Source organism: Thalassophryne amazonica, chromosome 2, assembly GCF_902500255.1.
Source record: "Thalassophryne amazonica chromosome 2, fThaAma1.1, whole genome shotgun sequence".
Classification (NCBI taxonomy): domain Eukaryota; kingdom Metazoa; phylum Chordata; class Actinopteri; order Batrachoidiformes; family Batrachoididae; genus Thalassophryne; species Thalassophryne amazonica.
Genome location: NC_047104.1, coordinates 128238216 through 128310304, shown reverse-complemented (window position 1 = coordinate 128310304; position 72089 = coordinate 128238216). Strand labels below are relative to the sequence as shown.

The window sequence follows — 72089 nt, the reverse complement described above, 5'->3', positions numbered from 1 at the left end:
GTCTGTTTATGCATGTATCTGACAAATACGATGTATTGTCCTGTCCAACAGGAGGAAGCATGTGAAGCTGGGAGGACACGTCTCCAACACACCATCCATCAGTACCGGAACCCCCCCCCCCCCCCAAGGCTGCGGTCTTTCTCCTCTATCTTGTCTATAGACACCAACAGCTGCCACCTCCAGTCACCCACTCTGTAAAGCTCCTGAAGTTTGCAGACAAGACAACCCTCATCCAGAATCATCTCTGATGGGGCAAGTCCTGCCTACAGACGGGAGATTGATTACCTGGTTCCTGTTGCAGACAGAACACCTGGAAATCAATGCCCTAAAGACAGTGGAGATGGTTGTTGACGTTAGAAAGAACCTAGTCCTGGCCAACCCAATCGCCCTGTGTGACTCCTCAGTCACCATTGTGGAGTCTTCTGTTACCATCACCCAGGACCTCAAGTGGGAGCTGAACATCAGCTCTCTCATCAAGAGAGCACAACAGAGGATGTACTTTCTGTGGTAGGTGAGGAGTTCAAACCTGCAAAAACAGTGATGGTGAACTTCTTCACATGCCACAACTGAGTCCATCTTCTCATTTTCCATCACTGTCTGGCACACTGCTGTCACTCTGCTAAGGACAGAAGCAGACTGCAGCATGTCATCCACACAGAAAGAGAAGGTGATCAACTGCAATTGGCCATCCCTACAAGAGCCTGTACACCTCTGTGGCCCTGTGGCCGATTCCCCCCCCCCCCCCCCCCCCCCCCACACACCACCATACTGCCACAAAGTACAGATTGGACATCCCTGCAGTGAAAAGGTACTGTACATCTCTGCCACCAATCATATGCTTTTGCACAGCCCACATCCCACTATGGATATTTTATTTAACAGTGACATAGTCTTGCCTATTTGACAATTTGTCTCTTTTACTTCTGACATAACACCAGATCAAATTCCTTGTAAGTGAGAACTTACTTGGCAATAATTTGATTCTGAGGTCTGATATTAAGATAAACAAAAGCCCAGTTACCTCCCCTTGAAGGACACTTGGCCAGAATATTCTTTCATGCATATTTTCAAGTGCTATGGTGTGTGATGTTTCACTGAATCCCACTAAGTAGTTTAGGAAAAGTTGCACTATGTCCAAACTATAAGTTGCATTAGAGTATTCATTGGATCTCTCCAAGTTGCACTATCTATAAGTCACATTTTTTTTTAAATGGGGTGCTACCACTTAATGCAACAAGAAGAAAGTTAATGTGCGCATTATTTATTTATCAAGCAAACACCTGTCATGTCAGTGGTTATGGCATGTGACAGCACAATTGATTTGATAAGTACACCCTTTTCAAGAAGATGTTCCTAAGTATAACCCTTTTTCACCAGATCAAGGAGATTTTGAGGCCTAATTATTTTTGGCACATGTGAAGGTTAACTCACTTCTAAATGACAAATCCCTTGTCACTAGAAGAAATGTGGTTGATATTTGAATATGATGTTTTCATGTTCATACCTGAGTCTGTTTTTCCCTGTGTGTATTGAAGGAAGCTATAATTCCAAGTAGACCCATGCATCACACAGAGCAGGAAGCTATCCCAGAATATTGGGTTTAAATCAGCGGCATAGCCAGAAATATGTGCCTGTGGGATTTTAGGTGGTTTTGATGCAAAGCCAAAAATAATAATCATAAAAAAGCACGAGTTTCCCCTCTTATTTTAAGATCTCATATAAACAGTATTCAGAGCTTATTTGCATAGAGTATTGTTTTTATTTTATCATTAGATAACTGTTCTTGTCAGCTGCAAAATGTGGGTTGCTGGAAAATGCATGCTGCTTGTTTATCTCAGCAGACACTTTTGGATCAAATGGAGTTATCCACATTAGATTTGGTCAGTTTCAGGATATCATTGTGAATTTTACACATGTACAGTGCATCTGGAAAGTATTCACAGCACTTCGCTTTTTCCACAATTTATTATGTTGCAGGCTTATTTCAAAATGGAGTTAATTCATGTTTTCCCTCAAAGTTCTACTAAAAAAAAAAAAAAGCAAATTTATTAGAAATAAAAAAGTAAGAAATCACATGTAGATAAGTATTCACACCCTTTGCTCAATACTTTGTTGATGCACCTTTGGAAGCAATTACAGCCTCAAGTCTTCTTTAATATGATGCCACAAGCTTGGTGTACCTATCTTTGGGCAGTTTTGCTCAGTTCTCTTTGCAGCACCTCTCAAGGTCCATCAGGTTGGATGGGGAGCGTCGGTGCACAGCCATTTTCAGATCTCTCCAGAGATGTTCAATCAGATTCAGGTCTGGGCTCTGGGTGGTCCACTCAAGGACATTCACAGAGTTGTCCTGAAGCCACTACTTTGATATCTTGGCTGTGTGCTTTGGGTTAGTGTCCTACTGAAAGATGAACCATCACCCCAGTCTGAGGTCAGAGCGCTCTGGAGCAGGTTTCATCCAGGATATCTCTGTACATTGCTGCATTCATTCTGTCCCTCAATCCTCAAGGCCTCTATTGGTGGTTGGCTCTCACTGCGGTATTGTATCACTTCCTGTTCTGGAGCACAGCGGTGTTTTGCTGTATCTGTTACCTGTTTAATCTGCGCAGTTAGATTGATCTAGTTATCTAGATTACGATTTGTTTCCCAGTGTAATCTCCATGTGCCTTAACTAAAGCACTCCTTCTGCTGAATCACCTCTAAATTATTTACACATTATTCACTTTGCGTGTTTTTAGGAATCCGCTAGCTTAGCGCAGCTACTAGCTCTTAGCCGATTTAGCATGGTGGCTTCTCCTGTCTCTCCCGCACTTTTCTGCTCTGGGTGTGAAATGTTTAGTTTCCTTGGCCTCCTTTAGCAGTAACCGTAGTCGTAATAAGTGTAGCTTATTCATAGCTTTGGAGGCCAGGCTGGACGAATTGGAGACTCGGCTCCGCACCGTGGAAAATTCTACAGCTAGCCAGGCCCCTGTAGTCGGTGCGGACCAAGGTAGCTTAGCCGCCGTTAGTTCCCCTCTGGCAGATCCCGAGCAGCCGGGAAAGCAGGCCGACTGGGTGACTGTGAGGAGGAAGCGTAGTTCTAAACAGAAGCCCCGTGTACATCGCCAACCACCGTTCACATTTCTAACCGTTTTTCCCCACTTGGCGACACACCCGCCGAGGATCAAACTCTGGTTATTGGCGACTCTGTTTTGAGAAATGTGAAGTTAGCGACACCAGCAACCATAGTCAATTGTCTTCTGGGGGCCAGAGCAGACGACATTGAAGGAAATTTGAAACTGCTGGCTAAGGCTAAGCGTAAATTTGGTAAGATTGTAATTCACGTCGGCAGTAATGACACCCGGTTACGCCAATCGGAGGTCACTAAAATTAACATTAAATCGGTGTGTAACTTTGCAAAAACAATGTCGGACTCTGTAGTTTTCTCTGGGCCCCTCCCCAATCGGACCGGGAGTGACATGTTTAGCCGCATGTTCTCCTTGAATTGCTGGCTGTCTGAGTGGTGTCCAAAAAATGAGGTGGGCTTCATAGATAATTGGCAAGCTTCTGGGGAAACCTGGTCTTGTTAGGAGAGACGGCATCCATCCCACTTTGGATGGAGCAGCTCTCATTTCTAGAAATCTGGCCATTTTCTTAAATCCTCCAACCGTGTCTATCCAGGGTTGGGACCAGGAAGCAGAGTTGTAGTCTTACACACCTCTCTGCAGCTTCTCTCCCCCTGCCATCCCCTCATTACCCCATCCCCGTAGAGACGGTGTCTGCTCCCAGACCACCAATAACCAGCAAAAATATATTTAAGCATAAAAATTCAAAAAGAAAAAATAATATAGCACCTTCAACTGCACCACAGACTAAAACAGTTAAATGTGGTCTATTAAACATTAGGTCTCTCTCTTCTAAGTCCCTGTTGGTAAATGATATAATAATAAATCAACATATTGATTTATTCTGCCTTACAGAAACCTGGTTACAGCAGGATGAATATGTTAGTTTAAATGAGTCAACACCCCCGAGTCACACTAACTGTCAGAATGCTCGTAGCACGGGCCGAGGCGGAGGATTAGCAGCAATCTTCCATTCCAGCTTATTAATTAATCAAAAACCCAGACAGAGCTTTAATTCATTTGAAAGCTTGACTCTAGTCTTGTCCATCCAAATTGGAAGTCCCAAAAAACAGTTTTATTGTTATATCTATCGTCCACCTGGTCGTTACTGTGAGTTTCTCTGTGAATTTTCAGAACTTTTGTCTGACTTAGTGCTTAGCTCAGATAAGATAATTATGTGGGTGATTTTAAACATCCACACAGATGCTGAGAATGACAACCTCAACACTGCATTTAATCTATTATTAGACTCTATTGGCTTTGCTCAAAATGTAAATGAGTCCACCCACCACTTTAATCATATCTTAGCTCTTGTTCTGACTTATGGTATGGAAATAGAAGACTTAACAGTATTCCCTGAAAACTCCCTTCTGTCTGATCATTTCTTAATAACATTTACATTTACTCTGATGGACTACCCAGCAGTGGGGAATAAGTTTCATTACACTAGAAGTCTTTCAGAAAGCGCTGTAACTAGGTTTAAGGATATGATTCCTTCTTTATGTTCTCTAATGCCATATACCAACACAGTGCAGAGTAGCTACCTAAACTCTGTAAGTGAGATAGAGTATCTCGTCAGTAGTTTTACATCCTCATTGAAGACAACTTTGGATGCTGTAGCTCCTCTGAAAAAGAGAGCTTTAAATCAGAAGTGCCTGACTCCGTGGTATAACTCACAAACTCGTAGCTTAAAGCAGATAACCCGTAAGTTGGAGAGGAAAATGGCATCTCACTAATTTAGAAGATCTTCACTGAGCCTGGAAAAAAGAGTCTGTTGCTCTATAAAAAAAAGCCCTCCGTAAAGCTAGGACATCTTTTCTACTCATCACTAATTGAAGAAAATAAGAACAACCCCAGGTTTCTTTTCAGCACTGTAGCCAGGCTGACAAGAGTCAGAGCTCTATTGAGCTGAGTATTCCATTAACTTTAACTAGTAATGACTTTATGACTTTCTTTTGCTAACAAACTTTTAACTATTAGAGAAATAATCACTCATAACCATCCCAAGACGTATCGTTATCTTTGGCTGCTTTCAGTGATGCCGGTATTTGGTTAGACTCTTTCTCTCCGATTGTTCTGTCTGAGTTATTTTCATTAGTTACTTCATCCAAACCATCAACATGTTTATTAGACCCCATTCCTACCAGGCTGCTCAAGGAAGCCCTTCCATTATTTACTGCTTCGATCTTAATATGATCAATCTATCTTTGTTAGTTGGCTATGTACCACAGGCTTTTAAGGTGGCAGTAATTAAACCATTACTTAAAAAGCCATCACTTGACCCAGCTATCTTAGCTAATTATAGGCCAATCTCCAACCTTCCTTTTCTCTCAAAATTCTTGAAAGGGTAGTTGTAAAACAGCTAACTGATCATCTGCAGAGGAATGGTCCTATTTGAAGAGTTTCAGTCAGGTTTTAGAATTCATCATAGTACAGAAACAGCATTAGTGAAGGTTACAAATGATCTTCTTATGGCCTCGGACAGTGGACTCATCTCTGTGCTTGTTTCTGTTAGACCTCAGTGCTGCTTTTGATACTGTTGACCATAAAATTTATTACAGAGATTAGAGCATGCCATAGGTATTAAAGGCACTGCGCTGCGGTGGTTTGAATCATATTTGTCTAATAGATTACAATTTGTTCATGTAAATGGGGAATCTTCTTCACAGACTAAAGTTAATTATGGAGTTCCACAAGGTTCTGTGCTAGGACCAATTTTATTCACTTTATACATGCTTCCCTTAGGCAGTATTATTAGACGGTATTGCTTAATTTTCATTGTTACGCAGATGATACCCAGCTTTATCTATCCATGAAGCCAGAGGACACACACCAATTAGCTAAACTGCAGGATTGTCTTACAGACATAAAGACATGGATGACCTCTAATTTCCTGCTTTTAAACTCAGATAAAACTGAAGTTATTGTACTTGGCCCCACCAAATCTTAGAAACATGGTGTCTAACCAGATCCTTACTCTGGATGGCATTACCCTGACCTCTAGTAATACTGTGAGAAATCTTGGAGTCATTTTTGATCAGGATATGTCATTCAAAGCACATATTAAACAAATATGTAGGACTGCTTTTTGCATTTACGCAATATCTCTAAAATCAGAAAGGTCTTGTCTCAGAGTGATGGTGAAAAACTAATTCATGCATTTATTTCCTCTAGGCTGGACTATTGTAATTCATTATTATCAGGTTGTCCTAAAAGTTCCTAAAAAAGCCTTCAGTTAATTCAAATGCTGCAGCTAGAGTACTAGCGGGGACTAGAAGGACAGAGCATATCTCAACCATATTGGCCTCTCTTCATTGGCTTCCTGTTAATTCTAGAATAGAATTTAAAATTCTTATTCTTACTTATAAGGTTTTGAATAATGAGGTCCCATCTTATCTTAGGGACCTCGTAGTACCATATCACCCCAATAGAGTGCTTCGCTCTCAGACTGCAGGCTTACTTGTAGGTCCTAGGGTTTGTAAGAGTAGAATGGGAGGCAGAGCCTTCAGCTTTCAGGCTCCTCTCCTGTGGAATCAGCTCCCAATTCAGATCAGGGAGACAGACACCCTCTCTACTTTTAAGATTAGGCTTAAACAACAACAACAGCACCCCACCCTCACGGGAAGCCTCCCGGCGACCACACAAACCTGGCCCAGGAGAAACACCCCCCTCCAGGGACCATGGCTGGAAACCGTATCTGCATTCATCTTCCAACAGAATCTTCATTTAACAGAATGGTTGATGTCTTCTCCTCTGGCTGCATCTTTGCCTTTGTTTCTGTCAGTCAATTAGCACAGGTGTGGCCAGGAGTTCTTGAACCTGTGCGGTCAGCCTTTGTCCAACCATGTTCACAGTCTGATTAGTCATAAAACAAAAAAGACAAACACAAACAACCAAACCACTACCCCCCCTCCCCAGAGGACCGTCCCATCAAACCCCGGGAAGAGGAGAAAAGAAAAACAACCCAAACTTAAGCTTGCAAATAAAAATGCTAACTCCACCCCCCCCACCTCCCAGAGGACCGTTCTATCCAACCCCGGGAAGGGGAGAAAAGAAAAACACCCAAACTTAAGCTTGCAAATAAAAACGCTAACCCCCCCCCCCCCAACGACATGTAGGGACCAACACCCCCCAGAGGACATCCCGCCAGGTCCAGGAGTAATAACCACAGCCGAGGTCCCTCTGGGATCCAACGTCACCCACGGGGACTCCCAGCGCCTCCCAGAGGACCATTCCATCAACCCCAGGAGTCGCCTCACCTCATGACCAACGGACACAGCCCCGGCCGTCTATGGCTAGATGGACCCACAGCCCTTTCCCCCCCAGAGGACACCACAGTCACACCCTGAGGGCAGAAACTGGGAGGAAAAACAAAAGAAAATAAAAAAAAACATACAAACAAAACAACCCCAACCCCACCCCCTTGGTGCAGTGGAAACTGGAAGCATGTCCAGCGTCACCAACCATGACTATACCCCAGAAGTCAACCGGGAGGAGTGGAACAGCGGTTATGGCAGACGGCACAAAACGGCGCCACTCCTCCGACTTCCAAACCAGCCACCAGCTGCGGGTATATCCCACTGCCCCAAACCTCAGCCACGCCGATGGCAGACGGCTCAAAGGCGCGCTGAAGCCGGAGGTGGAAAAGGGAATCAACAAACAAAAAAAAAAAAACAACACCCCCGAACCCCCCCCCTCCCAGGTGCAGAGGTTACCTGGGAAACACCCAGCATAACCACACTGCACCACTCCAGCAACGCCGACACGTACAGCTCACACGGCTGGAGTCAGAGGAGAAGAGAGGGCATAACAAAAACAAAAAAAAAAAAGAAAAAAACAACCAATTACCCCCCATCACCCCCCAGGGGACCGTCCCATCAACCTGGGAGGTGAAACTAAAAGAAATAAAAAGAAAGACTAACAGACTAACATGAAGTTGCTTGGGTCCTTTTAAAGCTCCAAACAGACTGCAGGGTCACGACCCCAGACACTAATAGTGTAAAAAAAAAAATCCCACACAAAACCAACTCAAAAAACACCCACAAAAATGAATCAACACAAAACTAATAAGTGTTTTATACCATCAAGCTCAACAAATGGAACACACCTGTTCCAACTTAAGAGCTTAACGGTAATGTGACTCAGTCACCAAAGAGGGAGCCAGAGTGCTAAAATGAAAACCCCTTTGGTAACTGAGAAAATGAACTCATGCTGCTTTTCTGTGCGCAGCTGTGTGTAACACACAACCAAAATGTGCTTCAACTAAATAACGCCGGAGCTGTCACAACAGACGCAGTAGTTATCTTCATCCGGGGAAACGGGGCTACAACTGTAACACGGGAAGCTCAGCGACCCGTGCCACAGAGCTCCGCCATGCGCGTTCACCCATTACAGACACACTCTTGCAGCTCCCGTTTAAACCTCTTATCCGAAGCCGTCGCCAGTCACACTCCACCACGACCCATGGATAAGGCACAAACACAGGAAACACGGCTGCAAGAGAGCACGAATCAGTATTCAGTAATGGGTTCTCAAACACGCACCATCCGGGCGGAGAGCACCTGCAACTGATCCGGATAACTTCTGAACGTCTGCTGCCGCCTTCCCGGCGCGTTACCGTCTCTGCTACAGCTGGGTCCGTGATGTTTGGCCAGAGACTACTGTTATGTGTCGGACGCAGCCCGGAGAACCGACCAGCGTTTGAAGGACCCAGTATAAAATAAGCAGAGCACGGTACAAAGGATAACTGAGTTTAATAAACATAACAGTGATGTGATAAATATACAAACAAATAAGTGCGCGGTCTGGCGAGGTGGTAAACGGTGCGCTCCCAGCAGCACTAACGGTCCGGAGCCAGAACCAGTTCGGACCCAAGGACCCCGCCGACACCCCCCAGGTGGCCGCGACAAACCGAGTCTGTGAATGAAGAAATCATCATGTGAGTCCACACTCTACACACAGAGGGACTGCTCAAAGGTGTACAAACAGCAAACACTTCCTGGCTTAATTACTAATCAGCTTCCCACCCTGCAGGCATGGAACACCTTGTTCACAAACTCCACTGCAGTGGAAGCTGATTAAAACAACTAACAAAACAGCTCAATATAATAAGGTGTGAGGGACACCACATTTACTGACTGTACAAATGTTAGTCACAAAACCCAACGTACCTCAGGAAGTGTGCTGACGAGCGTGAGACCTCACCCTCTCCTCTTTCACAGACCATGCATCAAACCTGGACGTTCTCTGCATCCACTGATGATGAGATGGTTCTCAAGACGACGATCTCACCCGTCTGGTCACAAGGTCGAGTCTCTGGCAAATACACACTGTGTACTCCAGACTTAAATGCCACCATGTTCCAATCCGTGTAGATGCCCCACAGCTGTGAGTCCTGACGAGCCGCACCTGATCAGCCTCAGGTGATCAGGGTGAGGTCCTGGTAACTCAGCCACACAGCCACTCAGTCCCCAAATGCGCACCACCTGGAAGGAAAACCAAAAGACAGAAACAAAAGACAAACAAAAGCCAGCCAGGCACGCCAGCCACAACAAGTGATCGATCTCTGCTCCCCTCCACAGCATGTCTTTTTCCTGGTTCTCTCCCTCAGCCCCAACCAGTCCCAGCAGAAGACTGCCCCTCCCTGAGCCTGGTTCTGCTGGAGGTTTCTTCCTGTTAAAAGGGAGTTTTTCCTTCCCACTGTAGCCAAGTGCTTGCTCACAGGGGGTCGTTTTGACCGTTGGGGTTTTACATAATTATTGTATGGCCTTGCCTTACAATATAAAGCGCCTTGGGGCAACTGTTTGTTGTTGTGATTTGGCGCTATATAAAAAAAAAAACATTGATTGATTGAAATTGATTGAATCCTGACCAGTCTTCCAGTTCCTTTCACTGAAAAACATCCCCACAGCATGATGCTGTCACCACCAAGCTTTACTGTACGGATGGTGACCAGTTTCTTCCAAAAACAATGCTTGGCATTCATGCCAAAAAAAAATTCAATCAGACCAAAAATTTGTTTCTCATGATCTGAGAGTCCTTCAGGGGCCCTTTGGCAAACTCCATGTGGGCTGCCATGTGCCTTTTACTAAGGAGTTGCTTCTGTCCAGCCACTCTACCATACAGGCCTGATTGGTGGATTGCTGCAGAGATGGTTGTCCTTCTGGAAGGTTCTCTTCTCTCCACAGAGGAATGCCAGAGTTTTGTGAGTGACCATCAGGTTCTTGGTCACCTCCCTGACTAAGGCCCTTCGCCCTGATAGCTCAGTTCAGACAGGCAGCCAGCTCTGGGAAGAGTCCTGGTGGATCCAAACTTCTTCCTTTTACAGATCATGGAGGGCACTGTGCTCACTGGGACCTTCAAATCAGCAGAAATGCTTCTGTACCCTTCCCCAGATTTGTGCCTCAAGACAATCCTGTCTCAGAGGTCTACAGACAATTTCTTTGACTTCATGCTTGGTTTTTACTCTGACATGCACTGTCAACTGTGGGACCTTATATGTATACAGGTGTGTGCCTTTCCAAATTATGTCCAATCAGCTGAATTTACCCCAGGTGGACTCCAATGAAGCTGGAAACATCTTAAGGATGATCAGTGGAAACAGGATGCACCTGAGCTCAATTTTGAGCTTCATGGCAGACTGTGAATACTTATGTACACGTGAATACTTAGGGGTTTTTTTTATATTTAATACATTGGCAAAACTCTCAAAAACACTTTTTTCACTTTGTCATTATGCAGTATCATGTGTTTGAGGAAAAATAAAGAATTTCATCCATTTTGGAATAAGGCTATAACATAATAAAATGTGGAAAAAGTGAAGCACTGTGAATACTTTCTGGATGCACTGTAGAAGCCATCTTGGCTAATAATAAACAAAAAAAGGAGATGCAGATCTTTGCAGAATTGATGCAGAGCTCTGCTGAATAATGTTTAGACAAAAATATAGGCTCCAGCCCCTGGTGACCCTTGATTGGAGCAAGTGAGTATAGAAAATGAATGAATGAATTTACAACTAGCACTCTGTTTGTGTGTGTGTGTGTGTGTGTGTGTGTGTGTGTGTGTGTGTGTGTGTGTGTGTAATTTTAATTAGAGAAAAGTGAAGTCTATAGAATGTCCCACAAGCTGAGCTCGGAGAGTCCACTTCCATTTTGAGGATTCAAATGAAAGCATAATTTGTAAAAGAGATCAAGCAGCGTTTCTGCATTAAATTTTAATTCAAACTGAGTATAGGAAATGATGGGACCCTTATTTTATTTTCTTCTAAAGGTTTGTTTAATCTTCACACATGCCAAATAAAATCTCTTTAATTCTGTCTCCCCTTTAATCGGAGTTCAAGCCCTCCTGTCCCCCTCTTTAGTCTATCAGTCAAGCTTGTTCCTCCTCAACCCCTCTGTCTCCTTGTGCTGGTTTCATTTCTGTTGACAAAGCATTACACAGCCCCCATGTCATGTCTTGCCTAATTGGTCCACATGGACTAATTTAGCATCTAATTACCAAGCTAGATTTTATGCTACTCAATTTTCAGGGTCATATTTTGCCTTTAGATAACTTTGCTCTCTCTCAAGGCTATGGAGTCTCTCAGATTTCACTCCATGATAGGAGTCAGACTCAAGATTCAAGATGGATCAAAAATGAACAAAAACCATTGAAAATTGACTCATTTTTTCTTCTTTTTATTTTGAGATATGACAGTGGTCCTTCAGGTTTGTGCATTGGGTAGCCACTCTTATCACAATTTGTTATCCTGTGTAAATCTGCCCAAAATGTTACCATCTTGTCTGAATAGGGCTTTATAGAGGGTTACTGAGTTGTGGCTGTGACCGTGGGTCACGGAGAAATGAAAAAGCTCAAGCCTTTGATGATTGCATGTGGTCGGATCTGAAATTTCAGTCAGCACTCATTTCAGGTATTCAGTGGGTGAAGACACTGAAGGAAAAGTTTTCATTTCATGCACTTGCATTGTGAAGGAACATCAACTATGACATTTTGCCCATGTGGCATATTTCTCTGTGCATGTCCAGCATGGAGTTGCCTCAGAGTTGAGGACCTCAGCGGCTGGAGAAGGTTGAGTGGGATGTCAATGTTGCATGTGGCTGCTGTAGATAGATTGCTACATTCAAAAGTTGGGGGTGGACTGGTTGTCTGCCTAGCTGCTTGTCATCTGTGGATGTTGTGACCGGCAGCACCAGAGCAATCATTGGCAATGCAGAGTTTTAAACAAAACTCAGATGGCTAAATTCTGGGTCTGTTAGTGAAGCTTAGGGCTAGTGGCCGGCGACCACCTTAGTATTCTCTCTGCTTTCCTGTCAGTTTACTACTGGTGAAATCATACCTTAGGTGCACTTTTTCCAGCTGACTAATTTGGCTATTTTTCTCTGTCCAAGGGACTGACGACATCACACAAGGCTGACAGCCACACACCACAGGGTGCTGGACTGACGATGAGATGCCATGGCTGAAGCTGATGCAGCACTCTGCAGTCTGTGTTTCGAATAAACTTTGCCACAATGACAGACCCAGTTATGATGTGATGGAGGAACACCGGCCCTGCACCCCAGTGTGCTGGATGGCCCCCTGCCTACGATGTATGGTTGTATGCAAAAGTTTGGGCACCCCTGATCATTTTCATGATTTTCCTTTATAAATCATTGGTTGTCTGGATCAGAAATTTCAGTTAAATATATCATATAGCAGATGAACACAATGATATTTGAGAAGTGAAATGAAGTTTCTAGTATTTACAAAAAGTGTGTAATAATTATTTAAACAAAAATCATGCAGGTGCATAATTTTGGGCACCCTTGTCATTTTACTGATTTGAATACATTTAGCACTAATTATTGGAACACAACATTGTTTGGTAAGCTCACTAACCCTTGACCTCCTTACACAGGTGAATGCAGTCATGAGAAACTGTATTTAAGGTGGCCATTTGCAAATGTTTCTCCTCTTTGCATCTCTTCTAATGAGTGGCAACATGGAGGCCTCTAAACAACTCTCAAATGACCTGAAAACAAAGATTGTTCAACATCATGGTTAGGGGAAGGATACAAAAGCTATCTCAGAGATTTCAGCTGTCAGTTTCCACTGTGAGGAACATAGTGAGGAAATGGAAGCCCACAGGCACAGTATTAGTTAAGGCCCGAAGTGGCAGGCCAAGAAATATCTCAGATAAGCTGAAGCGATGGGTGAGAACAGTCATAGTCAACCCACAGACCTGCTCCAAAGACCTAGAACATGATCTTGCTGCAGATAGTGTCTCTTGGCACAAAGAGATGCTGGATGAGAGAGTAATGCAGAGGAAGCCTTTTCTGCACCACTCTGCATTTAATCATTAGTGATCGATCTCTGCTCCCCTCCACAGCATGTCTTTTTCCTGGTTCTCTCCCTCAGCCCCAACCAGTCCCAGCAGAAGACTGCCCCTCCCTGAGCCTGGTTCTGCTGGAGGTTTCTTCCTGTTAAAAGGGAGTTTTTCCTTCCCACTGTAGCCAAGTGCTTGCTCACAGGGGGTCGTTTTGACCGTTGGGGTTTTACATAATTATTGTATGGCCTTGCCTTACAATATAAAGCGCCTTGGGGCAACTGTTTGTTGTGATTTGGCGCTATATAAAAAAATTGATTGATTGATTGATTGAGTACATGTCACAGGGTTCTGCTCAAACTGCTCAAAAATCTAATAATAATGGCTGAGTCCAAGATGTCTCCCAGCAATGTACTTTATTCAGGGCCAGCAATTTCCAAAAAAAAAAAAAAAAAAAAAAAACCTCAGACACCGTATGGACAACAGCACCATCCCTGCATCACTACCAAAGCTCCAACACCATCATCTTCCGGCAGCAATATCCCCTCCTAAATACCCAACGCCCCGTCCCTGGGCGTACCAAGAGATAATCAGAGGGGAATGTGTTTTTTTTCCTCTTTTTTTTCCCTTTTAACTCTGCCCACCAATCTATAACTCAATCACAATAAAAAATTCCTTACCCATCTTTGGTACCCAAAAATAAACAAGAAACGTAACAAATCAGACAACAAATCTACACACACAAAAATGGTTCAGCCCGAGATCAGCTGACCACTTGAAGCGTGCCACAATGTGCTTTTTAAAGCACAACCAGAAAGCACTTCAGTTTAGCCCCGTCAGGATAGCTGAGAGCTGCGCAACAACAGGTAAGAGAGTTTGTCAACATTCAATATCCAAAAACAGGGACATATAGACCTAAAATGTGCACCCTCAACTGCGCTACAACTGGGGAGGAAGTGTATATGAATTCAAGCAGAGAACCAGTGCGCTGTAATCACACAGTCCCTGAGCACAGAGGGAGGGAGAAGGAGGGGCACGCAAGGCAGAGAGGGACGCGGTGCTGCAAGCACCCTGTCACAGTATCCTCCTCCTCCCCAAGATTGACGCTGCGCAGCAACCTGGAGAGATAATCAGCCACCACATTATTCCTGCCGGCCCGATGACGGATTCGAAACTGGAACGGCTGTAGGGACAGGTACCACCGAGTGAGACGGCTGTTGTGATTTTTCATGGAATTCATCCAGGTCAGAGCACGGTGGTCAGTCTCTAGGTCGAACTCCCTTCCCAGCAGATAGTACTGCAAGCTCTCCAGGGACAACTTGATAGCCAGGCCCTCCTTCTCCACCGTCGAGTACCTGGTCTCCCGAGGCAGCAGCTTGCGGCTTAGATACAAGATGGGTTGCTCTTCTCCCGGAGTCCCCTGAGCCAGGACAGCTCCGATCCCAAGGGCCGATGCATCGGTCTGGACCAGAAACCTCTGGTTGAAATCGTGACTCCGCAGGACAGGTGGCATACACAGACAAGTCTTCAAGGTCTGGAAAGCAGTCTCGCAGTCCTCACTCCAAATGACAGGATTCCTGTGATTCTTCGCAGTGAGGGCGGTCAGGGGAGCGGCGATGGAAGCAAACTGCGGGACAAATCTCCTGTACCAGCCGGCCAGCCCCAGAAAGGACCTCACCTCCTTCTTCGTGCGGGGCTGTGGACAACTGCGGATCGCCTCCACCTTGTCCAGCTGTGGACGGACCTCACCATGCCCCAGCTGATAGCCGAGGTATTTAACTTCCTCCTTGGCCCACTCACACTTGGACGGATTCAGCGTCAGGCCCGCCTCTTGAATCCGGCTCAGGACCTGTTCCACGTGCATGTGTTCCTCCCAGGTGGCACTGAAGATGACAACATCATCCAAGTAAGCAGCGCAGCAGTCCTCACACCCATGCAAGACACAGTCCATTAGCCTCTGGAAGGTGGCAGGCGCTCCGTGCAGCCCGAAGGGCATAACAGTAAACTGGAAGAGGCCTGCGGGTGTCCGGAAAGCAGTGTAAGGGTGACAGGACACTTCCAATGGCACCTGCCAATAGCCCTTGCAAAGGTCCAACGTTGTAATGAACCGGGCTTGTCCAATCTTCTCTAGCAAGTCGTCAATGCGAGGCATTGGATAGGCATCAAACTCTGACACTGCGTTGAGCTTCTGGAAGTCAATGCAAATGCGCAGCGAGCCATCCTTCTTTATCACGATGACCACTGGACTGCACCACTCGGACCGTGAGGGTTCAATCACACCCAGATGCTGCATTTCCTCTACTTCCTTCAGAAGCTTCCCCACCAGGTGTTGTGGCACCCGGTAGGACTGCTGGCGGATTGGACCCCTCTCTTTCAGATGGATGGCATGCTCGATCAGGTCGGTCTTCTCCGGGCTGACCGCAAACAGCTTTGACACCCACTGGAGCACCTCACTGAGTTGACTGGCCTGAGTAGTGGAGAGGTGGTAGAGCACAGGCTCGGCAGACTGGATGGAACTGACCACAGATGATGACTCCTCCTCCTCATCACTATCCACCTCCATCACCAACAGAGAGGCCACTGGAACCAAGGGAGGCGCTTCCTTCCACTCCTTCAACAAGTTAACATGGTACGTCTGCTTCGCCTTTCTCTTCTCAGGATGGTAGATTTCATACGTCACAGGGCCCATCTTCCGGAGCACCGTGTAGGGGCCCTGCCACTTGGCAAGTAACTTGCTGGTGGAGGACGGCAGCAGGAGCAAAACCTTCTGACCGACCTTAAATTCTCGGTGTCGGGCTTGGCGGTCATACCACAACTTCTGGGACTGCTGGGCCCCCCGTAGGTTGCTCTCTGCTTCCTCCCGATACTGGGCCAACCTTTCCCGCATCTCAAGCACAAACTGGACCACACTCCGTTCACTAGCTGCAGATGAAGGAGCCTCCCAACTCTTCCGCAGCAGGTCCAGTGACCCTTGAACATCCCAGCCATACAACAACTCGAACGGGGAAAAACCAGTGGATGCCTGAGGGACCTCACGGTAGGCAAACAGCAGGAAGGGCAACCATCAATCCCAGTCCCGCCCAGTGTCCGCCACAAACTTCTGCAGCATCTTCTTGAGGGTTTGGTTGAACCGCTCGACCAAACCGTCTGTCTGTGGGTGATACAGAGTGGTCTTGATCGGTGAGATTCCCAACTGGCGGTGGAAGAGGTGCAGAAGCCGTGAAGTGAAGTTGGTCCCCTGATCTGTCACAATCTCCTCTGGAATACCGACCCTGGAAAACAACTGCACAAGACAATGCAGCACAGCAGGGGGAGTGACGGTATGCAGTGGAAATGCCTCGGGGAAACGTGTGGCATAGTCTGAGACCACTAATATGTATTGATGGCCCCGGCTGCTCTTCACTAACGGACCGACAATGTCCATAGCTATACGCCGAAATGGTGTGGAAATCACCGGCATCGGTCGGAGGTAGGCTCGATCGGATTGGCGTACATGGGAAGTCTTCTGGCAGATAGAACAGATCTTACAGTACATTGCACATCACAGTACATGGAGGGCCAATAGAATTGGGAGGCTATGCGCAAAAAGGTTTTATTACGACCCAAATGACCAGCCCAGGGCAAGGTGTGTGCCAAGTGCAGAATCATCTGTCGACAGGCCACCGGAACCACAAGGCGCTTGACACCATCAGTCACTGCATAAAGCATGCCATTATCAAGAATAAAACACTCTTTGTCCCCTTGTGCCAAATTCTGACCCACAACCACCTTGTCAAACAGCGGCAGGAGAGACCCATCCCCCTTTTGCAAGGCCCCAATGTCTCCCGGCACCTCCCACAAGTCCCTTGTAAGCCCTTTCTCACAGTCGGGCTCCCTGGATTTCAGCCCCTTCTCAAATCGCCGCTGGCGGCGAGACTTCCGTGGCCCCTTGACCCCTCCATCAAACAAACTACTATCCAACATTGAAAAGGGGTCTACACATGTTTCCTGAACCGTCTCCGGTATGGACATCACTCCAGCCCTGGCCTGGGCCCGGGTGATCGCAGGACCTGATAAGCTGTTCCCACTGTCACTATCCTTTTCATCCAATAGTACATCCAGCAGCACTGGTAAGTCCCACCACAAAATGGCCGTAACAGGTAGCTTGTCCACTACCCCCACCGTCAGCAAATAGGGCCGTTCATCCACCATCACCGTCAGGTCTGCTGTTGGATAGGAATGTCTGTCCCCATGCACACATAAAACATCCTCCTGCCTGCTAAAGTCCACAATCTCTGTCGATACAATGTCTCTCTGCACTAGGGTCAGGAAGCTACCAGAATCCACAAGAGCAGTCACAGGCTGGCCATTAATGGTAATGTCTTTAAACCGCTGCCTTCTTTTTACAGCCTTTTCCACCTCCGTTCTGGGAGTATAACAGGCACCAGTCAACTTTGCTTTTCTGAGTGGACATAAGGACGCTTTGTGCCCCAGCTGTTGACAGTAGTAACAGACAAGCTCCTTCCCGCTACCTTGTTGACCAGGAGCTGGGCTCAGATCTGCTGGTGGCTGGTAGCTAGTCCGGAATGCTCGTCAGGGCTGCACCATGGATTGACAGCCAAGTCCACCAGGATGTACAGGTGGGCCTCCCCTCCACGCATTAAGATACTGCAGTGCTAGCTTGGCTCGTGCTCCTTCACCCAGGTACGGATGTCAGCTGGAAAGACCCGCAGAAGCTGCTCCAGGATGACCTGTTCCATGATCTGCTCCTTGGAGTGCTGCTCAGGACGGATCCATCGACGATAGAGTCCCTTCACGCGATTGTATGTCTCGGTTGGGTTTTCCCAAAGTGTAGCACCAGGCTGGACCGGAACTGCTGACGATAGGTCTCCGGCGAGATGTCAAACTTGGCCAGGAGCGCTGCCCTCAGATCAGGATACAGGTGGGCCCTCTCCTCATCCATTGCCGTATAGGCCTCCAGTGCCTTACCACTAAGTAACGGCACCAGACGGCAGGCCCACTCATCCTGCGGCCACCCCCATGTCTTAGCAATACGCTCAAAGCGAAGGAGATAGTTTTCAATGTCCTCTCCCGCCACATACTGAGGGATTTTAGGGTCACCATAGGGTCGAACCTCAGGCCTGGGGCGTTCCTCTTCACCACTCACATGAACACTGGGTAGATCTATAGAGGAACTTTGACGTCGCCGAGGAGCAGGTGTTGGCAGAGTCAGCCGTGGCCTTAGACTAGCCTCCTCAGTTGGCGACTGAGCCCCCTCAGGTAAGGGGACAGACATTGCTGCTCTCTGCTCAGCCATGGGCGCTTGCTGGTCCTGCTGTGCTACTGCCAAACACGCCCGGAGCTCTTTAAACTCAGCCAGGAAACCCTCCTCTCGTGTCTGCTGGCTTATCATAAAGGTTTTCATTAGGTCCAGGAGCTCACCTATTGACTCAGCTTCTCCATGATTTACCAGCTCCTCCTCTTCCTCCATTTTATGCCCCTGGGACCGACGTTTTCTTCGACTTGCCATCCCACTTCTGACACCATATGTCACAGGGTTCTGCTCAAAAATCTAATAATAATGGCTGAGTCCAAGATGTCTCCCAGCAATATACTTTAGTCAGGGCCAGCAATTTCCAAAAAAAAAAAAAGAAAAAGAAAAAACCTCAGACACCGTATGGACAACAGCACCACCCCTGCATCACTACCAAAGCTCCAACACCATCATCTTCCAGCAGCAATATCCCCCCCCTAAATACCCAACGCCCCGCCCCTGGGCATACCAAGAGATAATCAGAGGGGAATGTGTTTTTTTTTCCTCTTTTTTTTCCCTTTTAACTCTGCCCACCAATCTATAACACAATCACAATAAAAATTCCTTACCCATCTTTGGTACCTAAAAATAAACAAGAAACGTAACAAATCAGACAACAAATCTACACACACAAAAATGGTTCAGCCCGAGGTCAGCTGACCACTTGAAGCGCGCCACAATGTGCTATTTAAAGCACAACCAGAAAGCACTTCAGTTTAGCCCCGTCAGGATAGCTGAGAGCTGCGCAACAACAGGTAAGGGAGTTTGTCAACATTCAATATCCAAAAATAGGGACATATAGACTTAAAATGTGCACCCTCAACTGCGCTACAACTGGGGAGGAAGTGTATATGAATTCAAGCAGAGAACCAGTGTGCTGTAATAACACAGTCCCTGAGCACAGAGGGAGGGAGAAGGAGGGGCACGCAAGGCAGAGAGGGACGCGGTGCTGCAAGCACCCCCCCGTCACAGTACATGCCACAAACAAAGTCGCTTGAGGTATGCTAAAGCACATTTGGACAAGCCAGCTTCATTTTGGAATAAGTTGCTGTGGACTGATGACACTAAAATTGAGTTATTTGGACATAACAAGGGGCGGTATGCATGGCTGAAAAAGAACACAGCATTCCAAGAAAAACACTTGCTACCTACAGTAAAATTTGGAGTTGGTTCCATCATGCTGTGTGGCTGTGTGGTCAGTGCAGGTACTGGGAATCTTGTTAAAGTTGAGGGTCACATGGATTCCAGTCAATATCAGCAGATTCTTGAGAACAATGTTCAAGAATCAGTGACAAAGTTGAAGTTGCGCTGGGGCTGGATCTTTCAACAAGACAATGAACCTAAACACTGCTCAAAACCTACTAAGGCATTCATGCAGAGCAACAAGTACAACATTCTGGAATGGCCATCTCAGTCCCCAGACCTGAATATTATTGAAAATCTGTGGTGTGATTTTAAGCGGGCTGTCCATGCTCGGAAACCAACAAACCTGAGATGTTTTGTAAAGAAAAAATGGTTCAAAATACCTTCAGCCAGAATCCAGACTCTCATTGGAAGCTACAGGAAGCATTTAGAGGCTGTTATTCCTGCTAAAGGAGGATCTACTAAATACTGATGTATGTTTTCTGTTGGGGTGCCCAAATTTATGCACCTGCCTAATTTTTAAAAATAATTATTGCACACTTTCTCTAAATCCTATAAACTTCACTTATCACTTCAAATATCACTGTGTTTTTCTGCTATATGATATATTTAACTGAAATTGCTGATCCAAACAACCATTGATTTATAAAGGAAAATCATGAAAATTAACAGGGGTACCCAAACTTTTGCATACAACTGTAAATGTCTGTGTGGTCAATTCAGTAATTGCACTTTGTTTTGATGTTGCTTTGGTTTCCTGTTTTCACTTTCCTCAGCTTTGCAAAAACTGTAAAAACTTTGTAACTATTAGAATTATTCACTTCATTCAATTATTCAATTATTATAATATTAGCAGAGGGTCACCCCTCTGAGTCTGGTCTACTTGAGGTTTCTTCCTCAGTACCATCAGAGGGAGTTTTTCCTTAACACTGTTGCCTGTGTGCTTGCTCTAGTTTTGTTGTGATTGGCGCTATATAAATTTAATAAATTGAATAGAACAGTTACTATGATACCCACCCTCCTTGTAGACATATTTGTTCATCCACTTTGTCAATATCTCTTATCTCTTTCTATTTCAATCTGCAGCACCTGTAGAAATAGAATGCAATAAAAATAAATGTCATTACTCAGGAGGAAGAGGCAGGGTTGGTGTCCAAGCTGTTAGTGCACTTGTTTCCAGAGCAGAAGGTTCCTGGTTCAAGACCACCCCTGTCCATTCTCCACATAATCAAATCAAATCAAATCAAACCAATTTTATTTATATAGCGCCAAATCACAACAAACAGTAGCACCAAAGCGCTTTATATTGTAAGGCAAAAGCCATACAATAATTACAGAAAAACCCCAACGACTTGGCGACAGTGGGAAGGAAAACGTCCTTCTAACAAGAAGAAACCTCCAGCAGAACCAGGCTCAGGGAGGGGCAGTCTTCTGCTGGGACTGGTTGGGGCTGAGGGGAGAGAATCAGGAAAAAGACATGCTGTGGAAGACAGCAGAGATCAATCACTAATGATTAAATGCAGAGTGGTGCATACAGAGCAAAAAGAGGTGAATAAAAAGAAACACTGGGTGCATCACGGGAATCCCCCCAGCACTCTAAGTCTATAGCAACATAACTAAGGGATGGTTCTGGGTCACCTGATCCAGCCCTAACTATAAGCTTTTTTCAAAAAGGAAAGTTTTAAGCTTAATCTTAAAAGTAGAGAGGGTGTCTGTCTCCCTAATCCCAATTGGGAGCTGGTTCCACAGGAGAGGAGCCTGAAAGCTGAAGGCTCTGCCTCCCATTCTACTCTTACAAACCCTAGGAACTACAAGTAAGCCTGCAGTCTGAGAGCAAAGTGCTCTATTGGGGTGATATGGTACTATGAGGTCCCTAAGACAAGATGGGACCTGATTATTCAAAACCTTATAAGTAAGATGAAGAATTTTAAATTCTATTCTGGAATTAACAGGGAGCCAATGAAGAGAAGCCAATATGGGTGAGATATGCTCTCTCCTTCTAGTCCCTGTCGTACTATAGCTGCAGCATTTTGAATTAACTGAAGGCTTTTCAGGGAACTTTTAGGACAACCTGATAATAATGAATTACAATAGTCCAGCCTAGAATAAATAAATGCATGAATTAGCTTTTCAGCATCACTCTGAGACAAGACCTTTCTAATTTTAGAAAAATGCAAAAAAGCAGTCCTACATATTTGCTTAATATGCGCATTGAAGGACATATCCTGATCAAAAATGACTCCAAGATTTCTCACAGTATTACTGGAGGTCAGGGTAATGCCATCCAGAGTAAGGATCTGGTTAGACACCATGTTTCTAAGATTTGTGGGGCCAAGTACAATAACTTCAGTTTTATCTGAATTTAAAAGCAGGAAATTAGAGGTCATCCATGTCTTTATGTCTGTAAGACAATCCTGTAGTTTAGCTAATTGGTGTGTGTCCTCTGGCTTCATGGATAGATAAAGCTGGGTATCATCTGCGTAACAATGAAAATTTAAGCAATGCTTTCTAATAATACTGCCTAAGGGAAGCATGTATAAAGTGAATAAAATCGGTCCTAGCACAGAACCTTGTGGAACTCCATAATTAACCTTAGTCCGTGAAGAAGACTCCCCATTTACATGAACAAATTGTAATCTATTAGACAAATATGATTCAAACCACCGCAGCGCAGTGCCTTTAATACCTATGGCATGCTCTAATCTCTGTAATAAAATTTTATGGTCAACAGTATCAAAAGCAGCACTGAGGTCTAACAGAACAAGCACAGAGATGAGTCCACTGTTTGAGGCCATAAGAAGATCATTTGTAACCTTCACTAATGCTGCTAATAATATGAAGTTGTTTCAGGAAGGTCATCTGGTGTACAACCTGTGCCAAATCAACATGCAGATTCATCTCAGATCTGCTGTGGTGAGCCCAAGTAAAAAACGGGACAAGTCAAAGGAACTTACTTACTTACTCAGGGGGAAGTGAAGCTGGTCACAGGGCATCGACTGATGATTCTCAAAATATAGGCCTGGTCAGATGCACACAAAGACCCAGTTAACCAAGTTTAATTTGCCAGGAAGTGTTGGAAATTTTTCTTTCAAGAAATTATGGGGACCACTGCCAAGATGATCTCATAAGCTATGTGTGTCAGGTGATTGAACCTTCATTTTATCCACCCTGCTCTCAGATTTCACTTGTAGGTTTCTGCATTGGAATGGAAAGTTAACATTTCCTTGTTTGTACTTATTTGTGTGTCATTTGAAACAAAAAGCACTGATTAGATTATGGTATTAACCAGGCAACCAATAGGCTCCTTTTTTTGCCCAAATGCACTCAGTCATATCACAAAATTATGATTTTGAATCTGACAAAATAAACATGAAGTCACATTAATGTGAATTCCGTGACACTGAGTTTTAAGTACACCCTGTCTTACTGTTACTACTCCAGGGCCCAGACCTTGTCTGCGTAGGCTGCATTTTTACCTGTCCACATTAAAAATGGCCAGCCAACATTTTACAGTTCTACATGTTTAAGAGGCTGTTTTTCAAGAGTCTCAGTCTGCAGGAGGAGAAAAACATCAGCTTAGTTTGGAAATAATTTTGACAACTACCTACTTTTCCATTAAACCTTCCTACACATAAGGAAACTTGTCACTTTGTGCCTTGAAAACATCCATTATTGTGCTGTTATTCTCGTCCCTTGGTTTATTGTGTCCTCTCCACAAATTACAAAGAAAAATACCAATGGAAGGGCCTACAATACAAGAAAAGAAAGACAGAAAGACTAGAAGAAAAATGAAAAATGGACTGCAGTGATGAATATTGTGGTTGACTTAATGTCAATGCCACACCAGCACTTACTGACAATACATTCACACTAATACCAATTCTACTCATGCCTCCAAAATGGAAGATGTCAGTTTTCCTGGCAATCGGCATTAAGAAAAGGGAGATATATAAACAACCATCCCTCTGTGTTTGTCCTCCAGGGCAATTCTCTGTAGTTCTTTTGATGAAGACAGATAGTACTGCTCTTTTCAGCATCACTCTGCCTCCAGTCCAGTGAAAGAAGAACCAGGAGCTTTTGCCACCTAACTATGCAGAAATAATCTTGCCAACAATTGAAAGCTCAGAGTTCCTGTTGTTGCTCTTTGTGTCTGACACTATTACTACCCCAGCAAAAATACAAAAACAAAAACTGAATCCCTAAAAAGCAGTTTAAGTGAGAAGTTGGAACTAAGAATATTTATGCCGACCAAAACCAATCCAGTCTACCGGATTGTCATGATTCAGCAGCACAAAATATACATTAATCTATTGGTTCATCATATTATCATGAAAAATGAAAAATTTTCTTCATGGCAGCACAAATTCATTCTAATTCATTCCATGATTTGAAAGTGCAGCCGGGGGGGGGGGGGGGGGGGGGGGTATGGGTAGGGTTAGGTTATGGTTAAAGTTAGGGTTGGGGTAGGAGTAGGGTTAGTAATAGTTAAAAAAAAAAAACCTCCCGTCATGAAAGTTTGAATCTTTTCATGACAGGAGGATGAAAAAAACGTGAGACTGGGCTGACCAAAACAGGCCAAGACATCTTAAAGCTACAATGTGTAGTATACAAGGTCTGTTAGAAAAGTATCCGACCTTTTTATTTTTTGCAATAACCTTATGGATTTGAATCACGTGTGATTGCATCAGCCATGCTTGAACCTTCGTGCGCATGCGTGAGTTTTTTCACGCCTGTCGGTTGCGTCATTCGCCTGTGAGCAGGTTTCGAGTGAGCACTGGTCCTCCCCCCTCGTCGGATTTTCATTGTGAGGAAAATGTCTGAACGGCTGGAGCAGTGCTGCATCAAATTTTTCCAGAAACTGTGAGAGACAGCCAGGTGGACACCATTTGGAAAATTCAGATGGCTTTCAGGGACGATTTTATGGGCATCACCAGATTAAGGAGTGTTACAGCCGGTTTAAAGACGGCGCACAATGGCGGAGTGCGCGCCGCGCTCCGAGCGGCGATTGACAGGCTGAAACGACCAGATCATTTCCAAACTGAATGCTGTGTTGATCCGGGACGTCGTCTGACTACCAGAGAAATGGCAGAAAAGATGGACATCAGCACTTTTCCGGCACATTCCACTGTTAAAGGAGATTTTGTCATGAAAACAGGAGCGGAGGAATTCGCCACGGAGCCGCTAATGGCGCGGAAGGAAAGCACCTCCATGTTGGTCTCACAGGACATGTTGTGGCATGCCCAGATCTTCGCCAATTTCTCGGATACTCACTCGACTGAAAAGCCACCCAAAGCCGTCTGAATCTTCCGAATGGTGGAAGAGCTGGGCATGTCCCGTGAGACTTCCAACACAGAGGTGCTTTTTGTTCTGCGCCATTACGCGGCTCCGTCCTGACGCGCGAATTCCACTGCACGTCTTTCATTACAAAATCTCCTGTAACAGTGTAATGTGCCGAAAAAGTGCTATGTCCACCTCTCTTGCCATTTCTCTGGTAGTCAGACGACGTCCCGGATCAACACAGCCTTCACTTTGGAAATGATCTGGTGGTTTCAGCCTGTCGATGGCCACTCGAAGTGCAGCGCGCCCTCAGCCGTTGTGGGCCATCTTTAATCCGGTTGTAATGCTCCTTAATTTGTGTGATGCCCATAAGATCTTCACCGAAAGCCATCTGAATTTTCCGAGTGGTTTCCACCTGGTTGTCTGTCACAGTTTCTGAAAATTTTTTGATGCAGCAAAGCGGCAGTCGCTTAGCCATTTTCCTGACAATGAAAATCCGCCGAGGTGGCTGGACCACTCCTCCAACAAAGCGTGCTCACAGGCGAATGACGCAACTGACAGGCGTGAAAAAAGTTACACATGCGCATGAAGGTTCAAGCTTGTTTGATGCAATCACACGTGATTCAAATCCATATGGTTTTTGCAAAAAATAAAAAGGTCAGATAGTTTTCTAGCAGACCTCGTACAAATAATGATTGCTTATGAGTTCAATGGTACAAATATTTCATGAGTTGAAAGCTGGAATGTTCCATTCAATGAGGCGAAGCCAAGTTGAATGGTACATTCCAGCGTTCACCAAATTAAATATTTGTTCCATTGAAAGAATGAAAAAACATTCATTATTTGTTTTATATATCAGCTAAAATAGATCCTTGTCATTTTATATTTTATGAATTTATAAACAACAGAAAAGGGACTTACATTTTGGTGTTCCACTGGTGCTTAACAGGCCAACACAAACTTTAAACTGGAGTCCAACATTACAATGATGCAGTCAGTGATGCCATGCACTGACTTTGTGTACTAAAAAAAAAGACCATGTACTTCCTTAGTCCAGCACTTTATCCCTCCAGAACGCTGACAGCATAGTGGATTTGTTTTTTAGCACCAAGAATTAGCACCATCGCCTGTCAGCAAAACAAACTCCACTATGCTTAGCTAAACGCTGCCCCCGGTAGTGTGAGCATGGTGGTCGGCGTATGTAATAATACATTTCATATGGCACCAAAATTGCACACTAAAAAGAACTATTGCACGGTCAATGAAACATGATGGCAAACGGTATGAATAATCCATGTTACGTGACATACAACCCACCAATCAAATGACAACAATCCATTCAGCTGTTATATGATATTTTTATGTCCCGCGCGGCATCCGGGTTGTCCGTCTGTCCATCCTTCCGTCAGTTCGTCTGTCCGTCCGTCCGTGCATCTGTTCAATCAATTCATTCGCCGCAACGTAGCTCGGCACCTATTGCTCGCAGAAACTTCATATTTGGTAGGTACATGCCTTGGACGAGTACTTTGCATGGGTTCTAACACCAGTGACCTTGATCTACTTTTCAAGGTCAACAGTGGTCACAACCATCAAATCCTTCGCCGCAACGTAGCTTCACACCTACTGCTCACAGAAACTTCATATTTGGTGGGTACATGCCTTGGAGGATTACTTCACATGGGTTCGAAGGCCAGTAACCTTGACCTACTTTTGAAGGTCACCAGTGGTCACAACTGTTAAATCCTTCGTCGCAGCGTTGCTCGGCACTTATTGCTCGCAGAAACTTCATGTTTGGTGGGTACATGCCTTGGAGGAGTACTTCACATGGGTTTGAAGGCCAGTGACCTTGACCTACTTTTCAAGGTCACCAATGGTCACAACTGTCATATCCTTTGACACAATGTAGCTCAGCACCTTTTGCTCATAGAAACGTCATACTTGGTGGTTACAAGCCTTAGAGGAGTACTTCACATGGGTTTGAAAGCCGGTGACCTTGACCTCTGTTTCAAGGTCACCAGTGGTTGCATTTGTTTTGAAGGCTGGTGACCGTGACTGACTTTTTATGGTCACTGTTTGTCACAAATATTATGCCAACCTCCTATTTTTTCATTGTATATCCCAGTTTACATCAAACACATAAGGCTTCAACCAAATACCCACCCCATATAAGCACATATTACTGCACTTTCCATGGAAAATAATACTGCACACGACGCATTTCGTGATGAATGTCTCTAGTTTGTCATCTAGTGGCGATCTTGCAGATTGCATTATGCCATTGTCAGTCACAATTTTGTTTCCTTTCACATTTTTTTGCTATTTTAGTGACGGGGATTCATGCTGCTTTGTTTTTTCCTTGTGATAAGTGATTTGTATGATCCTACATTTCACAAAGTGAATGCTCTCAAACTTGTTAGCCTGCACTGCACAGCCTATAGGGCAGCAACCACTGAATCCTCTTTGTTTTCTTGTGTCTTCAGTCTCACTGCAAAATACAACAGGCAGAGTGAGTGCGTCCCTTTTGGGCTTCTGTATCCACATGGCAGTGCAACATGGCGGCCTTCCAATATTGATATGAAGGGATCATTCTGAGTTTATGAAAACATATTGATTAGTGGCTGCAGGTAATTTATAATTAATGAACAGATGGTTATGAATGATGTACTCCATTTATGATAATAAATTCCTAAATACTACACAGATAAAATTGACAAAATTACTTTAAAAAAATGGAAAAATGTACCTTGTGGGACAAACATTAAATAGGAGATATGTTTAAAGAACACATTAATGATCACTTGGATCATGCGAATAATGTAGGAGGATAGTTTCCCTTTGTATGCATTTCTTGTATGATTTTTGCTCTTCCTAACAGTTCCAGTTCCTTTCTTATTATTGACTAATTCACACTGCTATCTCAGCTGTTATAAGTCCCGTGATTAAGCTCATTATCTCTCATCTTTTTTCCATGTTAATCGTCAGCTCTTCTGAGCAATGGCAGTTTCATCCTCTGCGCCATGAGTCCTGAAATTGATATTGTGTGCATGTTTGCGGTCCTTATGCTTTGATTATTTTGTTTGTGCCTTGGTTTGTTAAATTAGAGTACTCCATGTTGTCTTTGATTAATCATTACCTTTGCCAAGGAGGTTTTGTTTTAATCCCTGTGGATTTGTTGTTAAAAATTTGAATTTATGAAACCGACAATTTCACGGACGTTGATGGATGGATGAGGCAAACATTAGGAAAGAACATATGCTGACACTGGCAGAGAAAAGATCTCAGGAAAAAAACTGCTGGACATTAAGGATGATGCCAATCACCGTCTGTACAGCATCATCAGCAACCAGAGGAGACTCTTCAGCCACAGACTGCTCCTTCCCAAGTGCAGGACCAACAGACTGAAAAACTCCTTTGTCCCTCAGGCCATCAGACTGTACAACTTGTCACTTGGGGGGAGGAGGAGTAACAGGAAGACAGAGGATGGAAAGGAGAGGAACACTAGTAGCTTGTAAACCAGTATTGGTCATTATTATCACTTTACTGAGGCATTGCTAGGCCGGTATCGTAGATTTACGTCGACGCTACCTGGCTATACCCGCCCGCTGTGCGTAAACAAATGACGTCATAGTGCGTGCAGCCCAAGAACTGTCCGCAGAGGAAAAAAAAAAACTGTCTGCAGAGGAAAAGATAAAAAGGTGAGAAGTGTGTGTTGGTCCCAATATGGATATTCCGGATGATTTTCTCATGGATAGTACGACAGTGAACAACAGCCAAAGCAGCCAGCTTGATGAGGACACATTGGCTAAATTGACCAGCAGCACGCGCCAGCCGACACAACAAAAGTTAAAGTGAACCAACTTTTTATGTACGCATTACATGTTGTGTATCTCAGTAAGTATAATAATGCAAATAACATGCTGTTGTTGTGCGGTATGCATTTCCTGAATCCCTCCGTCCATGCCCAGTCGCACAAAATGATGATATCTGTCATTTTGGGCGACTGGGCATGAATGTTGGGCCTCTGAAAATGCATACCGCCCTCCAAAAGCATGTTATTGTATTAGTATGTCTGTTTTTTTTAACCTTCACTTTTGATACTCTGTGCGCTTCTTACCCCATGTGCTGATATACAATGCTGCTGGAACCTCAATTTCCCTGAGGGAGACTTCCCAAGGGATCAATAAAGTTATATCTAATCTAATCTATTAAGTTCTGGTGGAACAAGCAATCCCCCCTTCCAGACACAGGGATTATTTTATTTTATTTTTATTATCAGTCTTTCTTAAAACCAATCCTAGTGAGTAAATGTATTCATATACATAATTTTGAAGTCCAAATGCCACATTACAGTGTACTTTACATAATTAAATTATGTTATGAAAAAATATAGGCATTCGTCAATAAAGTCTCTATTATTAGTGTTTTAGAGTGTATTTTTTATTTTAAAATGTGTACATGCGGTCCCTTCATAACTGGGAGTGCTTCTTGCAGAAGGTGGAGCATGAGCTCACAGGTTTAATCTCTTCTTTGCTCTGTGGATGAAAGCAATAGTAAAGTTGCTGTGATGTGTGAATGGTAATAAAGTTGTTGTGAACTGAGTGGAATAGAATTACACCTGAATCTGATGGAAGGTGCTATGTCACCAAGGTTGGGTAGGATTACTTTGAAGTGTAATCAAAAAGTAATCAGATTACAAGTAATCCAAATGTATGTACATACATACATGTAATCCACATGTATTCTTTCAAAGTAATCCTACCCAACCTTGTGTGTCACTGGATATTTTAGCAAATCACACATGGATGGTGTATCTTTATTCAATTTTTCAAAGCATCATCTTTTTTCAGCACAAGAGTTTGAAAATGCAGACAAAGAGGACTGATAAAGACAATGAGGGCTGACTTAAGAAGAGTATGTTTACAGTGTTTAGAATAATAGTAGTGCTATGTGAATCCAGGTTTTGAGTATATTTCTTATTGTTACATGGGAAACAAGGTACCAGTCGATTCAGTAGATTCTCACAAATCCACCAAGCATTCATGATATGCACACTCTTAAGGCTATGAAATTTGGCTATTAGTAAAAAAAAAAGTAGAAAAGGGGGTGTTCACAATAATAGTAGTGTGGCATTCAGTCAGTGAGTTCATCAATTTTGTGGAACAAACAGGTGTGAATCAGGTGTCCCCTATTCAAGGATGAAGCCAGCACCTGTTGAACATGCTTTTCTGTTTGAAAGCCTGAGGAAAACGGGACATTCAAGACATTGTTCAGAAGAACAGCGTAGTTTGATTAAAACATTGACTGGAGAGGGGAAAACTTATACGCAGGTGCAAAAAATTATAGGCTGTTCATCTACAATGATCTCTAATGCTTTAAAATAAAAAAAAAGAGACGCGTGGAAGAAAACGGAAAACAACCATCAAAATGGATAGAGGAATAATCAGAATGGCAAAGGCTCACCCATTGATCAGCTCTAGGATGATCAAAGACAGTCTGGAGTTACCTGTAAGTGCTGTGACAGTTAGAAGACGCCTGTGTGAAGCTAATTTATTTGCAAGAATCCCCTGCAAAGTCCCTCTGTTAAATAAAAGACATGTGCAGAAGAGGTTACAATTTGCCAAAGAACACATCAACTGGCCTAAAGAGAAATGGAGAAATATTTTGTGGACTGATGAGAGTAAAATTGTTCTTTTTGGGTCCAAGGGCCGCAGACAGTTTGTGAGAGGACCCCCAAATTCTGAATTCAAGCCACAGTTCACAGTGAAGACAGTGAAGCATGGTGGTGCAAGCATCATAATATGGGCATGTTTCTCCTAATATGCTTTTGGGCCTATATATCACATACCAGGTATCATGGATCAGTTTGGATATGTCAACATACTTGAAGAGGTCATGTTGCCTTATGCTGAAGAGGACATGCCCTTGAAATGGGTGTTTCAACAAGACAATGACCCCAAGCACACTAGTAAATGAGCAAAATCTTGGTTCCAAAGCAACAAAATTAATGCCTCGCAGATGTGAAGAAATCATGAAAAACTGTGGTTATACAACTAAATACTAGTTTAGTGATTCACAGGATTGCTAAAAAAGCAGTTTGAACATAATAGTTTTGTAGCGAGTTTGTAGCGTCAACAGCACATGCTACTATTATTGTGAACACCCCCTTTTGTACTTTTGTTTTTGTTTTTTTTACTAATAGCTCAATTTCATAGCCTTAAGAGTGTGCATATCATGAATACTTGGTCTTGTTGGATTTTTGAGAATCTACTGAATCTACTGGTACCTTGTTTCCCATGTAACATTAAGAAATATACTCAAAACCTGGATTAATCTTTTTAGTCACATAGCACGACTATTATTCTGAACACTACTGTAATATATGAGGTCTGTTAGAAAAGTATCCGACCTTTTTATTTTTTGCAAAAACCTGATGGATTTGTATCACGTGTGCTTGCATGAGCCAACCTTGAACCTTCGTGCGCATGCGTGAATTTTTTCACGCCTGTCGATTGCGTCAATTGCTGGCAAGCAGCCTTTGTGTGAGGTTGTGTGTTGTGCTCTTGGTGGATTTTCATTGCAAGGAAAAAGACAGAACGACTGGAGCACCGCTACTGAATCAAATTTTGCCAGAAACTGGGTGACAGCCAGGTGGAAACCATTCGGAAGATTCAGACAGCTTTCGGTGGCTTTTCAGTCGTGTGACTATCTGAGAAATTGTGGAAGAGGTGGGCATAATTTTTCAGAGTCCAGCATGTCCTGTGAGATGTCAACACGGAGGTGCTTTTGCTCCGCCGTCAGCAGCTTCGGCATGAATTTCGCTGCAACACTTTTCATGGCCAAATCTTCTGTCACAATGGAATGTGCTGAAAAAGTGCTGATGTCCACCTCTTCTGCAATTTCTCGGATAGTCACACGATGGTCCCACATCACCATAGCATTCACTTTGGAAATGATCTGGTCATTTCAGCATGTTGATGGCCGACTGGAGCGTAGTTCGCTCTCCACCGTTGTGCGGACGTCTTTAAACTGGTTGTACTGCTCCTTAATCTGTGTGATGCCCATAGCATTGTCACCGAAAGCCATCTGAATAATCCGAATGGTTTCCACCTGGTTGTCGCCCAGTTTCTGGCAAAATTTGATTCAGTAGCACTGCTCCAGTCGTTCCACTATTTTCCTTGTAATGAAAATCCGGCAAGAGCACAACACACGTCCTCACACAAAGGCTGCTTGCCAGCAAATGACGCAATCGACAGGCGTGAAAAAATTCACGCATGCGCACAAAGGTTCAAGGTTGGCTCATGCAAGCACACGTGATTCAAATCCATCAGGTTTTTGCAAAAAATAAAAAGGTCGGATACTTTTCTAACAGACCTTGTATATATATATATATATATATATATAAAAAACTATTTTCAAAGATTCCAGGATTGTTAATGTTCTTGTTCATGTCGTTTTGTTTTAAGGCTGTGTCTTGATTGAACTTTGGGTACACTACCCCCTTAATTACTGGATGCATCGCTCAATTTCGCTTTCAGAAACTGCATACAAATAAGGATGAAAGGTATGCAGAGTGCAGACAGAAGATCATGGGCTTATCTGTATTCATATTTAATGTTGGGCATTAATGACCCTTTAATATTTACAGTTTTTTTGAGGATCAGCATAATGGTCTCTCTCTCTCTCTCTCTCTCTCTCTCACTTTCTCTGTCTCTCCCTGTGAAAGTAAAACAAATATTCATACATCACTGTAGTGCATTTATAAAAAGGATCTTTGTTTCATACTGTCATTATATCAAAACTATTGAGTATAATCAAATACAGCTTACAGAACAACTCTATCAATTATCAGGTGAGTTAAGGGCTGGGGACATGGACTTGTTGCCACTATGCTACAGAACATTGGGTCCTGGATGGCAACCACCAAGGCAAATGGCCAGTCTGTTCTCACCTGCTGAAAGCGCACATATATCTGTCACAGACAGGTGATAGATGCCACGTGTCCTATTATCAATTACTGTCCTCAACATTGAGGCACCTGCTTGGTGGATAAATACTATGTGCAAGAGTGGCAGGAGGAAAGGCAGTTCTTGCTCATGTTACAATTGTCAACATTATGTCAATAAACCACCAAACCCTGGTGCTGGACACAACAACAATATGACATTACAAATTCAAGCGAAAGAGCTTGATTTAGGCTTTGATCACGATGTTTAAACTACTCTGAAAATAGTAAAGCAGGAGCTTTGACTCCTGCTGAATTTACATGATTACTTATCACCTGAAATCTGGATTTTTAACTTGTTTTCAGTGAATAAGAGACGGGTATAAAATAAATTATGGTCTAGACTGAGACATTATTTTCATATAATACGTCTGACTCTCAACTGTGAGGCATAACGCTTCACAACTGGAGTGTGCAGACACACTTTGCCTTTAGGTTATTAATGGAGACCAGGGAGTTTTACTAGTTCATCAAATTATCTTTGCTACTTGGGGAATTTTTTTTTCTCTGTAATTTCTTATGGACTATATTACATTATACTGATTAGAGAATTATGACATCTTTAAGTTAAAATTTACACTTAATCACCTTAATGGCTGTAATAATGTAGTCTAATGGTTTTGTGTAACAGGTTCATATTTTATGTTGGTGCTAAGATTTTCATCTACTTTGCAATTACCTTAATTACACCTGCAGTGTGTTGGTCTTAGAGGAAGAAAAGATGACTGCAAAAGCATCTGAGGATGAAAAGGATTTGTGGCAGTTGTCTGGAGTTATTTTGAAAAGAAGAGCCATATAACACCAACACGACCAGTGCTTTCAGCTACTTATATTTATATTGTAGAGCATCACTTCAGCTCTGGAAATGATGGTTTAGTACAGAAATGGCCAGAGTTCCTAAGATTTCATGAAGAGTTATTTCAAGGTGCTTGTAGTTGACTGTTTTGGTCATGTAAGTTGCGCATTTTCTGACATGATACAATCTGAGACTGTGCAACAGTATCCATAGTGCTCATGTCACTTATTTTCAGTTCAGTTTACACTTTAAAAAAAAATCTTTGCCAACAAAATGGCTTTTTTTTTAACACATTCGTTCCATCCACTACACACCAAATCATGGCTTAGATGCAACCATGAAGATTGACATTGAAAAAAATAGTTTTAGACTCCTGCATTGGGCCAAAGGTTAATGTTAATAATAATGACTTGGAATTATAGAGCATATTTTTATTCAAGATACCCAAAGCGCTTACAAGTTGCATTATTCATTCACTTACACATTCATACATTGGTTGTGGTAAGCTACTAATGTAGCCACAGCTGCCCTGCGGCAAACAGACAGAAACACGGCTGCCATTCTGCACCTACTGTCCCTCTGACCACCACCTCATTCATACACAGATAAGGTGGGTTTCAATTTCAATTTATTTTCATTGATACAGCGCCAAATCACAACAAAGTTGCATCAAGACGCTTCACACAAGTCAGGTCAAACCTTACCAATGCCAAGAGCAAGCACACAGGCGACAGTGGTAAGGAAAAACTACCTCTGATGATTTGAGGAAGAAACCTCAAGCAGACCAGACTCAAAGGGGTGACCCTCTGCTTGGTCCATGCTACCAGCACAAATGACAAAATTAATATACAGGAAATTTTGCCGGTGCACAGGACGGGAGGTTTGCAGACACTTAACCCAGGGTCCCATTGTTAGGTGTCTTCCCCAAGGACACAACAACAGTCTGCAGATTTTTGACTGGTTGGGAGCCAGATTCAAACCACCGACCTTTTGGTCAAAGGACAACCCGCTCTTCCAACTGAACTACTGCCGCCTCAACATATGTTGTCCAACCAGCCCAGTCTCACTTTTTTTTCATGACGGGTTTTTTTAACTCACTATTACTAACCCTACTCCCACCCCAACCCTAACCTTAACCATAACCTAACCGACCCCCCCCCCCCACTTCACTTTTAATTTCATGCAGCCATCACAGAAAGAATTAGAATGAATTTGTGCTGCCGTGATGAAAATGAAGCGCTTTTCGTCACAATATCACAAACCAATAGATTAATTTTGTGCTGCTGAATCACGACATGCCGTGAGACCGGGTTGTGCCCAACATATGAAGGGTTCAAATGCAAAATCCAGTGTTTCCCTCCAAAACCACAGATTTTTAGTTGAGGCCAACATGCACTACACATTCACATCTCAATAACAGAAACCTTTGAGCAGTAATGGCATTCCTCTCCTGGCTTCATACAGTGTCTTTCAGTCAGTCACTCAGTGAGGTTGTCAGACACAGTCAGTCATCTTCAGGTGTATGCAGACTTTCAGTGACATTACAGACTTGTCCTGAAGCTTTGCCTCGTATTCGTTGGGTGCTTTACATTGTTAGGCTGAATTGTTGCCTGTCTGTTTTCAGCATCCATTCCGTATTTGATTCTGTACCCTCCATGTGAGCCAGTCAGTTCTGAATTCTGTGACTGGATTCCCAGAGTATGCATCACTCCTGAGATAATGTCAGCTTGATACCAGTTGATACCAATTGAAACTTTTAGGTAAAAAACTGTTGATGACATTTTTGTTCATATTCAATCAATCAACTTCAATCAACTTTTTCTTGTATAGCGCCAAATCACAACAAACAGTTGCCCCAAGGCGCTCAAGGCGCATATTCTGAAGCATCTTGTCAAAAGAGGTAGGTTATTCAGTGAAAATTAAACTTTAATTTCCAAATTATAAATATAAGTGACACTAAATGAAACCTTGCTTTTGCATTGGTGTTGTACTCACTGGTGATTGAATGCACCATTAAAATGTAGTTTGCAGACATGAGACAGACCTGCGTCCTTATTCTATGTTATTGATATTAATGTGGGTTTCACCTGCATCCATACTACGACCTGAATGGGTCCAACATCAACACGCATTCAGGAGATGAAGTGCAGCTTGTAGGAAGGAGTATTAATGTTCAGTTATCCAGTACTGAGGACAATCAACTACAATGCTGTGTCAACTCAACAATGAAGTCAATTTGTTTCACCTTGTCATGACAACTAATGACTAAATAATAGAAATCGGCGTATGAAAGTTTGTAACTGTTCAGTTGACTTCACAGAATGAGATACATTCACAAAATGTGTCACTTTTTAATTAATAATTCAGACAAATGCCTTGTGAAAATAATTAATCATTATTCAGGTTTTACTGGGTCTATCAACAAAATTTAAAAACTTGTATAGTCGTTGAAATATGCACTTTCAAGAAACATTCAAAGTTAAACTGAAAGTAAGGGGAATTTGATTGGAGGACCGCTTAACTCGGTCATGTGACCTTGACGCGGCTACGCGTCAAACAACTCCAGAGGGCTAATGAGCAGCACAAATGAAAAGAGTCACAACAGGTCTGACATTACATTGTGTTGTAATCCTACTGAGCTCACAAATACTGTAGAGAAATAACAAATTATTAGACAAGAAAAAGGCTTTAACTTTTAACTGATCTATGAAACAGTCCTGGAATGACCACACATTTTGTTCCCTCACTCACACACACACACACACACACACACACACACACACACACACACACACACACACACACACACACACACACACACACACACACACACACACACACACACAGAGCAGAATTCTCCTAATTCGCTTGAGTTTGATAAATATGAACTATGGCCCCTTTCTTCTTCTTCTTCTGCTTTATCTTCTTTTTCTTGAGGCTGCAATCAAATCAAGTAATTTGCAAAACCAACACATGCCTAAAAAAAGCACGAGCAATATTTGTGCTTGTGTTCAGTGAATATTCGCAGTAGTTAGTAGTCTAACATCCTAGCAGGAGGCTCAGACTGATAGCACTGCTGAAGTCATTCCTTGTCTTCAGTCACTCATCCTAGTTTGTAATGTCTGCTTTGTCCTTTCAACATTACTTTGTGTTTATTCCTTGCACACTCTTTTTAAGCATCAAGCTGCAATACTACATTTTTTTTTTACCACTGTACAACTCCACTGGACTGATGATTAAATTAATTTACCTTATGCCCTGTATGCTCTTTGTCTGCATTTTGAGTTTCATTTTTGCTTATAACAGTGTAATCTTTAGGACCCGTTCACACAGGCTATGGCTAAGTACAAATCAGGGCGAATCATGGCACAACAACTTGTATGAACAAACCACTAAAACATTGAGCCGACGGGCAGGCGTGAACGATGCTGCTCCGATGGTTTCATGCATGTGGGAACACAGTGCAATCAACTGCAGCATGTGTAACTACATTGCGCAGCTGCTGTGAAAAGTAAAAAATACATGCCACCCACGGGATTCGAACCTGCACTTTCCAAAACCTCTGATTGCCAGCCAGAAACTTTACCCCTGAGCTAACATTGCTGTCCTGTAAAAGGTGCTGGAAAATGCCTGATATCAAGAAGGACATGGACGTATTTAAAAAAAATAGAACCACATACCATATAAAAACACCACATTGTATTGATTCCCTCTTATCAAGTGGGCAATACAAGTATGATCCATCTGTTCTTCTGGAGATGACCCATGGTCACAGAGGTACAGTCATGAAATGACATGAATGATGAAGAAGGGCATTCTTATCATGTCCACATCTGCTGGTGGCATGTCCAGCTGGGCCTGCACACATGTCCTGGCTGATACGTGTGGCTTATGCACGGCACACCGCAGGACAGACTCCGCATTATGTGGAACAGAGCTCACGTGGGTGATGTGACATTCAGATCGCCCGCTGCATGTTATGATCTGACGGTCTGTTTCACCTGGGGTAGCCTGTCAATGTGCACACCGTGTGCGCACTTGCTGCGGCCCATTGCAACAGTGATATATGTTTTTATGTATGTCCTTTTGAGGACAGCAAGCAGACACATGCGCGTCACAGTGGACAGTTGTTAGTTCATGTCCATCCAAACACGGTACATGTTGCCCAGCCATGATGTCCCAACGCAGTCTCACGGCAAGTCGTGATTCAGCAGCATGAAATATACATTAATCTATTGGTTCATGATATTGTGATGAAAAGCACCTCATTTTCGTCACGGCAGCACAAATTCATTCTAATTCATTCCATGATAGCTGCATGAAATTAAAAGTGAAGCGGGGGGGTCGGGTGGTTATGGTTAGGGTTGGGGGAAGGAGTAGGATTAGGTTATGGTTAAGGTTAGGGTTGGGGTAGGAGTAGGGTTAGTAATAGTGAGTTAAAAAAAACCATGTCATGAAAATTTGACTCATTTCATGACAAGAGCATGAAAAAACAAACAAACAAACAAACAAACAAAAAACAAACAAACAAACAAAAAAACGTGAGACTGGGCTGGATGTCCAGAACCACAGATCTCCAATCACAGATTTCAGTTCAACCATTACTTTTATTCCTTAAGCTTGCCAAAACTGGCATTTATTTTAGATTTACAAAATGGAATATGAAGGGTGAAATCAACAGTAAAAGTTGGCAGGAGGATGAGCACAGTTATGATAAATGTTTTCCAACAAGATTAATCATTGTGCATAAACTGGGAAACAATGATGGGTCCAGTGTGAAATAAATTATTGCACAGAGAGTGTCTGCTATGCCTTCAGCCAATGTCTGCTTCAATATTAGATTAACTGCTCCCCACGTACAATTAATTAATGAGAATATTAAGTGCCATCCCATGGGCTTCCTCTGCCAAGACTCCACAGACTTTTCATCTGTGGTTTTAAGATAAGGGGAGCTGGATAAAGGATGTCAGCTGTATCTAAAAGCCACACAATCCCCCAAAAGAACTTCTATTAAGTAATGTACACAGATATTCCTGTGCTGTATTATTTTAGTGACAAATATAGTTGTCCAGCTTTCACTGAATCCGTTGCTTATATCTTACAACTACATAAAGGTGGGAAATTGAGGAGATTATATAAATGTAAAGAGTTTACCCACTGGCTTTTTGCTGTTGACAGCTGCAGCCCAGAAAGTAAAACCAGGATTCAAGACGGTCTGTGAATTTTGACGTTTGGAAGTGCAATGCATAAGTTGTCAAAAAACAATCTGGGGGCCAACCTAACCTGTGAAGGGAACTCATTTCACAGGCCTACAAAAGAAAGAGCATGGGTGCCCCTAGTTTTAAGTCGTGTTTTAGTGACAGACTAAAAGCGGCTGATCCACAAACCTAAGGGACCTCAACGGAACATATGTCTTCGGTACTTTGGCCATGTAGGCTGGTGCGGACCCATGAAGAGACTTAAAAACAAACAATAAAACCTTATAATGAATCTTAAAAGGATCCAAATGCCAGTGTAGGGATGCAAAGCGAGCAGCAGCATTTTGGACTAATTGCAAGTGTGCAAGAGAGGAGTGGCTATGACCAACATATAGTGCATTGTAAAAAACAAAAATGACTAAGATGTTCAAAAATATTAAATGATAAAAGAGATTTAACCTTGGATAAAAGGCTAAGCTGGTAAAAACTCGATTTAACAACAGAATTTATCTGCTTTTCCCATTTAAAATTCATGTTTGACACCATGATTGGTGACTGCGGGTTCGAGGAAAGGCTGCAGAGGGCCAGGATCCAAAGAAGGAACAGCACAGGCACTACTGGGTCTGAACAGCGTGACCTCTGTTTTTCTTTCATTAAAATTTAAAAAGTTAAAAGGCATTCTTACCTTGACATCTTTAATACATTCCACCAGTGGTGTCAGGGAGTTGACATCATTTCTTTTAATGGGAAGGTAAATTTGCCAGTCATCTGCATAAAAATGGTATAATAGGGCATGTTTTTTTTTTAATCACAACCAAAGACAGAAGATAAAGTGAGATAAGGATTGGGCCAAGGATGGAAATGTCAGGGACTCCACATGAGAGCGGGGCAGAGGATGATGCAGAGTCACTGAGGTGAAATGAAAATGTTCTCTGGGATAAGTAGGATCTGAATCACTCTAAAGCCGTGCCTGTAATGCCGACATGTTGTAGGTGAGAAGTATGGATAGCGTGTGTCTAAAGCCACAGTAAGCTCTAACAGAATTACCTGAGTCAGTGGTTAATAAAAGATCATTAAAAACTCTTAAAAAGTGCAGATTCAGTGCTGTGAACCATTTTAAAACACAACTGCAAAACTTCCAAAATAAGCAGCTAACAAGTATTGCAACTGTAAACGGACAGACTAAAATGTTTTCATAAAAAAGTAAATTTGAAATAGGTCTAAAAATTTGAAAAAACAAAACAAAAACCAAAGTGAGGTGTCCAGGTTAGGTTTCTTAATTGGTGGGTGTACCACTGTATGTTTAAAATAAATAGGAACAACACCTTCAGTAAGACTGCTGTTTACAATAGCCTGATTATACGGTCCAACAGTCTCTCAGACCTGTTAAAAGGAGAAGGTTTTGTGGGTGTTTCCTGTCCGGGATGTCCGTGCTTGTATTCACTTGTGTCTGTGTGTGACTGTCTCCCTCCTGCACTCCTTTGTGCATGTGGGTGTCTCTGTACTGTTGTTCATGTGCTCTGTCTTGTCCCTATTTGGAGTATGTGTGCACCTGCTGTCTGCATGTGTGTGTGCGTGGGAACCTGTCACTTCTGGGCTGTGTTTATCATGTGTATGTGTGATCGTGAGTTGTCCGCTGTCTATACTTCTTCATACTCCTCGGTTCCAGTGGTGGGCACAGCTAACCAAAAAGTTAGCTTTGATAACAGTTAATCCACTAACTGAAAAGTTAACTTTTATAAAGCTAAACCAATAACCCCCTAAAAACTTTTGTGGAAGTTACAGATATAAACTAAACCAATCATTTTGACTTCAGTACACTAGCAGCTACTTACACAACAACAAGCGAGCACTTCTGTGTCAGATCACCTTTCCGTCAATAAAAGAGACCTGGTGACCATAAAGAAAGAAAAGAGAATAGCAAAAGAAAGCAGGAGCAGAAAATAAAGACAATTTCTCTTCACACCATACAGACTTGCCGGCATATCACCCAGTCATGCACAGGCAGACAGTTTTGACTTATGGTTAAAATTTTAAACAAACTAATTCCGGAAAAGTTATTTAAATTAACATCACGTCTGTCAGTTTATGAAGTGAAAATATCAGCTATATGTTTTAGTTTTAAAGTAATGCACAAATTTTGAAGGTTTTATTGTTTCGACACACATGCCGCAGTGCATTATGGGTAAATCAGTTCCCTGACATGAGTGGTTGGTTGGTCGGTATAACACACAACTTACTGAAACGTGGTGTGTTTTACAAATACATTTGTATTCGTAAATATGTAATTTTTTCATTTGTAAAAAAAAATGCAATTTGAAACCTGAAAATTCTGTTTGTTAAGTGGATTCAGCATTTTTAATGAATGTGTGGCACTTGGTATTCATACTGCCATGAACACTGCCATCTAGATGGTAGTGTTCAACAACATTAACCCATAATACACTACAGCATGTGTCTAAACGCTAACCTTCAAAATTAGTGCATTACTTTAAAAAATAGCTGATATTTTCACTTTATAAAATGACAGACGTGATGTTCATTTCAATAACTTGTGTTTGTTTAAAATTTTAACCATAAGCCAAAACTGTCTGCCTGTGCATGACCTGGGTGATATGCTGGAGAGTCTGTATGGTGTGAAAAAAAATGTCTTTGTTTTTGTTTCTCTCTGTTTGGTAGCCAGCTCTCCTCTGTCTGCAGAGGCTAGAGCTGTACCTTTTATAGTTGTCTGTCTGCTACGAAACATGTAATAGGCAGGCACTAAAACCTTTGATTCCAACTTCACAAATGTTTTTAACTGTTAAGCTTTATTCACTATGCCCATAAAAATATGTTAACAGTCTAAAAATGATCTGACCTAAATTTATCGGGATCTAATTGGTCTGCTGATGGTATTTAAAGTTATCTGAAAAGCTAATCCGCTAATGAAAACATTAGCTTCGATAATTAGCAGTTGGTGCATTAGCGGAACTGTGCCCACCACTGCTAAGGTTCCTGGTCCATTATGTCTCTGTGCATTATGATCCTGTTGTGTCTCGGTCTCCTCCTTCCTTGATTCTTCTGGTCCCTGTGGTTTGGGTTCTTTTGTGTCTTTCATGGTCTGTGCTGCGATTTGTGACCTGGTCACTGTTCTGTATTTTATGATTTGCATGTTCTCCTTTACTTAGCCTTATGATTCTTGTTTGAGTGTTTACCATTTATTGTGCAGGTTTCTATGCCACTGGGGTTTTGTATTTTTATGTTCTTTTTCCATTGTTAGTTTGCACCTGTGTCTCATTTGTGTTTTTGTATTTGAGCCACTCCTGTTTTGTGTTACGTTGCGGGTTGATTGACTGTTGCTACGTTCTGTTCTATATTTTTTAGATGGTGCTTTTCTCCTGCTTCCTCTGTGCTATTGATGCCTTTATGGTGTCAAATCTCGCACGTAAACTCGCTGGGGAGCCTGAGATTTCATTGTCAGTGTAAAGCCCCTTTCAGACCGGAGCTGCTCCCAGTTGCTTCCTGTGGTGTCTTGACGACGCAGGAATTTCTGCGTCAGGTGCACGCAGCAGGGGGCAGAGAGGAGTTGAGAACGTAGCCTGCAGGTTCACTGCACAGAGAAGTCAGAGTGCACAGTTTTGCTGACTCCTCTTCTACTTGTTGTGCTGAGGTGCAGGGCTGTGCTCTGAGTTCTGTTATAGTTTATCTTTTCTCCCTTGACTGCAAGATGCATGCGCGCGAACCGTCCTTGAGCAAATGTGGAGTTGTCTGGAGTTCTACTTGATGTTGACATGTCCTGGACTCACGAGGTCTGTTAGAAAACTATCCAACCTTTTTATTTTTTGCAAAAACCATATGGATTTGAATCACATGTGATTGAATCAGCCAAGCTTGAACCTTCATGCGCATGCGTGAGTTTTTTCACGCCTGTCAGTTGCGTCATTCTCCTGTGAGCAGGCTTTTTGTGAGCAGTGGTCCACCCCTCTTGTCGGATTTTTATTGCGAATAAATGTCTGAACGATTTGGAGCTTTGCTGCATCAAATTTTTTCAGAAACTGTGAGAGACCTCCAGGTGGACACCGTTCGGAAAATTCAGATGGCTTTGAGGGATGATTTTTATGGAGATTACACAGATTAAGGAGTGCTCCAGCCGGTTTAAAGACCGCCCACAGCATCTGAGAGCGCGGCGCACTCTGAGCGCCGATCGACAGGCTGACACCCCGCTGAAACAACCAGATCATTTCCAACGTGAAGGCTTTGTTGATCCGGGACGTCTTCTGACTTCCACAAAAATGGCAGAAGACGTGGACATCAAGACTTTTTCAGCACATTCCACTGTTACAGGAGTTTTTTTCATGGAAAGAGAAGCGGACAGATGTGCCACCGTGCCGCTCATGGCGCGGGACAAAAGCACCTCTCACAGGACGGCTTTCAGGTGGCTTTCAGACGGCTTCCGGTGGCTTTTTAGTCGTGTGACTATCCGAGAAATTGTGCATGAGCTGGACATGCCAGAACATGTCCTGTGAGGCTTCATCACGGCGTTGCTTTGCGCCATGTGGCTCCACCGCGACGCGCGAAATTCCTCCGCTCCTCTTTCCATGACAAAAACTCCTGTAACAGTGAAATGTGCCGTTCATTTCCACACTGGACGCTGTGTTGATCCGGGACATCGTCTGACTTCCACAGGAATTGCGGAAGACGTAGACATCTGCACTTTTTCGGCACATTGAGACAGACGTGCAGAGGAACTCCGTGTGTCACGGTGACTTAACTAAGATAATCGTGAGTCTTTAATGTGAGTTTTATAAAAACAAACAAAAAAAACGTGTTGCTGTTAGGGTTGCGTGTCATGAACCGGTTCTTTTCGGGTATCCTTAAGAAATTATTCAATCCATTGACATCAATAGCCTTTTTGCTTAACCATTCCTTTATCGGTCCTTCAGAATGGCCGTTGTTTTTGGGGACGTTTGTCAGGAAAATGATCATTTCTCTACACTGATTACAGACCCTGCAGTGGGTCTGTATAATCAACAGTTTCTGCAGTGCGGCTTTGCCTTGAACCTTGAACCAATGAAGCAGTGCTTCGATCTTTGATCTGCTGCTTCGTTGGTTCTTTGTTTTATTTCGCTTTATCTTAATTTTTCCCCACTAAAACCCTAAAGAGCATATATCTGTGAGCAATATTGACCTTTATTGTGTTAAACTGACCTGTTATGGTCTTCTGAAACAGTTGAGAGATGTATTTTGTAACTTGAAAACGGGGCCCATGCCCAACGGGGCATGTCTATGCAATTTTCATTGTTAAAGTTAGGCTGAGCCATTATCAATCCTCCCTCCCCAGTGTGCAAAGGATTCTGGGATACTCTAAAACCGTGGATAGATATTTGTAAGTACCCTGTTGGTTTGAATTTAATTTAACCTTTATTTAACCAGGTTAGTCCCATTGAGAATGAGACCTCTTTTGCAAGGAAGACCTGGACAATTCCTGGGAATCAAACCCATGAATGCTAACAACAGTGGTAACCACTAACCCACCGTGGTGCACTTCTTATTTTTAGCTGTTTTTGTTATCTCCTCACCTTTGCACCAAGTCTCCCTCAGTTTGGACTTTGTATTTTTTGTTGTGACCCCCTCTGCACCTGTGTATTCTGTTTTACTTACTGTTTGTATTATTGAAGCACTTTAGTTTTTTTTTTAATACAAAAAAATTTTTATACAAAATTTGTGTCCTGGCTGCTGTGCATATCTGGGGTCCTATTTAGTCTCAGCTCTGTCAAACCATAACAGAAGGTGGGATCACATCAGTAAGGCAGGACGCGCTGGCTTCAGTTGAAAGACAGTTTTCTTCTACAAAGAGAGAGATACAGGCTAAAACTCATGAAAAACAGCAAGATGTGACAGATATGGAAAGATAAAAAGGAGGGAGGGAAATGTTGGCTCTAATTTGGGTAACTTTGTTGACAAAGTAGTGGAGGAATTTCTCACAAACGTCTGATGAAGCTTCAGTTCTAGTGGAATGGGGGTATTAAGAATAGAATCAATAATTTTAGAAAGAACGCAAGGTTTATGTTGGTTACTTGCAATAATACCAGAAAGTAGTTTTCCCAGTTTTAACAACTTTCTGATATATTCTCCAACTTTCATTAAAAATCTCATATGACACATGTAGCCCATCACCGATTACGTCTACTAGAGCACGTGACGTCATTTATCCAAGGTTCAGATTTGGGTTTCGGACGCAGATCTTTAAATGGAGCAATTGTGTTCAAAAATACTCTAACAAGGAGAGAGAAAAGAAGAGATTAAGTACTCAATTTTCAAAGAGGAACCAATATCTGACTCAACTGAAAGCTGTGAAGAACTGCACGGCCGTAGATGAGTTAATATGGTGACTGTGCGCATGTTGTTTGGCATGACAGGGGAGAGAAACAAATAAAACAGGAATGCGAACAGAAAAACAACTGCATCATCAACTTCAACATTAAAAATGAGAACACCATAAGATAAAACAAGATCCAGTGTGTCTGTGCTCTTGTGTGGGAACAGTGGCAAACTATACAAGATTAAAAGCATCGATAAGATTCAGAAAGTCTTTAGGTTGTGGCTTAGAAGGACAACAAACATGGACATTTAGGTCTCCCACAATTAAAACATTGTCATAATACGGCATGAAATCAGAAAAGTCACATGATAGTCTTTGTTGTATTTGGGAGGCTGATAAATCACTGCACACACAACCGGATGAGAACGACTCAGCTCAAACATGCTCAGCTCAAAAGCAGAGAAGGACTTCCGTGAGAGTTTTTTTTTTTTTTTACTGTTTCCTAAAAACAGTCACTACTCCTCCACCTGAACCAGAGGTTCTTGGGGAGTTAAAACACGTACAGTCAGGCGGTAAAAGTTCAAAGGAGGCATCGGTTTCACCAACACTCAGCCAGGTCTCACTGAGGAAGAGGAAATCCAGTCTGTGGGAGGTGAAGAAATCATTCAGGATGAAACTTTTATTTGCTACAGATCTTGCATTCACCAGGGAAAACCTGGCAAGGAAAGAGTCATTTGGCAGTGGGGAAACATGCTCCAGAGAATGAAGATTGGTGTGATTTACACCAACTCGGCGGAGACGATGTGAACAGGATCCAGGGAACAGAAAGTTGTCATCTGCACCAGCAATAGGTACCAGCTGGGAGCTGACAGGATCCCTGGAACGCCAAGCTGACACAGAGAGCACCTGAATTCATTCAAAGTGTAGCAAAGACTCTTAAATCTACATGAACGGGCCAGGCCGACCTTCAGCTTTACCAACCGGCACTGCATTTACCACGCCATCTGCAGAGTCAGCAGATGAGAAGGTATGCAGATGATAATTAGAAGCAGCTGGCAGCTCTTGTCACAATGTCAGAAACAACACAAACATAACTGTCAGTAGTAGAAGGCAAGCCACAAACACTGGCGCCATCTTGGTACTCTAGTCTGGGAGTATGACAAAGGTCCTAGATGGCAACTAGTCAGGCAGACAACCTGTCCATTGGCACATTGTCAAAATAACCATCTACTTGTCGCAGCCGGGTAAAACTGGGCATCCTCAAAACTCAGGTACATGCTTGCTGGTTCATGCACAGAAAAACGGACAACATGGCCACATGATGCAAGTGATAACTCCTCATCTTAGGCTCTCTTATTAACTACTTGTTTGATACAAAGTCATTCCAGTGGTACCCAAGGATCCTTGTACCCAAGTTGACCAGAGAGTTTGGAATCAAGCATTATTTATTGTGAGAAACCTCAGACTGAGCCACTGATTTTTTAAATCTGAACATAAAGTGCTGACTGGTTGATAGCTGCTGTGCTATGCTATCATTATAACCTTGTTGTAGCACAAGTATGCTGAACTTGGAGTACATCAATTTGACAATAGAAGAAGAAAGAATAATAAAAAAAAAGACCTGAAAATAACTAGAATGCTTGCAGTTGCTGTTGAAGAAAACAGATAACCATTCTGGAACTGAATCACCATGTCTGGCAGACTGTAGTGACCTTTGGTGCTCACAATCCAAAGGTGTGTTTGTCACCACTATGCCTTGAATGACTGATAGTGCTATGTGATGTCATGAACCCGTGAAACCCTCGAAAGTGACCATCTCAGTGGTACGCCGCTATTCATTCTGTTTATACCTGCGTCTGTCTTTAGTGTTCAAATGCTGTCATGGCAAATTATTATCACGTTGTTGGCTGTCACATTTGGTCAGACAGAGAGCCGGTCTGCATTACTATAGATTGCCGAAGGTGATCAGGAATCAGGATGACATCTGTGAAAAAACTGCAAGTATGTGAAAGGTAAGGTTTTTTTTGTCTCTTTCCAGTGAACCTGTTTCCTGACAGCTCCGTGGGCGGCCACCTGTCTCCAGTCTCTTGTCACCACACCTGTTCTGGTCCCGTCTATGTCTCCTGCCTCCAGGATCTCTTGAATACTCTAAAATCATATCATATGTCATATGTAGTGCATTATTTCTAATAAATTATACTTTGCCTTTCATCCCAGCATCCCGCATTTTGGTCCTACATTCAGTTCCATTGGCTCAACTGTAACAAATACTGCAGTGTGATTCTGTGGAGTCATTCAAAACTCATCTGTTCTCTTTCATATGACTAATATAGATTTATATTGGATTACTTTCCCCCTCTGTCTAAAATGTATGTTACTACTAGAGAAGCTGGAGTTAGTCTCACCATATTGTCACCCTTATGACCCACCTTGGGTGACTTCCTATATTGTACCATCTGAGTGTCCTAAGCGCTCCTTGAAAAATACTACCTGACATGGAGGTGGGCGTTTGCACAAATGTAGACAAATATTACATTTGGCTACCCATTTCAATAAAATGTCTGATTTCCTCACAAATAAAAAAATAAATCACTTGTCTGTATTTATTTGTGTTGCTTTCCTTTTGTCAGTCATTAAATGTGCTTGTCAGCTGATGTCTGGTGCTTTTTCATCTCAGCAGCAAAAAAAAAAAAAAAAAAGAAAGTATCATTCCTCGAGCAGACACCGTGTAACTGTGGCTGCAATGTTAGCCATTGTCATGGAACACTTTCTGTTTCTTGCACAAGTCTTTCAAAATAAGAGTACAGGTCAAACAAACACATGACATCATCACAAGTCAGATGTGCAAGAGATGAGAAAAACATCATGAAAATTCTTTTTTTGCTATTAATAATGTGTTGGGGATCATGGAATTGTTTTATTTTAGATGAGCACTTAATAAACATTAATTTAAAAAATAATTATTATTTTTTTTTTAAATGAGGGTGGGCAACTCTGGGCCCTCAGATGTGCGAATACGGTCAGTGGGTAGCGTTGTGGACTCACGGCACAAAGGTCCCATGTTGCCTCCGGGTGCTCCAGCTTCCTCCCACTACCAAAGACATGCGGGTTATGTGAACTGGACAATTGAAATTGACAGTAGCTGTGAATGTGTTTGTCTGTCTTTATGTGGCCCTGCGATAGACCGGTATCCTGTCCAGAGTGTACACAGTTCCTCACCCAATGACTATCCCAATTCTGGAATAGGCTCCAGTCCTTAATTGAAATAAGCAGGTATAGAAAATAAAGAATGAATTAACTGAATTGTGTATCTAAAATTTGATGTACGTACATTATACACAAACAGCAGTGACTCTACTCAGACAAGCCCTGTCCAAGGTGTACGTGCCTCATGCTCTGTGACTGTGACTGGAGTAAGTGGGTATAGAAAATGAATGAATTTATTCAAACATTTCTAAACTCAGTGACAGCTCTTTAGAAGACAATAAAATGACAATTTAGCCATGTCAAAGTATTAAAAAGTACTTTAACATCTTATTCATCATGAGACGTTTGATTGACAACTACAGCTAACGCATTGAGTACACTGAGACTGAAATCGTAGCCCCACAGGGATGAATGTTAGGCAACAGAAAAAATATGCAACAGATGATTATAAATGAAAGAGAACAGATGAATTAAGTCTGGATTTATGGCAGTCTGGATTTGCTATGTGATGTGGGGTAAGATTAGACCGATTATTAAACAAATGTTCATAACTTCCGGAGTACACAGTATCAGTTATACAGCCAGCAAAGAGGAGGGACAGACAAAGAAAACACAAGGCTGGATTATAAAAATCTTGATGAATGACAGGTCAAGGACCTTGCATTGTTTGTATTGGTGGACACATGGGTAGGAGAGGACAATGGACACGCATTTTGCTGTAGACACGGTCTACAGCATACCAGGGTAGCTCGCTGTGGCGTGGAGCAAATAAATCTGCCAAACAGCAGCAGCAGCTTCATAAAATCCCTCAGGTGGCTCTGTTCATTTATCTACATTTGCCAGGGCTTCCAGCTGCCAAAAGCAGGTGGCACACTTTGGCTCGAAAAATGACTGTTTTAAAGACGTAGTCTTTAAGGGGGTGGGAAAGAGACAAACAGAGGTCGGTAAAGGCGTAAAGGATAGAACCTGAGTGTAGGTGACAAGGTCACGAGGTGAAAGGTGTGATGTGTGACGAGTGGGAGTTCCATATTGTTGCCATGTAAAGAAGTACCTCAAAACTGTCTCATTCGCAGAGATAAAATGAAATGAAAATGCCCTCATTTCTAATTTCCTCCCCTCAAATTCAATTTCTAGATAGGCGGCACACCCAGAGAGTACAAAGCAGTGCCTGCGGTGTGCGGGGGGGTCGGGGAGAGGTGGTAGTGTTGGGGGAAGGGGGGTAGAGGAGGAGGTGAAGGAAAGCACATCACCAGATAAGAAATTATAGATGGAAATAATCTTGGGATCTATTGCCTGATCCTCCTCTCCTTGGCCAGCTGAAAATATGATGTGTGGAAGAGGGAAATTAAAAGTCACTATGATGCATCTGAGTACTTGTTGGGGACTGAGGCGATTCTGGGGATTGCACTTGGGGCCCCAAACAGCTGCTAGCCAGTGCACCTGCTCCATATTAATGAAGTGCTCAGCTAACATAACTCATTCCTGCAGCTCACTACAGCATTGGATAAGAGAGGCTTTGTATTTAGATTGCACATTTACTGACTTTGCATATGCTTTAACTAGTCTAAGATGGTAAACATGTAGCCTTACGTTTATATTCTGAGTAAAACTCCCAACCCAACAGTAAAGTATGGCAGTATTTTAGGAAAGTATGCTGATTTACCTTTTGTGTGCAAGGTAAAAAGTCAAGACCCAGCAGAACAGTGCTGTTGACGGTGTAAATTTCTGATGAATACTAACTTCCATATCATCACCAGCTACAGAACACAGTGCACTGATGGTGTAAAAGACTATCAATACTCAAAACTCAATTTGTTCTCTGCAAAAATAGTTACTTTCTAATGGAAGTATGTGAAAGCATTTTGCAACATTTTTGGGGGATTTAAATAAAATAATGTTGTATTTGGTTTTAATATATATATATAATTTTAAATTGATGTTAATGCAGAGTTGATGATTAACTTCCAGAGGCGGCTGGTAAAAAAAAAAAAATCTTGATGGGGCTGGTGTGCCAATAGATTTTCCTGCCTAGTCCAGTACAGGCATTCAAATGAACAGTCAGAAAATTGCTACAATTCCACAATAATCATTTCATGTCCTTCTCAAAATCAGCAGTTTCACAGATAAAGTTAACCATTGACAGCTATATTAGGCCTCAATTATACTTTGGAAATGAACAGTATCAATACAATACAACACTCAAATTCTTGAGCAAGGAACATTTCATCATTTGAAAGTAAGCCGGTGTAAGTTATTCAACTTACTCCAGCAAAACACACGGAGACAAAAAAATACTCGTAAATAACCCAAACGTCGGTGGGGTTTTTGTTTCTGCTAAAAACAGCAGCACTTTCAAGGGTGACCCAAGCCATTAAATTTAGCGATGCTGATTGGCCAAATATTTATTATTTTTCCTTATGCCTGATTCACACAACAGGATTTTAAAATTATCTTTAGGTTTCCAAAACCTGAGAGACCACACACATGGAGATAAAAAAAAATCATGGATCTAACAGTGTTGGTCGTACAGTGTGTGATGTCCAGCCACACGGTAAGGACAACAACACCACGCACGAACAGATTTCACACACAAACATTTCCAGGTCAGACAGGAAATCTCGCAAAATCTCTCGAGATTAAACGTGACTTCAGAGTAAACAAACGGAGATACTTTGTGGACTATTTACAACAGAGGAAAAAACAATACAAAAAGAAAAATTAAAGGCGTTCTTTAAAAGGAGTGGAGACAGCGCGACCACCGGACTTCTGGTAAGTCAGAACAGCTGTTTTGATTTTATTTTCTGCTCCATGCGTCTGTCACCTCTGATTGGCTGCACGTCACATTCAGCAGGCTGCGTGCTCATTTGTGGTCGGAGGACACAACACACACTGAGATATCGGGCCAAGACAATCCAACATGTTGAATATCCCCGATTTGCGATCGGAGCATCCCTGAGTCCTTCCGAGCAGATCAGAGCGCTCTTAACACACCACACATGGCAGAACTATCTGATAAGATTATCTTTAGCATCATCACGACAATCGGGGCATCCTTAAGATTGTTGGAAGATCAGGTCTGATAGCCACCTAATTATCTTGCCGTGTGAACCAGGCTTTAGCAATCATTCACAATTGGTCCAGGGGCAAAAATTACAATCACCCCCAAGCCATTAAATTTGGTGATGCTGATTGGCCAAATATTTATTATTTTTCCTTAGCAACCATACACAATTGGTCATTTCGCTGCACTTCAAGGGGCTCTTTGAGTGATTGCCTAAGAAGAGAAATTATACGTTCTGTCGGTGGAAATGCACTGTTGAATGAGAGTCGGTGGAAATGTTGTAAATGGACTGCATTTTTTTATAGCACTTTTATAGCACCATCTGCAACAGACACTCAAAGCACTTTACAATAATGCCTCGCATTCACCCCGATGTCAGGGTACTGCTATACAAGGCCCTCACTACACACCAGGAATAAGACTCCAAGATACTTGAATTTCTGTACTTGGAAAATTAACTCTCCCCTATAAGCCAGAGAGGACAAGCCACCCTTTTCTGAAAGAATAGCTTCACACTTGGCCTCAGACCTACCAAGTGCTCATCTGAGGTCACTGTCTGATGAAGCCGACAGAAGCACATCATCTGCAAAAGAAGAGATGTAATTGTGAGGTCATTAAACCCAACACCTTATAGTCCCTTACTGTATTTTGAAATCCTGTTCATGATTTTCATGGACAGGACTGGTGACAAGGGACAGCCCTGGTGGAGTCCAACACCCACTGGGAACAGATCTGAAATACAGAGAATTGAAACACACAGCTTCCATTTTGGCAGTACAGAGATCAGATTGTGCATTTTACGCCATCTGGTACTCCATACTCGCACAGCACCTTGCACAAGACATCTCGATCTACCTGGTCATAAGCTTTTTCCAAGTCCACAAAACATGTGCAGACTGCTTGAGCATACTCTCAAGACCCTTCCAATATCCTTGAGAGGGAAAAGAGTTTTCCCACCATTCCATGACCAGGATGGAGTGCAGACTGCTCTTTATGAATCTCAGGTTAGATTTTCAGAATTAGTCTCCTGTCTAGCATCTTGGCGTAGCTTTTCCTGGGGAGGATGAGAAGTGTGACAGCCCAACAACATCCAGAGACTTTAACATCTCAGTATGAATCACATCCACTCCCTTCATTTTGTCATTGATGATTTTTTTTTTTTTTTGCTATTTCAATGATCTCTGCCAGGTCTGTGACACCAGATTTGCCCGAGCCTTCGATCCCTGCCTCTGCCAAATTGGTTATGTTGGCAGGGTTGAGGACATCCTGAAAGTGTTCCTTCCACCACCCAACAAAATTCCTAGTCCAGGTAAGTAACTCTCCACCTTTGATTGAAACAGCTTTGGATCAGAGCTGCCTCCTTTTCCTGAGTCATTAAACATTTGCCTTAATTGCTTTGAGGTTGGCAGCATGGTCGCTTAATGGTTAGCTTAATGGTTAGCACTGTTGCTTCACAGTAATTACGTCATGGGATATATCCCCCCTTTTGTTGCACTTTGTAGATTGGAACCAGTCCAATAAGAGTCTTGTAAACCAGAGTCATCCAATGTTTATATCACCTTACAGTCAAAGAGAACATGCCAGCATTGGCACACAACTCACAGTGGTGGGTTAGGTGGCTACAACCAGTAATGAATGTCAAGGCACAATGATACAGCGGGATGATGGACTGTAGACAGCTGGTTGAAGCGTATACCTGATATAAACATAATCACAGAGGATAACACATATAAAATAATGATCTGTATAAAATTATTGAAGTTACAAAATACAGTGTAAAAAAATTGTAAACATAGTAAAAGTTAAATACTGAATACAAGTAGACTTTTCAGCATGGGACTCCGACAAGGGCGGTGGCATCTCCTCCACTCTCCCTTATCTCTGCTCCGTACTAAGTCCCTACTTCACCAGACTGTAAATTCCTCAAATTATATTGGATACTGGATCTATTTGACTACTATTGGATTAACCATGGAATTGATCAGCTGGTCTCTGAACACTATTGACACCATCTTTTCGACAAGAAGGTCAGGACCGGGGGATCCTACCTGCTCAGATGGAACGTATCCTGCGGGCTATGTTCTCGACTCCTGGGAGTCGTGGCGCGTGCTTTGCGCCTTTCTCTGTTGAGGACATCTAGGATTTATTCATATTTGGTCTTATGGTAGCAGGGCTGGTACTTTCTGGCTTATGTGCTGCCCTGATCTACCAGAAAATTGGCAAGACAGCGGCATAAAGAACTATGGCCCCTCGCTTGTCCGTCATGATTAACGAGGTGGGCAAGGCAGTGCATTCTCAGACTGCGATGGCTCTTGAACTCAGACGCAAATTGGATGACATCTTGGAGCAGATGCGCGCCTTGCAGATGAAGATGAAGATTTTGGAGGCCGGGGAATATTGTTAATTCATAATTGGGAATATTCTTAATTCATAATTGGGATTTGGTTGTTCAAGTGAAGCTGTAAAAAGTGTTTTCACTGCTCAAGCAACAACATGGCAGGCTTATCAGCCTGAAGGACAAATTGCCCTGAGGAATGTCTTGGCCCTGGTGAACATTTGGCTGTTTTCTTATCTCAACTCACAAAAACAATAAACTGTTACACAGGACTGAAGCATGCTCCACTCCCTCTCCCCAACCCCCTCCTACCCCCCATCATACACCCCCTACTCCAGCTTCTGCTCACGTCATCCCTTCCCTTCTGAGGGGTGGCGCAGTTTTAGCTGCAGCTGGTCCCTGTTCTTCCCCCCAAGCTGACGGTGGCACAACTCAGGGTTGCTGCAAGACCTTCACCCACTTGCCTCAATTCGGATAACGGACTTCTTCAAATTTAGTGCACATAAACAATGTCAAATGTGTATGTGCTGTCTTTAATTCTGATGTGTGCCATTATTATGGTCAACAAGTAATAATTGTGGACTAATTTCTGTTTGAGGTAACTGGAGTGTAATCATAATTTCTCCACTGTAAGATCAATAAAGTATATCTCAACTCCTAAGGAAGTAACTACTGAATAAAAACTGCTCAGTCTAAGACTTGAACTGGGGTTCGTACATAAAATTCTGTATGCATTATAAATGGACTGCATTTATATAGCGCTTTCCCACCTGCATCAGACGCTCAAAGCGCTGTACAAATAATGCTTCACATTCACCCCGATGTGTAGGTGCTGCCATACAAGGTACTCACTACACACTGGGAGCAATAGAGGATTAAAGACCTTGCCCAAGGGATCTTAGTGATTATCCAGCCAGGCTGGGATTTGAAGTGAGGATCTCCTGGTCTCAAACCCAATGCCTTAACCACTAGACCATCATCTCCCCCTTATACATCTTCACATGTCCAAAAGCACTTTTGATGAGAGCATTTATCATTTTTGAATTGTTGTGGTAACAAATTGAAGCAAGACAAACTTATTTCTTTATCCATCTCGATACTCATTGCATTTTAGAGAGTACTAGCCTAGGCTTTTTGAAGGTTTTGAAGACGTTTCTCCCTTTGAACTACATTTTCTGAAGTCCACAGTCTTTGCAAAGTCATAGGAGGCATCTGTAATTTAGAAACATACCCATATGAAATTCTCTCTCCAGTTTTTTTTCCAAAATTGCATTTCCTTTTAAATTCAATTGCAGTTTTGCATTCAGTTGCTTTGAAATATAATGGAATAGAAGGCGGAGTGCAATAAGCATAAACAAACGTGGGTATGAGTTACCAAACAGCCTTTTAAAGACGGTAAAGAGTGACATGAATATCACTGATGGATGTGGCTTACTGCTTAGTGAAGAATGCGAAAACATATATCACACACAAACATCCATCAAAGCTATTCAAGAATTTCAACATAACATACAATCATCATCAGATTAGTTACATTCATAACATTGTATTCCAAATCTGAATGGATTCAATAGTGTGTTTGTTGAGGCATGAAATGGAGTCCTGCCATCTGCCTAAAGTGTCCCTGAATATTAGTGATGTTTGATGATCTCTTCCAACATTAAAGGAATTATGCAGAAAACCACTGTGGTTACACATCATTTGAGTTTCTGCCATGCTGCTGACTATATTTTTATAAGAGCTAGTCAGGGTAACGAGGAGAAAAATGTATGATTGGCACACTTTTTCCTGTACATGTGGTCAAGGTTTTCAGGTCCAAATTAAGTCTGGCTACATGTGCTAGAGCTGCTCATCTCTGTCTCCACAGCACTATGGAGCCACCTTGGGTCCTGGATGGTAACTGCCCAGGCAGACAGCCAAGCCATCCACACCGCTTGAAAGTAATCATCTTTCTGCCACAGGCAATTGAAACGTGACCATTTCCTTGGCCTTCTCCAGCTGTTGGGTTCATCAACAATGAGGCACCGACACAGTGGATCAAGCCTCATGAATCATAACGTGTCCAAAATGTCACAGCAGATACTCCCTCACAATGAAAGTAATATTTGTTATCTGAGTTTCCCTAAGTCACACACAAATTCATTCCAGGATCTTAAGGAACCACGAAAGAGGTGTTTGGTGATGCCACTATCTTTGAAGGAGCACAAAGGTAAGAAGTCTTTAGGGTCCTGGTGTGTCCTGTCTTCGAGTGCTATCTCACTGGGCTGTGACAATGTGCGGACGGTAGTTGCGAGGGAGATCACTTGTAATTGCATGACATTCACTTGGTGGTGCTCTTTCCCTCGCTTCACTTGCAGGGCACTACACCTGGATTTTGAACTGTTCAAAGTTGGCAAGGTGACAAGGATCCTCCCTATGTGCTTCCAGAGCCATCGTTGGTGTTGTGCAACCCTCTGAATGTACTCACTGGAACTGTCTGATGGCTTATTCTTGGCTTGTGAATGGACAAAGCTCCCGCATGGGGTATTAACCCTGCATTGCGGCCATCACCCGACACAGCTGTTCCACGTCAGACAGCGCTGTGTGTTTTTTCATCTTTTTTTAATCTACTGTAGATCACTCTGTCTCTCTTTCTCTCTGAGGATGTGCAGTGGACTTGTTTTAATATCACTGCTGTGAGACTAGTGCATGAACAGTGGAAAATATGACATCATGCTTTCAGATCATGGCAAACCCCACTCAAATCCAGCTCCCTCCAGCGCATATGTGTCTTTGAACAGGGAAAATGCTTCTGCTAAATGCAGCATTTGTGCTCAGTTCCGAGATCTGTGGAGAAAATCATTGTATAAGCAGGGGACTGCATAGTCATCATGGAGGAACGGACAGTGTATCCAACAGGGACATCATTCTGCAAGTCGGTGAGTGCCCAGTTCAGTTTTGTTTATTATTCCCTCTCTGTGGAGCGATACTAGGCTTTATAATTATTATTATTATTATTATTATTATTATTATTATTATTATTATTATTTTCATTTGCTAATATTTACAGCGCTGTTCCTTACTCTGTACAGTCTGGGAAATTTACACATCATCTATTCACATAGATAATAGCAGGATAATGGCAGCTGAGCACTTTTTGCACAAATGTGTCATCATTTCAGCCTCAAATGGCGGTAGACATCTGTGAGAGTGCTGCATGGCATTTGCATGCAAAGCATCAGATCCTTGCATCTGCGAAGGCTGCACTTGACAATTGCTGGAGTGGCGTGCAGCATTTGAGCGTTTGTCACGAGTCCATGTGAAATACAGCTGGCACTTGGATGGCATGCACTTGTCGTTTGTACCACTTCAATGAGATACCAATTGAGAATTTGTTGTTTGGTCACTAATTTGCATCTCAAACGACTGTCCAGCAGTCGCAGTCCAGTGAGATAGGACCCTTACTGTATGGCTGAGAGGCTTGGATGCAAATCAGTTAACTGAGACGACAACAGGGTGATGTTGGTATTGCAGGCTCCATTGCAGTTACTTTTAAATTGTTCCTTTATACAGATGAAATCCCATGTGCATGCAACACAACTGTAGTACACCCCCATTTTAGGCACACTGGGGTGCATAGGTATGCACACACAGTATACATTGCTGTATGATACAGAAAAAATGGTGGTCTCCCAATTCAGGGGCTGCACTCAGTGGCCACATACATCACACATGGCAAGACTAGCCCTTCCCATTTCAATAGCTGCTTGGAATGCACACTGCAAAAACAATCCCTCTCAATCTAAGCCAAATAAGCTTAAATCTAGCTTAATTGTCTTGTGTTAAACAAAAAAAAAAACAACAAAAAACAAACAAAAAAAAAGCGGTAAGAAAAATATACTTGGTTAAAATTCTCAAAACTAGCAACAATCTCTAGGCACTGAATAATCCAAATGTGCCTTAACAGTACACAGAAACGCTCAAATTGAAGCAATTGTGCTAACTTTAAGCAATTCAATCACACTTCAAGAACTGATGCCTGCTTAGTGGAAGACTTAAAATAAGAGACATTGCGTCTGCTGCTCTCCAGTCTGTTTGTTGTTCTATTGTTTTTAATTTATGCTGTTTTTGAATCAGAAGCACTGCGGGTGTATGATCGCCAAACTCTGCTGGATCTCCAGCCCCCGGTTCGTGTTGTGGTTATCGGCGGGTGGACAGAACTTTCCACCCCCATTTCTATCGGAGGTGCCGGCTTTTCTGTGCTGTGCTCCTGCGCTGCCTTTCAGCCGAAAGCGCAGTTGTCGCCGCGGGAGACGAAGTGGACATCTGGTGAAGCTGAAGCTCTGTTTGGCTTCTGGACGAGCTGTGCACAGAATTCTGGCAGGATCTGTGCTGCCCTGGCGCCTTACGGTTAAAGCCTGTGTGGTGCTGCTGGTCGGCTCTGAGGACTGTCGGCCCAGCCGTCCACGTCTTCGCCGGATTGATGTGCGCCAGTGGCGCTCTCGGAACCTGGGCTTGCTTCGCTGGGTTCCGAACAGTGAGACTGTCATCCCCACTGTGGTCCTTATCCTGGGTCTCCTGAACATCAGATCCCTGTCCTCAAATTCATTGTTGATTAATGATTTAATCATGGATCATCATTTAGATATGATGTATGTGGCACCCCTTGGGCATATACTGCGGAGTTTTGGGATTGCCTTTCATTGTTACGCTGATGATACTCAGTTGTACATGCCGATAACTGCGGGAAATCTCACTCCCATAAAATCCCTGGAGGACTGTCTTCTATCAGTGAGAAGTTGGATGTCTAGTAACTTCCTTTTATTTTTATTTGTTTTATTCTTTTACTTCTGTTTTTATTTATGTATTTGAATTTTTTTATTCATTTTTAATTATTTATTCATGGACTGCATTTATATAACGCTTTTCCATCTGCATCAGAAGCTCGAAGTGCTTTACAATTATGTCTCACATTAACCCGTTCATACACCGATGTCAGGGTTCTGCCATGCAAGGTGCTCCCTACACAGCAGGAGCAACTAGGGAATTAAGAACCGTGCCCAAGGGCCCTTAGTGATTTTCCAGTCTGGCTGGGTTTTGAATAGAGAATCCTTTGGTCTGAAGCCCAACGGTTAACCACTAGACCATTACCTTCCCAGACCAAGTCCAAGATAAACATAATATAAGCAACATAAGCAGAACATTTAACAATTCTGAATGTGTAAAACTGTATAAAACATAAAATGACAAATTAAAGAAGATAGAGTTTACTTTGCTTTCAGAAACTAAATGGAGAAAGTTCAACACTGGCTGCTGCCAAAACTATGTTACACGGGTATCAATGAAACAGAACTTAGTGAACACCCTCCACTTTTGTATTGCATCCTCGAGCACCTCTCTTTGCAAGACTAAGAGCAGAGAGATACATTTTGGGTAGGTGAGATGTAACGCATAACAGTACCCCAGGAGATACAACAGGGTCTCATGAAATTTCTTGGTGTAAAAGGTGTTGATTGATTTGTTTCCCACAGTAATCACGCAGTTATTTCTTATAGTGAGTCTTTTCACACTTGTTGGCAATGAAGATAAATACTTTAGCAGTCTGATGAGACTTGGCTGAGTTCATGTAGCATTCCATTGCAAATTAATTGCTAAACATTTTGAATAAGGTTCCTCAGGATTTATATATAAATCCTATATATTTATATATTATGGATTTATATATTGATGTAATAAATATATTAATATTAATAAAGTAGTCATATTAAGCTGCATTGTCATATTTCTGTTGTTTTCGAAGCCAATGAATAAATAACAAACAAACCTTAATAATCTGTCATTTCTTAGAATTCTTATTTTAAGATTAGCCTGTGTCATAAAAAATAAGGGAAACAAATCTTGTTCATTTGCTTGGATGACATGTAATTTATTGCATTACATTTTTACTGGTTAAATACAACTTGATATTAGCTGGGAAAACAGATTAAGAAAACGTGAGGTACATTTTCCCAAAATAAGACATTATTTTCCTATGTAAAAAAATGCTTGACAAGATTATTTTTCTATTTAGACAAAAAGTCTCATTTTCTTTAAACAAGTTTTTTTTTTTTTTTTTTTTCCTTTTGTAGACACCATTTCTTTTGCAGCCTTCTTCCCCCTGACAACAAAGGACACAACAGGTATGTTTTGTTGGAACCATTACACCATTGTTTTTCCCTAAGACAAAATGCTTGGTAAATTTAAAAAAAATACCCAAAAGGATACTTTTGAGCTCCCTATGTACAATTGTAAATAAGTAGTAGTTATGAGTAAAACAGAAGTCAGCACAGAAAAATAATACTACTACTAATAATAATACTACTAATCTACAGGTAATGCAGACTATGCTAGCTTGTTGCATGCAGCTGTCAAGATTGCCAGGCAATGGGAACAGGGGCAGGAAAAGCTACAGCAAGCAATTTGTCAGTGAAGTGCTGATTCTCCAGTCACCAGTCACCACTTTAATCATATCTTAGATCTTGTTTTGACTTATGGTATGGAAATAGAAGACTTAACAGTATTCCCTGAAAACTCCCTTCTGTCTGATCATTTCTTAATAACATTTACATTTACTCTGATGGACTACCCAGCAGTGGGGAATAAGATTCATTACACTAGAAGTCTTTCAGAAAGCGCTGTAACTAGGTTTAAGGATATGATTCCTTCTTTATGTTCTCTAATGCCATATACCAACACAGTGCAGAGTAGCTACCTAAACTCTGTAAGTGAGATAGATTATCTCGTCAATAGTTTTACATCCTCATTGAAGACAACTTTGGATGCTGTAGCTCCTCTGAAAAAGAGAGCTTTAAATCAGAAGTGCCTGACTCCATGGTATAACTCACAAACTCGTAGCTTAAAGCAGATAACCTGTAAGTTGGAGAGGAAATGGCGTCTCACTAATTTAGAAGATCTTCACTTAGCCTGGAAAAAGAGTCTGTTGCTCTATAAAAAAGCCCTCCGTAAAGCTAGGACATCTTTCTACTCATCACTAATTGAAGAAAATAAGAACAACCCCAGGTTTCTTTTCAGCACTGTAGCCAGGCTGACAAAGAGTCAGAGCTCTATTGAGCTGAGTATTCCATTAACTTTAACTAGTAATGACTTCATGACTTTCTTTGCTAACAAAATTTTAACTATTAGAGAAACAAATACTCATAACCATCCCAAAGACGTATCGTTATCTTTGGCTGTTTTCAGTGATGCCGGTATTTGGTTAGACTCTTTCTCTCCGATTGTTCTGTCTGAGTTATTTTCATTAGTTACTTCATCCAAACCATCAACATGTTTATTAGACCCCATTCCTACCAGGCTGCTCAAGGAAGCCCTACCATTATTTAATGCTTCAATCTTAAATATGATCAATCTATCTTTGTTAGTTGGCTATGTACCACAGGCTTTTAAGGTGGCAGTAATTAAACCATTACTTAAAAAGCCATCACTTGACCCAGCTATCTTAGCTAATTATAGGCCAATCTCCAACCTTCCTTTTCTCTCAAAAATTCTTGAAAGGGTAGTTGTAAAACAGCTAACTGATCATCTGCAGAAGAATAGTCTATTTGAAGAGTTTCAGTCAGGTTTTAGAATTCATCATAGTACAGAAACAGCATTAGTGAAGGTTACAAATGATCTTCTTATGGCCTCGGACAGTGGACTCATCTCTGTGCTTGTTCTGTTAGACCTCAGTGCTGCTTTTGATACTGTTGACCATAAAATTTTATTACAGAGATTAGAGCATGCCATAGGTATTAAAGGCACTGCGCTGCGGTGGTTTGAATCATATTTGTCTAATAGATTACAATTTGTTCATGTAAATGGGGAATCTTCTTCACAGACTAAAGTTAATTATGGAGTTCCACAAGGTTCTGTGCTAGGACCAATTTTATTCACTTTATACATGCTTCCCTTAGGCAGTATTATTAAACGGTATTGCTTAAATTTTCATTGTTACGCAGATGATCCCCAGCTTTATCTATCCATGAAGCCAGAGGACACACACCAATTAGCTAAACTGCAGGATTGTCTTACAGACATAAAGACATGGATGACCTCTAATTTCCTGCTTTTAAACTCAGATAAAACTGAAGTTATTGTACTTGGCCCCACAAATCTTAGAAACATGGTGTCTAACCAGATCCTTACTCTGGATGGCATTACCCTGACCTCTAGTAATACTGTGAGAAATCTTGGAGTCATTTTTGATCAGGATATGTCATTCAAAGCGCATATTAAACAAATATGTAGGACTGCTTTTTTGCATTTACGCAATATCTCTAAAATCAGAAAGGTCTTGTCTCAGAGTGATGCTGAAAAACTAATTCATGCATTTATTTCCTCTAGGCTGGACTATTGTAATTCATTATTATCACGTTGTCCTAAAAGTTCCCTAAAAAGCCTTCAGTTAATTCAAAATGCTGCAGCTAGAGTACTGACGGGGACTAGAAGGAGAGAGCATATCTCACCCATATTGGCCTCTCTTCATTGGCTTCCTGATAATTCTAGAATAGAATTTAAAATTCTTCTTCTTACTTATAAGGTTTTGAATAATCAGGTCCCATCTTATCTTAGGGACCTCGTAGTACCATATCACCCCAATAGAGCGCTTCGCTCTCAGACTGCAGGCTTACTTGTAGTTCCTAGGGTTTGTAAGAGTAGAATGGGAGGCAGAGCCTTCAGCTTTCAGGCTCCTCTCCTGTGGAACCAGCTCCCAATTCAGATCAGGGAGACAGACACCCTCTCTACTTTTAAGATTAGGCTTAAATCTTTCCTTTTTGCTAAAGCTTATAGTTAGGGCTGGATCAGGTGATCCTGAACCATCCCTTAGTTATGCTGCTATAGACGTAGACTGCTGGGGGGTTCCCATGATGCACTGAGCGTTTCTTTCTCTTTTTGCTCTGTATGCACCACTCTGCATTTAATCATTAGTGATCGATCTCTGCTCCCCTCCACAGCATGTCTTTTTCCTGGTTCTCTCCCTCAGCCCCAACCAGTCCCAGCAGAAGACTGCCCCTCCCTGAGCCTGGTTCTGCTGGAGGTTTCTTCCTGTTAAAAGGGAGTTTTTCCTTCCCACTGTAGCCAAGTGCTTGCTCACAGGGGGTCGTTTTGACCGTTGGGGTTTTACATAATTATTGTATGGCCTTGCCTTACAATATAAAGCGCCTTGGGGCAACTGTTTGTCGTGATTTGGCGCTATATAAAAAAAATTGATTGATTGATTGATTGATTGACCAGTTAACCACCAAATTGGTGAGATTGCAAATGCCATGAAACAGCTGAAGGCAGAGAATGCTCCAGGGATCTGCAGCACTGAAGCTGAGTTCCTCCAGATGGGTGGTGATGCTATTCTGCTGACACTGCAAACAGTCTTTGTTTCAGTCTAGGAGATGGGTACATCACTACAGACTGGAAGAAAGGACTTGTCCCACTCAGGAAAGGAAAGGATGATCACCTAGATTGCAATGAAGCCAGGGTTAAAACCTTGCACTCTATGCTGGGAAAGGTTCTGCAACGGTTATAATAAGACATTAGCAGCCGATCTGCTCTGTGTAAGCCTGATCCCGTCAGATCTCAGAAGCTAAGCAGAGCAGGACCTGGTTAGTACTTGGATGAGAGACCTCTTTGGAACACCAGCGTCTGTGTGTGTTTCTCCAGGTAACACTGGAGTTGCGTCAGGAAGGGCATTCAGCGTAAAACTTGTGCCAAATATCAAAGCGGATCTGGTTGTGTCCAATGTGGCGACCCCGAACACAAAACGGGAGCAGCCGAATGGACAACAAACAAACAAGATTCAGCTCCAACTACTTGCCGCTCTGTTAATTGGGAACATCTGGCTTCACACTCAAGAAGTCAACGACTGACATCCTAGCTTTGCCAGTACTCACCTAATGCAAGCACAAATTTCTGGAGTGCTTCTTTGCATGTCATGCTGATTTTCTCAAGGCCTTTGATGTGGTTGAATGGGCTACTCTCTGGGACATCTTGAAAATTTTTGGGATGCCCAAGAAGTTGCTGGACATAATAGCCAACCTATACATAGGTGCTGTGTGGAGAGGGGGACAGAAACTCTGAACTATTCACAATTAATAGTAATGGTTGCCAGGGGTGTGTACTTACATGTTTCCATGAACTGGGTGTGCAGTTGGATTGTGGAAACCAGCAGCTTCAGTGTCATCATTAGCGAGGAAACTTTGACTGAACTTGACTACAGAGATGATACTGTGATCTTTAAAGAATGAAGTTGTTGGAGTTATTCTGTAGATACACTGTTTTATTTTATCATGCATGTTTTGTGTTCTCTGCTCTGGTAGAATGTAGTTCTCTCTGCTCTGATAAAGTGTATTGTACTGATGTGATGGGTGAAGGTTACTTAAGATATGTGACATGACGTGTTTCTGCAAGTTGTGATATCTCTTTGTTTGCACGCTAAGCTCTTTTTAGGACATGTGAAGATGACTCATGCAGGACGCAGCCGAAGCTGAGCAGTAAGATAAAGAATAGAGAATTGAATGTTCCAACCACAGTGTGATTGTGATACATCAGTCCTTTTGTCAGAAGAAGTGTGATTAATCGTTAGATGTCTTGAACACATCTTAACCGAGCCCAAGATTAAAAAGGTTCTGAACATCCTGAATGTATTGTGCAATCAGCAGTTCTGCGGCAACAGCTCACGTGCTATCACTCTTCCCCTCAGGAGCTGTACCGCCCATGTATGTAGGGAAGTCCTAAATAAAAAGAGCGGGAGCGCAGGCCAGACTTTAGTGTAGCTTTGGTGTACAGCCTGACTGCACTCCTCGCAAGCTTAAATTGAATTCTATCTCTCACTTGTTTTATTGCCTGGTTGTCTCTTCCTCTTATCAAAGGTACAGTATTCTGAACCCGACAGAAGTTTTGCATTTTGCATCTTAGGGCCCCTTCACACATAAAACAAAGTTGAGCGAAAGAAGCAGAAACCAGGTGAAAATCTGTAAACAAAAAACAAAATGGGGAACTGCGAAACATTCCATCTGCTGTCAGGAGGGACACACATTCGTACAAGCGTGCACTATGCCATGGCAGCAGTTTTATGCATGCTTGTGCACGTACATGAATCTAATTTCTAATATTTAATCTCTCTTATCGAGCGGACAATAGAAGTATGATCCTTCTGTTCCTCTGTACATCTATGACCATGGGTCATAGATGTACAGTCATGAAAGGACATGAATGAAGCAGTACGCTCTTATCATGCCCACATCTACTGGCCCAGCGCGTGTGCCCAGCCAGTGGTGCGCCGAAGGACACCACAGCATGTGGACCATAGCTGAAGTGGGTGACGTGACAGTCAGATTGCCAGCTGAGTGGACACATGATCGAATGGTCCTTTTCACCTGGCACAGTCTGCTGATGTTTGCACTGTGCGCTCACTCTGACCCGTTGCAAAGGCAGTATATGTTTTTATGTATTTCCACGTGAGGGCAACATGCACACGCATGCGCCTCAAGGTGGAGAGTTGTAAGGTCATGTCTGTCATAACATGGTACGTGTTCTCCAGCTGTGACTTGCAGGTCCAGAGATCCACACAGCTGCTGCTGTTTGCGGACATGCCACCTTCCACCGATCAGCACACAGAGCTCTCTGTTTCTTTGTTCTGTGATTATTTATTTTTTGCATTTGTTATGCAATTATGCATGTAGTTATTGTAGTATTTACTGATATACTTGTCCTGACTGTGTTCTCTGTGTTTTTAATTTAACAAGTCGTGTGCACTGAGCCATCATTTTCAGTTGTAGCTGAGTGGCTGGCTGATGATCAGTTTAGAGGCACCTTGCTGTGCTGTGCATGCTCAGCCTATGTGATCTTGTCTATACATAATTATCAGCATGTCATGCAAGTGTGCACCCCCCGCACGCCACATACAGTAATGTTCAGAATAATAGTAGTGCTATGTGACTAAAAAGATTAATCCAGGTTTTGAGTATATTTGTTATTGTTACATGGGAAACAAGGTACCAGTAGATTCAGTAGATTCTCACAAATCCAACAAGACCAATCATTCATGATATGCACATTCTTAAGGCTATGAAATTGGACTATTAGTAAAAAAAGTAGAAAAGGGGGTGTTCACAATAATAGTAGCATCTGCTGTTGACGCTACAAACTCAAAACTATTATATTCAAACTGCTTTTTTAGCAATCCTGTGAATCACTATACGAGTATTTAGTTGTACAACCACAGTTTGTCATGATTTCTTCACATCTGCATTAATTTTGTTGGTTTGGAACCAAGATTTTGCCGTTTACTAGTGTGCTTGGGGTCATGTTCTTGTTGTAACACCCATTTCAAGGGCATGTCCTCTTCAGCATAAGGCAACATGACCTCTTGAAGTATTTTGACATATCCAAACTGATCCATGATACCTGGTATGCGATATATAGGCCCAACACCATAGTAGGAGAAACATGCCCATATCATGATGCTTGCACCACCATGCTTCACTGTCTTCACTGTGAACTGTGGTTTGAATTCAGAGTTTGGGGGTCATCTCACAAACTGTCTGCGGCCCTTGGACCCAAAAAGAACAATTTTACTCTCATCAGTCCACAAAATATTTCTCCATTTCTCTTTAGGCCAGTTGATGTGTTCTTTGGCAAATTGTAACCTCTTCTGCACATGTCTTTTATTTAACAGAGAGACTTTGCGGGGGATTCTTGCAAATAAATTAGCTTCACACAGGCATCTTCTAACTGTCACAGCACTTACAGGTAACTCCAGACTGTCTTTGATCATCCTGGAGCTGATCAATGGGTGAGCCTTTACCATTCTGATTATTCTTCTATCCATTTTGATGGTTGTTTTCCGTTTTCTTCCACGCGTCTCTGGTTTCTTTTGTCCATTTTAAAGCATTGTAGATCATTGTAGATGAACAGCCTATAATTTTTTGCACCTGCGTATAGGTTTTCCCCTCTCCAATCAATGTTTTAATCAAACTACGCTGTTCTTCGGAACAATGTCTTGAACGTTCCATTTTCCTCAGGCTTAGACTGCTGGGGGGTTCCCATGATGCACTGAGTGTTTCTTTCTCTTTTTGCTCTGTATGCACCACTCTGCATTTAATCATTAGTGATTGATCTCTGCTCCCCTCCACAGCATGTCTTTTTCCTGGTTCTCTCCCTCAGCCCCAACCAGTCCCAGCAGAAGACTGCCCCTCCCTGAGCCTGGTTCTGCTGGAGGTTTCTTCCTGTTAAAAGGGAGTATTTCCTTCCCACTGTCGCCAAGTGCTTGCTCACAGGGGGTTGTTTTGACCATTGGGATTTTTACGTAATTATTGTATGGCCTTGCCTTACAATATAAAGCGCCTTGGGGCAGGACTGTTTGTTGTGATTTGGCGCTATATAAATAAAATTGAAATTGAAATTGACCTCATGAGTTTTAACTTTTGACCTTTTTTCTTCAGCACCTGAAAGATATAGTATGCTTTTATATTAACTATGCTAATGTTAGTAGTTTATTTTCATATGATGTGTGTGGTTTGAATTAGTTTATAAGTGCTTTTATTTTGATTTCCATATATTCATTAGGAGTTCCTGTATTCTCATATAACCTTTTGAAAGTATTGCCATGTTTTGGTAGGCAGATAGTGAGGTGAAAAATGTAAAGGCACCAGTGAGGGTTAGAAGGAGATGTCTCCTGTTTTTTTCAGTCTGCAGTTTCAGTCTCAGGGTAACTCAGCCACATGGGGTGTGCAGCCAGTACATTCTGAGTGCCGGTCCCAAGCCTGGATAAATGAGGAGGGTTGCATCAGGAAGGGCATCCGGCGTAAAACAAGCCAACCCAACTATGCAGACTCAGAATCGAATTCCCATACTGGATCGGTCGCGGCCCGGGTTACCAACATCCGCCACCGGTGCTATTGCCCAACAGGGTGCCAGTGGAAATTGGGCTACTGCTGGGTGAAGACGACGAAGAAGAGGAGGAAAACGTTGCCACGAACAGCGGGAGAAGAAGAAAACTAGAAGGGTGGAAATAAGAGTGGGGACTTTGAATGTTGGTAGTATGACTGGTAAAGGGAGAGAGCTGGCTGATATGATGGAGAGGAGAAAGGTAGACATATTGTGTGTGCAGGAGACCAAATGGAAGGGAAGTAAGAGCAGGAGCATCGGCAGTGGGTACAAGTTGTTGTACCATGGTGAGGACAGGAGGAGAAATGGTGTTGGGGTCATTTTAAAGGAAGAGTATGTTAAAAGTGTGGTGGAGGTTAAGCGAGTGTCTGACAGGGTGATGAGTGTGAAGTTGGAAATTGAAGGGGTGATGATGAATATCATCAGTGCATGTGCCCCACAGGTAGGTTGTGAGATGAAGGAGAAAGAAGATTTCTGGAGTGTGTTAGATGAGGTGGTGGAGAGTGTGCCCAAGCATGAAAGAGTGGTGATAGGAGCAGACTTCAATGGGCATGTTGGTGAAGGGAACAGAGGTGATGAGGAAGTAATGGGTAGATATGGTATCAAGGATAGGAATGGGGAAGGACAGATGGTAGTTGATTTTGCAAAAAGGATGGAAATGGCTGTGGTGAATACCTACTTTAAGAAAAGGGAGGAGCACAGGGTAACATATAAGAGTGGAGGAAGGTGCACACAGGTGGACTACATTCCCTATAGGAGATGCAAGCTAAAAGAAATCACAGACTGTAAGGTGGTAGCAGGAGAGAGTGTCACTAGACAGCATAGGATGGTTGTTTGTAGGATGACTTTAGAGGTAAAGAAGAAGAAGAGAGTGAGAGCTCAACAAAGGATCAGATGGTGGAAGCTGAAGGAGGAAGACTGTTGTGTGAAATTTAGCGAGCAGGTGAGAGAAGCACTGGTTAGAGGGGAAGCAATTTTGGACAACTGGAAAAGTACTGCAGATGTGGTGAGGGAGACAGCTAGGGCAGTACTGGGTATGACATCTGGACAGTGGAAAGAAGACAAGGAGACTTGGTGGTGGAATGAAGAGGTCCAGGAAAGCATAAGGAGAAAGAGGTTGGTGAAAAAGTTTTGGGATAGTCGGAGAGATGAAGAAAGTAGACAGGAGTACAAGGAGATGCGGCGTAAGGTGAAAAGAGAAGTGGCAAAAGCAAAGGAAAAGGCATTTGCGAGCTGTACAAGAAGTTGAATAGTAAGGAAGGAGAAAATGACTTGTACCGATTGGCCAGACAAAGGGACAGAGCTGGAAAGGATATGCAGCAGGTTAGGGTGGTAAAAGATGCACATGGTAATGTGCTGACAAGTGAGGAGTGTGTGCTGAGAAGGTGGAGGGAATATTTTGAAGAGTTGTTGAATAAAGAAAATGAGCGAGAGAAAAGGCTGGATGATGTGGTGAGAGTAAATCAGGAAGTACAAGAGATTAGTAAGGAAGAAGTGAGGGCTGCTATGAAGAGGATGAAGAGTGGAAAGGCAGTCGGTCCAGATGACATTCCAGTGGAGGCATGGAAATGTCTAGGAGAGATGGCAGTAGAGTTTCTAACCAGATTGTTTAATAAAATCTTGGAAAGTGAGAGCATGCCTGAGGAGTGGAGACGAAGTGTACTGGTTCCTATTTTCAAGAACAAGGGTGATGTGCAGAGCTGCAGTAACTACAGAGGCATAAAGCTGGTCAGCCACAGCATGAAGTTATGGGAAAGAGTAGTAGAAGCTAGGCTTAGAAAACAGGTGAAAATCTGTGAGCAGCAATATGGTTTCATGCCGAGAAAGAGCACTACATATGCAATGTTTGCTCTGAGAATACTGTTGGAAAAGTACAGAGAAGGACAGAAAGAGTTACATTGTGTGTTTGTGGACTTAGAAAAAGCTTATGATAGGGTGCCAAGAGAAGAGTTGTGGTATTGTATGAGGAAGTCTGGAGTGGCAGAGAAGTATGTTAGGGTAGTGCAGGACATGTACAAGAATAGTGTGACAGTGGTGAGATGTGCAGTCGGAATGACAGACTCATTCAAGGTGGAGGTGGGATTACACCAAGGATCAGCTCTGAGTCCTTTCTTGTTTGCAGTGGTGATGGACAGGTTGACGGATGAGATCAGACAGGAGTCCCCATGGACTATGATGTTTGCAGATGACATTGTGATCTGTAGTGAGAGTAGAGAGTAAGTTGAGTCTAGTCTGGAGAAGTGGAGATATGCTTTGGAGAGAAGGGGAATGAAAGTCAGTAGAAGCAAGACTGAGTACATGTGTGTGAATAAGAGGAAGCCCAGTGGAATAGTTCAGTTACAAGGAGTAGAAGTGTTGAAAGTAGATGAGTTTAAATATATGGGGTCAACTGTTCAAAGTAATGGAGAGTGTGGTAGAGAGGTGAAGAAGAGAGTGCAGGCAGGGTGGAGTGGGTGGAGAAAGGTGGCAGGAGTGATTTGTGACCGAAGAATATCAGCAAGAGTGAATTGGAAAGTTTACAAAACAGTAGTGAGACCAGCTATGTTGTATGGTTTAGAGACAGTGGCACTAACAAAAAGACAGGAGGCAGAGCTGGAGGTGGCAGAGCTGAAGATTTTGAGATTCTCTTTGGGAGTGACAAGAATGGACAAGATTAGGAATGAACATATCAGAGGGACAGCTCAGGTGGGACGGTTTGGAGACAAAGTCAGAGGCGAGATTGAGATGGTTTAGACATGTGCAGAGGAGGGACCCAGGGTATATAGGGAGAAGGATGCTGAGGATGGAGCCACCAGGCAGGAGGAGAAGAGGGAGACCAAAGAGGAGATTTATGGATGTGCTGAGAGAGGACATGCAGGTGGTTGGTGTGACAGAGGAAGATACAGAGGACAGGGTGAGATGGAAACGATTGATCTGCTGTGGCGACCCCTAACGGGAACAGCCAAAAGACAAAGAAGAAGAAGAAGAAGTTTCAGTCTCAGGGTCTGGCTGACCGCAGGATGGTGGGGTTGCAGACAGTTGAAAGTTTGTCGTCGTGGAGGTGCACGTGGCTCCTTTCTGGGTCGTATCCTGGGGTCTGTTTAGGATATCGGTCAGGCAACTGGACTTCGCGGCACCTGACCATCTGGTTCTTGGACTATACCCAGAACCAGATGGGAGATGACCAATCAAATCTCAGGATAACACCCATGTTACTGGGAGATTTGATTGAGAGGTGTATTAAAGGGGTCCAAAAAGGAGGTTCTAGGTCCATTAGCTCTTATCTGCCTGCTACCACACCAGAGAGGTAGATACCGCTCAGGGACCCACAGAATTCTGTGCCTTTCTGTTTTTTCACTCAGCCTGTTATTAAATCCTTGGAAGGAGGTCTATCTGACGAGGTCGGCTAATAAACTGATCTGAAGTGTGGTTGCCTCTTCCTTTCTTTACCAACAGATGCGCGGGGTGTGTGACCCAAGGTAAATGGTTTTTGCTGTTCACATGTTGATGTTTGGGTTCACAGGTATTTAACAGAAGTAAATGATTCCGCTCCAACCAGGTTGATGTCTCGGGTTTTCAGTTAAATGGGATTTAACAGAAGTAAACAATTCCACTGCAGCCAGATGGTCTGATGTCTTGGGTTTTCTGTTAAATATGGTAGTTAAAGGTCCGCTCCATCATGTGACAAGGTAAAAACTCAGATGAAAGGGGTCATAATATCTTTATGTTGTACTCCACAAGGTACAAGGTTACACACTCTGACACATTTAAAAAAAACAACAGTGCTTCACCGTAAGCAGCTACATATAGGCTGTTTAGTCTGCTCACACAAATCAGCTCTATTTTTGTGTCTATTGTGATAGATTTTGTTTTGACATGTCAGCTGACTGCAGACAGCGACGGCAAAAACAAGCTGCTTCTTCCATTTTCTTGGATGTGTGGGTGACAGGTTTTATCCCATTTGAATGGTTGTCTGAAAAGGCACTTGAGTGATTCCGCCAGTGCCTTTCTGAGAAGTGCAGAGATGTAAAACTTACAGTGCTTTGAGCAGCTGTACAAAAAAGGCAATGGACAGGTGCAGCAACATTTCTCAGACACAAATGCTCAGATCCCATTCGGAGCAGTCCTGGCATTTTCATAGACCACAAGTAACTGGAAAACAAAATATATGGATTATCGTTCATAAGAAATCATCAA

The 72089-nt window shown here is 42.7% G+C and overlaps 1 long non-coding RNA gene across 1 annotated transcript; it reads left to right on the top strand.

The window, feature by feature from the left end:
- The first annotated feature begins 17803 nt into the window (after positions 1 to 17803).
- LOC117502945 lies at positions 17804 to 41518 on the top strand. The gene is made up of 3 exons (XR_004558440.1): positions 17804 to 17815; positions 33096 to 33099; positions 41322 to 41518. It is a non-coding gene; the product is annotated as an uncharacterized LOC117502945 (long non-coding RNA).
- Positions 41519 to 72089: the final 30571 nt, after the last annotated feature.